The 72,089-nt window shown below is 39.0% G+C and overlaps 1 protein-coding gene across 3 annotated transcripts; it reads right to left on the bottom strand.

Moving 5' to 3' along the window:
- Window positions 1-23,884: 23,884 nt before the first annotated feature.
- RNF152 (ring finger protein 152) lies at window positions 23,885-67,936 on the bottom strand. Of its 3 annotated transcripts, none has more exons than XM_070942565.1 (2): window positions 67,851-67,905; window positions 23,885-24,979 (listed from the first exon to the last, which is right to left on the bottom strand). In XM_070942565.1, the coding sequence occupies exon 2, from the start codon at window positions 24,805-24,807 to the stop codon at window positions 24,196-24,198; it is 612 nt and encodes a 203-aa protein (XP_070798666.1). In that variant the 5' UTR covers window positions 24,808-24,979; window positions 67,851-67,905; the 3' UTR covers window positions 23,885-24,195. The 3 variants fall into 3 exon arrangements, 2 of the variants coding, with proteins under 2 accessions (XP_070798666.1, XP_070798667.1); XM_070942566.1 differs by lacking the exon at window positions 67,851-67,905 and adding an exon at window positions 66,097-66,130; XR_011600307.1 differs by lacking the exon at window positions 23,885-24,979 and adding an exon at window positions 66,132-66,217 and having other exon boundaries at window positions 67,851-67,936.
- Window positions 67,937-72,089: the final 4,153 nt, after the last annotated feature.

Genomic DNA, 72,089 nt, shown 5'->3' with positions numbered 1-72,089 from the left:
GCTGTCAGTTTTCAAAAAAGAAGCTTTCATAATAAAAGGTAACAAAAACTCCCAAGGAATGCCTGTAAGATACATTTTGGGTTGTCTTATGGATGACTTTACTAAGGAACAATTTATGTGTGACAATTTATACAATAAGTTGTACATAATGCAACAAAACACTCTGCATTTCCAAGGCTTTTTAAAAAGTGAATTCAGAAGCATAATATGTGGTGCTAGTGGGAAAACGTGCTGCTATGTAACAGACGTGCATCAAATTATCATTGCTGACTGATAATTTGAAAAATGAGTATCTAATATTTCCGTAGAACTTCGTATCAAGTGCACCCATTGTTCCAGTCCTAGAGGATATTCCACAGATTTTGTTACTATTTTCCACAGAATGTTTACCGAAGTTTGAAAACAAACTTATTCTACACTTTTTAATGTATTTATTCAATTTGTTCAAATCTCACCACAAAGTGACTCTGGGCAGCTTGCAACATTAAAATGAATATTGTACTATAGTCAGCGGTGGGTTCCTCTCGGTTCCGCCCAGTTCCGCCAAGCTGGTAGCGGTGACGATATGATGTCACCGAACCGGTTCTGCCCCACCACCACCCGCCCACCACCCGCCCTCCCTGCATTATTCTTACCTTTTATTTGGCCCCACCCCCAATCTATTGCTGCCTCCTGAGTCCCAGCTGATCAGCTAGAGGAAAAAAAACTGTTTAAACTCTTGTTGCGGGGCTTCAAAGGGCTGATCAGTGTTAAAAGAAAACAAATGAGTAGATCGGTGCCTGCAAAAATAAATGGGTAGACTGGTGCCTGCAAAAATAAATGAGTAGACGGCGCCTGCAAAAATAAAGGGGTAGACCAGTGCCTCCCAAAACAAATGAGTAGACCGGTGCCTCCAAAAACAAATGAGTAAACCGGTACAACTCTGCAAGCAGTTAAAAGCCTGGTAGACCAGTATCTCTGCTAAATCCTAAAGAATTGTCACATGACCATCAAGCCACACCCACAGAACCGGCAGTAAAAAAATTTAGAACCCACCCCTGATTATAGTGGACTATGATATCCACCATCACTCCACTTTCTCCCATAAAGAAGTCACTTGAAGACTTATGCCATCAAACAATCAGAAAAACCAGGGCTTCTCTGCTTCAGTAACAAGATTAGTGTGATTGGTAAAATGCAGCATTGGCAAGAATTGGGAATATTTGGTTGAAATGAAGTGTCATGAAAGGTAAGAAAGGGATACTTAATCAAAAACCCATGTAATTCAGCATCTTCGGTGTTTCTTAACTTTCTTTATAACTAGTTAATTAGATCTTAATTTTTATTTTTTAAAATTTACATTTTGATGTTTTATTAGCAATAAATACAATCTTTTTTTATTTTTTTTTTAATTTGATTTATATGCCGCCCTTCTCCGGAAACTCAGGGTGGTTTACAATGCGTTAAGCAATAAGCAATAGCCTTCATACTTTTATATATTTATACAAAGTCAGCTTATTGCCCCCACAATTGCCCCCACAATCCGGGTCCTCATAACTTTCTGTTAAGGACTTCAGTTGCAGTGATACCAAATTGGAGACATTGTCAGTCAATTCAGAATATTTATATTGCTAATACAGGTGTATGTTAGAGAAATAACATCAAATCAACCAGTGGTGAAATCCAATTTATTTTTACTACCGGTTCTGTGGGCATGGCTTGGTGGGCGTGGTGTGGCGTGGTGGGCATGGCTTGGTGGGTGTGGCAGGGGAAGGATACTCCCACCCCACTCCAGGGGAAGGATACTGCAAAATCTCCATTCCCTCCCCACTCCAGGGGGAAGGATATTGCAAAATCTCCAATTTCCATTCCCACCCCACTCTGGGGCCAGCCAGAGGTGGTATTTGCCAGTTCTCCGAACTACTCAAAATTTCTGCTACCTGAACCTGTCAGAACCTACTGGATTTCATCCCTGAAATCAACCCAGAATTCTCACTCAAGGCTCAAATTACCCTACTTCAGACACATTAGGCAAAGATTTCGCTCTCTGGAAAATCTCTAATGCTGGGGAAGTTAGTGGAAAGAGAAGATGGAGCCTGGATAGCTCAACAGACTAAAAGCCTGTTATTAACATTAAGCTGTCTGCAATTATTGCAAGTTCGAATCTCCCCAGGCTCAAGGTTGACTCAGCCTTCCATCCTTTCTAAGGTAGGTAAATTGAGGACCCAGTTTGTGGGGGCAATAAGCTGACTTTGTATAAAATATACAAAAGTATGAAGGCTATTGCTTAACGCATTGTAAGCCGCCCTGAGTCTCCGGAGAAGAGTGGCATATAAATCTAATTAAAAAAAAAAAGATGTTGATGGAACATGAACATGAACTCAGATACAGTGGCACAATTTTAGGAGACTTGAATGAACAAGTTAGGGATTGATAGTCATGGCGAAATTTTATTTGGTTTGTAGGAGTTAAAAATGACTTGATGGAACATAATCAATGCAGTGATAACATCTGCCATTGATCTGAGACTATTGAGTAGAGCAGTGGGGAGTTGTAGAACAATCGAGGATCCAAGAACAGCAAGGATGTCTGATTACATTTGCAGCATGGGTAGGGTGACATTGTGTGTTGATTCTGAGACGTGAAGTAAGTTTTTTGCAGAGCTCAAACTGCTGAAGCGGAAGATCTAAGCAGTAAGATAGCAGCAGGGATAACCTCCCCTGACTGTTAGAGTAAGATTCAAATCTGATGTAAATCAAGGAACGCTGGGCCTGCTCTTTTCCCGCTGATAACTGTGTTTCCTAAACATGTCCTAATACGACAAAGTCTATTCCTCCTTTAACTGGACCCCAAAATTAATGTCTTTATGTTAGAGATAACAACAACAAAGAAACATTGGCATTCGATTGCTAAATAGTATATGTCCTTGAAAACAATCACAAGCAACCTAATGTTGCTACTTGCTTTGTCAATAAATAAAGGGTTTATAGAGGAATATTGTTCTCTTGGAAATTTAAAGATCTTGCTTCATTCTTTCCATGTATACGTGCTGGGAGAAACATCATTGGTAGAGTAAAACAAAACAAAGTGACACATCAAGGCTCTGTCCACAGTGACATAAAAAAGGCTAAATCTATTCTTTACATCCAGAACTGACTAGAATCTTCCATTTGCTTCAGAACAGGCAGTCTGGGGAAATGTCCCAATGCATCTGGAATCTGAAACTGCTCACTTTTGTTTTTGTTTTTGTAAACCAAGGAAATTTTGCCTTTCAAATAATCTTGACCTGGTTGTTTAATTGTATGGTATTATCGAACCTATTAGCAGACCTTATGCCAAGATAGCCACTGATATCTTGAGTCCACTGGCAGCTGCCAAACACACTTGGGGGAGGAGGGGACCTCCCAGACCTGTCTCTCTCTAACTTTACCAATCAAGTTTGATGAGTGGTTGTAAAAAGGCAATGGTGACATTTCCAAGTTATGGCCATCTGGCAAACATATATTTCCTAACCCTCAATAGGTTTAACACATTTTTTTAAAAAAAAACAATAAAGAACATCTGAAGTATCTTTCTAAAACTGGAAGGGGAGGGGAGAGGAATATCTTCTGGGCAGGACCCAGAAGAAGGGCCTTCACCGTGGTGGCTCCCTCTCTCCAGAACATCATTCCCCCAGAGATTAGATTGGCCCCCACTCTAATACTCTTCTGGAAGGTGCTGAAGACATGGTTCTGCCAGCAGGCCTGGGGAAGCCAGAGTGGGATGGAGCCCATTAAATGGCTTGTACCAATATGTGTTGTCACCAGGATGGGGGTGGATGGATGGATGGCTACTATTTTATTAATTTATTATTTTTATTATTTTCTTTTATTATTTTTATATGATGTTTTTATATTCATGTAAGCCACCTTGAGTTGCCATGGGTGAGTAGGCGGCAATATAAATTTTCTAAAATAAATAAAAATAAATAAATAAAATATTATTCAAGAGACAAAGAGTCCACCTACTGAACATCATTGTCCTGCCTACTCCGTGCTGTATCTCTTTCATGTTACCAGATGTGACAACAGACCCACTTTAAAAGGTCACCTTAAAAGGGGACTAAAGAAAATCATGGAAGCTCGGATAATCAATGAATATGTTAAGAATGGATAGCAAACGAAAAGGGGCTACACCCCTTCCCAACATTCACTAGTAAAACACTGAACCGTAGAAGTATGATTATGCTCTTTCTCCTCCTCCTCTTCTTCTCTTCAGAAGCATTAAGCCTCTGCTGTCAGGTTTCTTCCCGGCAAGCTGAACTGGAACAGGAAAAAAGACATACAAGGATACAAGAATGCATGATTTATTGCAGGAAAGCTAAAAAGCCGCTACAAAAGAATCCTGGCAACTGGTACGTATCAAATATGAGTTCTGCTACATTTTAGTCACTGTTCTTGCACCTTTCCTCCCAGACTGCCCTACATAAGGGTCTAGACCAGTGTTTCTCCACCTCAGCAACTCAAAGATCGTCGACTTCAATTCCCCAACCAGAGTGTTAACTGGAGAACTCCAGGATTTGAAATTCATGCATCTTTGATTTGCTGATGTTGAAGAATAGGGGTCTAGAAGCTACTCTGTTGGGGAGGAGGGGCATAAAGGGGAAAGACAGTTTCCATATGTTCCTTATTTTGGTAATAGCCCAATCTGGTATCAAGCCGATTGCTGCTGGAGGTTCGCAGGTTTGGGAGAACCTCTAGCTAAGATGTGCAGTTTGGAGAACCCCTAAATCCCACTCCTGGCTGGCCCCTCCCACCCCTCCCAGGAATCCCCACGCAGCCCATTTTGGATGCAGGTAAGTGCAGGGCATTCGCGGAGGCTCAGGAGGACGAAAAACAGGCCTACCGGAAGTACAGGAAGGCTGGAAACAAGCCCGTTTTCACCCTCCCAGAGGCTTGAGAAAAGCCTCCAGAGCTCCAGAGCCCAGGAAGGGCAAACACCTCCACCCCCCGCCATGGTGCAGGAGGCTGACTAGGCCACCATGGCCATGTCCACCCAGTAACTGCTAAAATTTTTGAAGCCCACCCCTGCTTTGGATCATGTGAAATCTAATTCCCATAGTTGAATAGGCTCATCATATCTATTTTATCCCATCCAGAGACATCATTGTATCAATATACTTCTTCTTATACAGCTTATACACCTCCCCACAGTGCTTTATAGCACCCTCTGGATGGTTCACAATGTCGAAGCATTACTTGCAAGTGCCCCCAACAATCTGGGCCCTCTTCTTAACGACTTTGGAAGGATGGAAGACTGAGTCAACCTTGAGCCCCATCAGGATCAAACTCCTGGCTGTGGGCAGAGTTAGTCTGCAATACTGCACATTAACCACTACGCCCCCAGGGCTCTTCTTAATCCTGAATGCCAAAAAAATAGCTGTGGTTTAGATTAGCTCTTGATCTGATTTTTCTTATATTTCGATGCTGCAATGGGAGATCTAGTTTCACAACCTAGTGTTTAAGATCTGACTGGGATACAGATTTGCAACAGGTGAAGTTTTAACAATAATAGAATGCTCTGAGGTCATGCCTTATCCCATCATTGATCATTCTGTCTGCATCCATACTAGCTTGGCATCATTAAGCACAAATTCCAAATAGCCATGAAAAAAAAAATGCCTGCAGTACCTGACAATCTCCTTCATGCTTGTGTTTGAAAGTCACTTCCAGATACTTGGGCAATGATGCTTGGAATTCTTCCACTATATGAAATTCTTCAACTTTATGAAAACTTTTTTTCAATGAGTCCCGGGAAAGGTTTTTAGATGGGCTGGGCAAGACAATCACACACGTCTCTATGAAATCATTTCAAAGAATTTTAATCATAATAAATGGTGTGTTTTTTTTAACATTCTCAGAAAAACCGACATTTTCTTATATACAAAGGACAAGACATAAAGAGTTTGGCATACAAAAATACCATATTTTAAAATATATGGCAATTGGGGTAAAGCAGGCTTTCTAGACACCATCTATAAACAAGCAAGAACACTTTTAAGACATTCGAATTGATAAACAGCCATATGATGTATTCCCAACCCTAACTCCTATTCCTTTATTGTTAGCATTTGGCAGTTTTTTGACAAGACAATCTAAGAACTCATACATCTGGAGAGCAATCCCTCAAACAAATATGTTTATATTAAGATAAATTGTATATATCATTGCAAATGATATATACCAGGAATTATGATCAAGAACCCACCAAGCAATATGAACCTAATCATTTTATACTGAATATATTTACTATAAGTGAAAGAGAAACAAGGAGGGAGGGAGAATGAGGAGGACAAGAAAAATTATTTATATGATTTTAATATAAAAAGAGGCGCCATCCTGCACACATAGATTCCCTTTGAGTGTCTCCAAGCTATCAGTTTTCACCTCTTATCATTTGCTAGCTAACCATGCATGAATGAGGCTTAGGAAATGTGTTTTATTGAGAGGTAAATAAACAAATTTGAATATGAGAGGAAAGGCTTCTCAAAATATTGTCAAGAACCAAATAAAGGCATAGCAATTTAGAAGGGATTCGACCCTGTTTTAAATTTCATCAAAATTGCCCAAAGTGGACACATTATTATTGTTTGCCCTGAATTTTGCACCTTGTTTTGGCCATACAAGGCAGCTGCAGGACACTACAAAGTTTGAGAAGAGATACATCTAGTCTAATATAATTGCTATAAGTGATATATTTATTCTTTGCAAGACCCTAACCACAATGAAAGCATTTGTTTTACTCATAGGTGGATCACAGAAGTTCAGTTTATCTTTGATGTATTGCAAAGTTTCAGAATCACCAGTTTAATGGAGAAAAGAAGAATTTGGTGGGACTTCTTGGAAAACAGAGGTTACAATCTGAAATAACATTCACTATTAAGTTCTACAGAACCTACCGTGTTTCCCCGAAAATAAGACCTGGTCTTATTTTCTTTTGGGTTCAGAAATAAACACTGGGGCTTATTTTCAGTGGAAGTTTTAATTTTTTGAAGTGCCGCTGTGAGGCGGTGGGGTGGAGCCTCCCCATGCAGCCTGCACCAGCTTACCTCAGGGCCTCCGCAGCCAGGCCATCCACACCCCAACACCTGCCTCCCCTCATGGCTGCGGCACCAGCACATCGCTCTGCCTCCTGCTCATTGCAGCCACAAGCAAGCAGAAGTGGGCTGGCAGCCATGCGGGATCTTGCTGAACAGGGCTGTTGGAGCCACCGCCACAAAGTGAGGCAGTTGTCAGGGTGTGGATTGTCTGGATGAGGAGGCCCTGAGGTAAGCCAGTATGGGGCACATGGGGAAGTTCCACCTCATGGCTGCAGTCCTGGTGAGTCACTCAGCCTCCTGTTCCACTACTGCGCCGGTGCCGGAAGTGGACCAGTGTCTGGTACTAATGCCACGAGGCAGTTTTTGGGATGTGGATGGCCTGGATGTGGGGGCCCTGAGGTAAGCTGGTGTGTGCATGGGGCAGCTCCACTCCCCCTCACCCCACCTCATCTCGTGTCAGTGGCACTGCGAACAACCAGACAGAATGGGCGGCCGGCCAGCAGACACTTAAGTAGGGCTTATTTTGGGGGGTAGTGCTTATATTGGGCACATACGCAAAAATCATGCTAGGTCTTATTATTGGGGAAACACAATAATGAAACTTACTAAAAGAAAGACATCCACCTCCAGATGCAGGTGGACCTATTTCAGCGAATGCTAAACACTTTAAAGTCCTACTTATTTAAAGAAATGAAGGTAAGGTAATATTACCATAATCTAAACTGAAGCATTTGTTTTGACCAGGATCCATTTGTAGAACTTTCTGTAATTGTAAACTCTCCCATTTATTCTACAAATATTTCCTTGACATGTGAACAGATAATCTGCTTTCACTCAGGCAGGATAAATTGTCAATCTTCCTCTGAGCTTTGGATCATAGTAAAGCCCAGTACAAGCATTTGCTTGGCAACAAGTGATTCGCGTATCTTAATTAAACTACAGATAATATGTATGATACAAATTTACCTGCAGCACTCCAAAGCACTCATTCCTTGAAATCTTAATAGATCACTAGTTTTCACCCAATACAAAATAGTCCCAATGAAATCCAGATACCTTATTATTTGGGAATTTATTTTACTAAATGTAATAAATATTTACTAAATATTACCATAACAGTATGCCACTTAATTGAAGCCTAAATTAAAACTATTATAAATCCAAAATCTCAATTTTAGATAGTCACCTAAAGAGAAAGGGAAGACTCACAACTGCTCATCCTTCTTTTCTGCTTTTCAGTCAAAGCTTCAGAGCTGAATACATAGAAGAATCTTAGTTAAAAATCCTAACAAAAAGGCTAGAAATTTGTATTGTAGGATCAGGATGAAACCTTTGGCTTTCTAGGTGTCACTCAATACCAGTCAGACCTAGATGGGAGGGTAGTTCAGTTTAAGGAAGTTCATCCAGCATTTTCTTGAAGCAACATTTTTTTTTTAAATGTTGTTGTTACAGCAAACATCAAAGGAAATTCAGAAATGCATTTCTAAGAGGTCCTTGCAAGAACTGAAAAGTTTCTGAAAATGGCCTGATGGATAATGACAATCAAAACACATCTCCTGAAAACTATTTACCTTGATGAGAAAAGGAGTCACAAAATGCCTGTTTTGTGGGCTAACAGGACCTGATTGTTGTGACCTAGGCTTACTGAGTCATTACAATACACAATTAGTCCCAAAAAACCCTATTCTATTGTAAAGGCTGAGAATTACGTTCACTCCCAGCTGAGTCCCAATTAGTTGCCAAAAACAAGTCCTTCGGAAGAAGTCCTTCAGGATAATCACCAACCTTTATCTTCTTTGATACCCTGACAAAGGCCTTACTTGGCAAAGCCCCACAAAGTTCAGAAACAAACAAGAGATGCTGACTGGAAACAGTTATCAATGTTGCTTTCCTGCAAAAGGTCCAAGTGCCTTTGTTTCTCTTTTAAGCCTTATGGGAGGGGGCAATCATCTCCTAGCCTTACTCCCAAGTCGTCCCTTTTTTTTTAATTTGATTTATATGCCGCTCTTCTCCGGAGACTCAGGGCGGCTTGCAATGCGTTAAGCAATAGACTTCATACTTTTGTATATTTATACAAAGTCAGTTTATTGCCCCCACAATCTGGGTCCTCATTTTACCTACCTTAGAAAGGATGGAAGGCTGAGTCAACTTGAGCCTGGTGAGATTTAAACTTACAGTAATTGCAGACAGCTTGATGTTAATAACAGTTAATAACAGTGCTTTAGTCTGCTGCGCCACCAGGCTCATCAATCATGGGGGCAATCATCTCCTAGCCTTACTCCCAAGTCATCCCTTTTGCTTTAGCTGCTCTTGCCTTCTGGCAGCTCTGCGCATGCATGCACTAGGAACAGGCTCCTCCTGTTCCTCTGCCTCTCTGCTGTCCGACTCTGAGGGCTCCGGAGTCCGTGCATAACTCCCATCTCTGCCTCTGACGCAGAGCCCTTGTCCGGGCCTTCCCCAGACTCCAGGACTGGCCCATGTTCCTCCCCAGCCTCCTCACTGTCCAACTCCGCTGCCAGCTCCGCAGGCTGCTGGCAGACTACAACACTGATGACTCTGTTCCTCTGTTTGAAACACTCCTGTGCAATGTTATTACAACATGGAAACACATGCATTTTTTAAAAAACCAGAAACTCCATACTTACCTCGATTTGGGGAAATTGCACAGATCCGGCTTCTGTGCAGAGCACTGACATAATAGAAATTGTGTTGTGCATCTGATGGGAAGCATTGGTAAAAAAATTTCCCCAGGACAACAAAAAATTTTCTTTGCTTGAGTAACACCAGAAGTGCTTTTATATTCAACAGATCACCTCCCTTCCAGCATATTAGTTGCTGCACCAAATTTTTCTTTTCTTTCTTCTTAGCATTTTCCCACAAGTGCACAGTTTATTTTTATTTTTTTTTAGTCAACCAAGTGTTGATCCATTTGGCTGTGACAGGAATTGACCAACTGGCTTGTTGCCCAAGCATGACATTGTGGGCCGAGAGAGACACTGTTCAAAGTCACTCAGCTGGTTTTTCATGCCTAAATAGAAATATTCTCCTGGTATCTAACATAGTGCCTTAACCACGAGACCAAACTGGCTTGCCCAGTAACTATGTTTTGGATTACAATTCCTTGCAATGGGCAGTCTGGTCTATACTGGCTGGAGTTGATATTCAAAACATGTGTGTGTGTGTGTGTCTACAGAATGCGCCAAAAATCAGGCTCCATAGGCCAATCATAATATTATTTTTTTCCAGAGAAAATGTTACTGTACTTCGGAATGTCTAAAGGTCATGAGTCTCAACGAATAAGGAAGTATTTACAGGAAAATGGCAACCATATCTGTCATTAGTAATTTATATAATCCATTGTCAATGGGGGCGCTTTTGATTCACCGTGTGTGTGTGTGTGTGTGTCCAGGGGTGAAATCCAGCAGATTCTGCCAGATTCTGGAGAACCGGTAGTGGAAATTTTGAGCAGTTTGGAGAACTGGCAAATACCACCTCTGGCTGACCCCAGAGTGGGGTGGGAATGAAGATTTTGCAGTATCCTTCCCCTGGAGTGGGGTGGGAATGGAGACTTTGCAGTATCTTTCCCCTGCCATGCCCACCAAGCCACGCCCACAGAACCGGTAGTAACAAAATTTGGATTTCACCACTGTGTGTGTCTATGTATCTGTGTCTGAGTGTGATTCAATAGCAGATGGTTTGCAAAGCCTATTTGTGTAAACAAAGCAGACCTATCAAAGCAGCTGCATTGTTTTGAAAGCTCTCATAATTGCTCCAAAGACTGTACAGGAAGTGTTGTGTATGCATGCCATGACAGCTTTTGAAGCAGCCACCCCAGCAATTATAACAGACCTAGCTGCTTTAATGGTTTGAAGAGGACTGCTTTGCTCATGCTAGCATGTTTTATAGAGCAGGGGTCTCCAACCTTGGCAACTTTAAGGTGGCGGACTTCAACTCCCAGAATTTCCCAACCAACTTTAAGTCCGCCAGCCTTAAAGTTGCCAAGGTTGGAGACCTCTGTTACAGAGCATCTTTTTTCAGTACCTGCAGAGCCCTAGCATTTATATCCCATCTTATGTCCATACATTCTTAGGACCTACATGTCTCACACCACCCCTTTATACCACCTTACAAGGAAGCTTGGGCTAGAGTCCTGTACGGGGCTTCTATTGCTGATGTGAAGCTGAACTAGAGTCTACTTCTAGTTCAGTTCCTTAACCACTACAGTTCATCACACTGACTGCACAAAGAATTTCAAACATGAATCTTTCTGTCCCAGAGATACTGGGAGTTTAAGATCTTCTACAGAAAAAGCACTTTTTCTGGCTCTGAGCCCTAGAATGACTTTTCATATGCTATTCTCTTAACTGCACCACAAAATGGTACATATGTTTTCCTACACAAGCACACAACTTATAGAAATATTAGCTCTGTAGTCAGTGGAGCTCTTATTGAGAAAGATTTGATACCAGTGATGAAGGGTTTTTCTTAAAAAGGGGGACCAGCATCATTTAAAGATCTCAGACAACATTAAAAAAAAAAATAGAGCAAAAGGACAAGCATGATTGTTACCACTGTAATACTAAAACTGTTATTATTTATTGACATAAACAAGCATGATTTGCAAGTGTAGAAAGTTACAGAGGGATACAAGGAGTACTGTTGATGATCTCTATTTTTTGCTATGCTTCCTTTTTAATTTTTTAGTGCAAACCTTTAATTTCTTGGTCTCATTATTTTTTTCTTCCATTTCTGAAATCTGTGTAGCATTGCTTACCATTGAAGGTGAGAACTTATATGTTTTTATATGTATATCATTATCATGACTAAATTAAGAATAATTTTACGTTTGCTCCCTGCCTTCATGTTCCCTTGATTGGGTCCTGGAAATAGAGTAAACAAGGGAGGGGACATAAAATAAGCAGTCATTTGCAAAACTAATATTTATCTAATCTAATCATATTCCCTTCTTGTGTTTCCAATGGATTTGAGATTACTCAATTTATTATGTGCAAGACCTTGTTAGCCAGTGGGTAAAGCATCAACACCTAGTCCCAATGACATCATTGATGTGTTGCTATTACATCTTGGGTACTTCTGTTGACCAGAGGCTAGATGTTAAAACTTGGCGAAGAGTCACAGACTTTAAAAAATTTACTTGCAAGGACATAGGGGGTGTTGTGAAATGGACCTTTGAATCATATTGACTTGGGAGTCTCTGTGAGTTTTTACATTAAGCAAGATTCCAAAACTACTTTCTCTGTAAGACTTAAAGTAAGTTAACTATTCTGATGTCTCCACTAAGGGGTGAGTAAACAATGCTTTTGGGGCTGGAACCACCCATTTGTTGTTATAATTATTGTGTCATTCACCTTCAAGGATCATAGTAGGCATAGCTTTGATATCACCAAAATAAGATGGGCCAAAACCTTTGGGCAGGGAGAGGTTATCCTGTCTGGGAGACTTTACAATGCAAAATGCATGCATGCATGCATTCAGGCTCTCAGAAGCTTAGCTTAACACGCTTATTTTAAAACATTAATTGAAAACTAGGTACTATCACTGCCCAAAAAAAAAAACACTGCACCAATATTGGCAGTAGAATTCTGGTGGTCCTGCACTTTTTATACAAAAATTGTAAGGGATCGCAGCTATAAATTACCTAAAGGACAAACATATCCAAGGATAGATATTCCTTTTCCAGGTAGTCCTTGACTTATGTCCACAATGGAGCCCAAAATTTCTGTTGCTAAGTGAGACATTTGTTAAGTGAGTTTTGCCCCATTTCATGACTTTTCTTGCCACAATTGTTAAGTGAATCACTCCAGGTGTTAAGTTAGTCACATGGTTGTTAAGAGAATCTGGCTTCCCCATTGACTTGGCTTGTCAGAAGGTCGCAAAAGGGCCTAGGACACTGCAGCCGTCATAAATATGGGTCAGTCGCCAAGCATCTAAATTTTGATCATGTGACCAAGGGGATGGCGCAATGGTTGTAAGTGTGAAAAATGGTCATAGGTCACTGTTTTCAGTGCCGTTGTAACTTTGGACAATCACTAAATGAACTGTTGTAAGTCGAGGACTACCTGTATTTAAAAGGGAATGGTTGGGTTTTGTCCCCCGATATTTCAGAAGCAAAAAAACCTTGAGAGGCCTTTGCAGAGATAGAACATATGCTTTGTATGCCTAAATTCCCCAAATCAGGGATCAAACTTTGCTCGATTCCATAGTTGCCTGCACTTGCTTTCACTCGCAGTTTGCCAAACAGTGACGGGAGAAGGGGGCTGAATTCCTAAGGGGGAGGGAAGCTATGGAATGAACAAGAGCCTTCTGTTGCCAGCGAGACGTTATCTACCAAGGACATGTTATGAAGAAGGTTTGAGCGGCACAGACAGTTTTTCCCAAAGCAAAATAACTGAACTCAATTGGTGAACTGTGGGTGGCCCGGAGGGGAAAAAGAGGTTTTATCTATGTGGGTTTTTGCAGGAAAATCCCAGAACTGACTTTGCTTCTGCTGTGCATAGATGAATCTTTCAATAAAGCTACATCTTGGTCATCCTAAATAGCCGGCCGTTTCTTTTGTTGAATGTGCCAAATGGGATGGTTGACATCAGGTAAAAGACAGCAACCAGTAGTGTAAAAATCTGATTTCTGGCCAATAAACTAAAGAGTTCATCCAAAACGTTCTCCATTCCCTTGTAACTCCCATCCCTCGACAGTATTTTGTTAGCATTAATTCCACGTAAATTTCAGTAGGAACTTTATATCCATGTTGTCTTAGGCAGGAGTCCCAGTCACAGATCTTCCCCACTTTGCTTCACTCAGAAAAAAATCAGACATAAACCTAAGTAATTCCCAAACCTATTATTATGTGCATATCGTACATACTTTGACTCTTATTCTTATCATTAAAGATCATTATTTTTAGTTGGATTGCAAGTCTGAATGTCTTTGTTTTCTTCAACAGCTTTTCCTAAAATTGTCATTTTTATGTGGGTGTGTTTTGAAAAATAAATCTCTTTCCACTTTACCTAATCAATTAAGGAAACAACAAATACTTTGGTTCATTTGCTTAAATGCCTTAATGGATGTGTGGTTGTTCCAACAACAAAGGAACTTGGCAAGCAGTTATCTCTATGAGCCATACTTACAAAAATCTACCATTCTGTTACAAAATCCACAACACTTGCCACAAGTTTCTGGATGCCTAACATTAAGCATATAAACTTTTCCACGCAACGATCAGGTTGCTTATTTTTATGTCACAATAGAAAGGAAATGCACAATTGGTATTTTTTTTAAAAAAAAACAAAAAAACAAATACAAGCAGCGTTGCAACAAGTGAAGAACTCAGATAAAAGATGGACTGGCAGCTTTGTGATTCAATTGAATGCATGATTGTCTGGCATTAACTACAACTCTCTTGCACATTATCAAAACTGCATTGCTAGGACTATCTTTACCTTTATTGACATCAGCTCCATATAATCATAATAAATCTGTCAGACGGAAGACTAAACCAAAGTACATTTCAGCAGAGTTCAGAGTCTCTTGTTATCAGTCCAGACTCGAATTGTAAGCTTTATTAGAAAGGGGAAATAGTCAAATATGAATGCAGGTACTGTGTATGAAGCTATTTCATTTACTTGTAAAAGTGTGGACTTCATAATAAATGCAAGTTTTTAAGGGGAAAGGAATAAAACCTTCATTCCAATATTCCCCTCTAACCTTCAAATAATTGGCTAATAAACATCACCTAAAATGTTTTGTCTCAGGCGTAATGGCCTTTTTAAAGCTGCAATATTTTCTTTATTAATGGCAACTCTATGCTATACTGTACTGACTTCAGAATATTAATTGGTAGTGATGGTGTGGAAAATAAGGGTAGAAGTTTATGTATTGCTGGGATCGTTTTTCTTCCAGATATAATACTTGGAAGTGTTCCTGTTCAAGAGAATGTTTAGGAACATTTTTTTTAAAAGCAATTCCTTGGTGGAATACTTTAAAGTATGCTTTGAAATCGTATCTTCCAAATAGTTATCGTTACCTTTCTGTGATGCAAACAAGATCTAAATCCTTATTTGAGGAAGATATGGACCTGAACCATCAGACAATTTATCTAACAGCTTTGAATAAGGATGAAACAATGTGCTTGACGGTCAGTATTGGCTTGCAAATATTTATTGCTTGTGCCACACTGGGTAGATACAGGGAAGCTGAGGGATGAGCAAGAAAGTGGGAGTGAGGGAAGGCTACCAAGTAAAGGTCACAAATCTATTAAAAAAATCTTCTGTAGTTCTGCCACAGATTCTTAAGTAGATAAATATCTAAGGAACAGCTCTTTGAAGTAATTGTACAATTGCCTCTTCACAAAAGCATGGATTAACCAAGAGTTTCTATGCATTTCTGAAACATTTTATTTATTTAAATAAAATATTAAATATTTATTTCGTCTTGTCCATCTGACAAGCTATCCTACTACATAAAAAGCCAAGGAGGCTTTATTTGTAGGTGGAAAAAACTGCCTCTTTTTCATTCAATAAAAAACATATGATGGACTCTTGATTCTATGAATAAATCTCAGTGTTATGTTGAGCTATCAGATCTTAACATGGAAATAGCCCAACAATTTGGTACATTTCTAGAATTAAAACTGGCAAAGAGTTCTAAAACTGGTATGCATTGCCGAAGAAACCTTTGAGAATGATACTTTCCCTTGATTTTTAACCTTCCATCAGTCCTGAAAGATTGTTTACATCAGTGGTTCTCTAATTTTGTATTTTTAGTCCACCATTCACTCAGTTAAAATACATTTGTAAGCGTGTATGAGAAAGAGAGTTGGTGGCATTAATAGAGGAGTTGGCTCTCCCTTTGCTTGTTGTTGTGGCACTGAGCCATTTTTCCATATTTGTCACCACCCTGACCTACTCAGATTGGCATGAAAAATGCAGTTTAAAAAGTTGCCAGAATCCTGCAAATTGAAATCTACACTTTGGGGAGAAAACCTGACTTATTCTTTTCCGGCTGTGCTCATTTTTCTACTTCTGAGGAACTGGAGATCCAGCATCCCAAGGCCAGAGATGTGGTATACGTTTCCTGATAAAAGCGACAAACTTGTAGGATTTGTTTTTTGCTCACGTAACTGATGTTCATGTGTGCTAATTGTTCACAAAGTCAGCACTACTTCAGCCACAGAATGGCTCAATTCTGCTTGCAACATCCAACACCAGCTTTGATGTAAAATACAGCTGACTTTTTGATTTGGATTTCCTTTTAGGTATTTTTAAATCTTGCCTTTTTTATTTTTATAAACAACTCGAGGTAATATTTCTTCCTCCTCCAATTTTCCCCACAATAACAACCTGTGAGGCGAGTTGGGCTGAGACTAGCCCTAAGTCATTCACCTGTGTTTCATGCCTAAAGTGAGGACAATTATATCCTTAGGATTATATCCTAAGTAGGTTACATTTAACTATATTGCTTTGAATTCCAGGACAAACAAAGCCAGTTCTCACAACTCTACTTTATAACCCTACATCTAAATCTCTTCTTCCTGAGCCAATTTGTAACAATAGCCCCACTTTAGGCAACTGCTGAGTCTATACAAGTAGTCCTTGACTTACGACCACAATTGAGCCCAACATTTCTGTTGTTAAGTGAGACATTTGTTAAGTGAGTTTTGCCCCATTTTAAAACCTTTCTTGCCACAGTTAAGTGAATCACTGGAGTTGATAAATTAGTATCCTGGTTGTTAAGTGAATTTTCATCACATGATCATGGGGATGCTTCAAAGGTCGTTAACTGTGAAAAAGCGGTCATAAGTCACTTTTTTCAGTGCTGTTTGAACTTTGAACGGTCACTAAATGAACTGTTGTGAGTCGAGGATTACCTCTAGCCTCACCCCTAAAGCCAATTCATATTGGGTTCTTTCACAACAGCAGTCTCAGGACTTTCTTCTTCAGATTCACACCAAAGCCAAACTTAGCCAAACATTCACAGGTCCTAAACACAAAGGCTGTTGTGTTTTCAGGGAACCTCACCATAGTTACAAGTGAGACATATTCCTTTTCAATCGAAACTTTAGAGAGTGGCCAAAGCTAAATCAAGGTAGAATGTATTGTTTGATATCCACAAGCGCTTAATATATGTGGCCAATTTCATACATGAGATATAAAACAAGCACGGTTGCCAAAGTCCAGTTAAAATAGGATGCTCACTATTCATTCTGTCTTTTAATCAAAGTTATGGACAGAAGTTAAATTTCCTTTAATTTTATTCTCCTCTAATTTTAACTTTCAGCAGTTGAGCTTCAATCAACATGTTTTGATTGTTAAAGATGTACATATCTTACAGGATTTATTATATGTTGTGTTCTTTGGTTGAATTCTTAAAAATGAAGGATAAATAGTAATTATAGTAAATATAGTAAATAATTATAATTGTTTCTTATCCAGCCCAGCCCTGAGTCTAATAAGTAGACAAGCAGAAGAATTTAGATTAATAACTGTTGTCTTTCAACCTATTATTAGCTGTTCAAAATGAACCTCATGATGCACAATGGTACTTTATGAATTAGGAATATGAGTTTACATGCATTTCCATAGGGGCATAGTTCATTAACTTTTCAATTCCTGATATCTATTAACTGTGTTAGATTGCCTCTTAAAAACCCTACCAAAACTAATACTGTACATTTTAGATCTTTTTAAAAACCAATTGTCTCCAGATAACAACTCCCCAAATTTCCATCCTAACACATATAAAGAGAACCAGTTGGGGGGGGTGTCTTTTGTGCAAGCTATAATGCACAAGTTCATTCTTCTGAACTCTTGCCTTCTTGGGCTCTTCCAATAGGATCTGCTGAGTGACCAATATATATCCCCTTTTCATGTCCGTCTATATCAGTGAAATATACTGGATGAGAAAGATGTGCAGAGAAACATTTTGCAGGCAGTACAGGACTAGAACAATGTACAGTACAGCAGAATAATGTAATGGTAACTATGGGAATTACTGCCAAACTTATTCTGTTATGTGACTGTAACTCAAGCTCTTTTCCTTTATTTTATTTATTTATTATTTATTTATTAATTTTATTTCTATACCGCCCTTCTCCCAAAGGACTCAGGGTGGTGTACAGCCTGATTAAAAGCACAAAGACAGACAAAATTTAAAAATAATTAAAATTATTAAATGATTCATAAAATTCATAAAACCCCAAATTTAAAATCCCATTTTTAAAAACCAATTAAAATATTTACCTTGATAGCCCAGCCTGGCGGAACAACAAGGTTTTGAGGGCACAGCGAAATACACAGAGATCAGAGATTTTACGAATTTCTGGGGGCAGCTCATTCCAAAGGGCAGGGGCTCCCACAGAGAAGGCCCTCCCCCTGGGTGTCGCCAGCCGACATAGTTTGGTCGATGGCACCCTGAGGAGACCCTCTCTGTGGAAGCGGACTGGCCAGTGGGAAGCTACTGGTGGCAGAAGACGGTCTCGAAGGTATCCAGGTCCAATGCAATGGAGCGCTTTAAAGGTGGTAACCAACACCTTGAATCGCACCCGGAAGACCACTGGGAGCCAGTGCAGCTCGCGCAGGAGGGGTGTCACATGGGCACGAGTTGCGCCCATAACCACCCGCGCGGCCGCATTCTGGACCAGTTGGAGCCTACGGGTGCTTTTCAAGGGGAGCCCCATGTAGAGAGCATTGCAGTAGTCCAGTCGGGAGGTGACAAGGGTGTGAGTGACTGTGCGTAAGGCGTCACGATCCAGAAAGGGCTGCAACTGGCGAATCAGGCGAACTTGATAAAAAGCCCCCCTGGCCACGGCCGTCATATGTTCTTCTAAAGACAGCCATGTGTCCAGGAGGACACCCAGATTGCGAGCCCTCTCTGTGGGGGGTAAAGACTCACCCCAATAGTCAGCGATGGCACCAGCTGACTATATCGCAACGCCGGGAACCACAGTCACTCAGTCTTGGAGGAGTTGAGTCTGAGCCTATTTCTCCCCATCCAAACCCGCACGGCCTCCAGGCAGCGAGACATCACATCAAGATCACCCCCATCGTTGGGGTGGTCTTGGGTGAAGATGTACAGCTGAGTATCATCAGCGTACAGATGGACTCTCACCCCAAAACCACGGATGATCTCACCCAGTGGCTTCACATATATGTTGAACAGAAGGGGCGAGAGGACCGACCCCTGCAGCACTCCCCATGCAAGGTGCCTCGAAGTCGACCTCTGTCCCCGTCAACACGAACTGCGAGTGGTCGGAGAGGAAGGAGAACCACCGCAAAACGGTGCCCCCTATTCCTAACCCCCTCAACCGCTGCAGCATGATACCATGGTCTTCCCTTGTTCCTTTCCTGGGAAGCAAGATAACTTCCGACTGACTGACTATGTGCCATCAAGTTTTTGTCGCATCTTAGTAATCAAATAGATTTGCTCCATGTCAATTTATCCCTTACTTGGTCCTTCAGGTCTTCCAATGGTACACCCATTGGCACTTTGAGTCAAAATCCACATTACTGATGGTTGTCCTCTTCTTCGTTTTCCTTTCACCTTTTCCAGCATTATAGTCTTTTCCACAAAGTTAAGTCTTTGCATAAGGTGCCTGAATTAGGATAATTTGAGCCTGGTCTTTTGTGCTTCAAGCAAGAACTGTTGTTCAATGATGCATTTTTTTTTTTGTTTGTTTGTTTCCTTGGCTGTTCCAGATATTCTTGTGAATCTTCTCCAACACCAAATTTCAAAAGCAGCAAATACTCTTCTTACTCTGTCTCTTTTAAGTCCAACAACGTGAAAGTGATCTTCTTTCACAGATTCAATCTTTAGCAGTCCCCACATCTAGGGGTATATAACTTGGAGATTGCTCCTTCAGGACCAATCAAACAGTCCTCCTCAAGGAGCTGTCCCTTGTCAGCTCATGCAAAAATCAGACTTCCTTCATCTTCTCAGGAAAATTTATCAAAACCTTAGTAATCAAACTATATTCCATTCCTACATATTTTTAACAGATCTATGGATAGCAAAGATGTTCTCTGGGATCAGCAGTCATGTACTTCTTCTTCCCTAAGGTAAAACTCTATATTTTATCTCAAGTAGTCCTAGATTGGCATTTTATCTCAAGTAGTCCTAGATTGGCTGCTGTAGGAGGTTATAATAAAGTCAGGTAAGATACTCCAAAATATTTAAATGACAGGAAAATAGAGGCCTTGCAGCCCTAAGCATGTGAGACCTAGTTCTTAGCCAAGGATGCAATGATGAATGTCACCATGAAGAGGCAACAAATGGCTGCAAAATCTGTAACGTAATTCAAATGGAGCCTAATATCAGGCTCATTCAAAGGCAAGCAGTTCAGAGAGGCTCAAGATGAAGTCCTATTAGAAATCAAGGACAAAAAAAGAAAGCATTGTCCCAATCAATAAAAATATGAAATTAAGACAGCAAATGTCATGCTATATCTCCCATTCTTTTCGTCTTTACCACATTTGTCTTATATCCTTAGACCAGGCAGGAAACAGATCATTCTGAGGAGTCAGAAATCCTCTGAACTAATCAGCTCAGACTCTATCTTAGTCTAGAAGATGTGCCTTCTCTTACCAACAAAAAGAGAAATACTAACAACAGTGACCCATATCAACTTTAAAGTAAATTGGAGACTAATGAAATACATAAAAACCTCTTTCACACAGCTATATCAGATTTCCTCAGCTCTCAACCCAAGATTACTTCATTCCATCCCCAGGTCACTGAAGACCATCTATCACCTTTTCAATATACTGAGCAGATCCCACTAAGTAATCCTAGTATGAATCAAGCCTACAGCAACTGACATAGAAAGGGGTATGACCTCCTACTCCCTTTTTTACAACCTCTACTGCTAGATGGATATTATACATGGGGACATTCTGTGCCTTGACCCAATGTCATAACTAAGATGAATTCAGTTTTCACTAGAGCCAGCAAGTGAACTTACCTTCCTTTTAGCCGGTTCCAAGTCCCAATTAGAGAGGGGATTGGCACAAATCAGGCATCAGATGAGCCATAAAGATCTACCTGAGTAGACCGTTCAACATCTCAGCCTCTTTCTGACAGCCCCACCAGTTGGGGATCAAACTTTAAGCAAAGTAGCATGTGAGACTCAGAATAATAGGAATTGTAGGAATTGTAGCTTGTTCTACAAGACATGCATCCTCCATATTAATTCCCCCAGGAGACCCTTGTGGAGTGAAGAACATGGTATTCCACAATTCATTATTAATGCACCAAAATCATGCAATGCTTGGCATTCTTTATAAAGTATTATAAACTTAATTCTTATGCCTTAGCCAAAATGGCCTTCAACCAGAGGGCGGAACATAGTTCCTAGCAAGTCATAAGTTCCTCCAGATCTAACATCTACATTTAGGAAGTCCTAGAGATGTCAGCTGGGCTCTTAGGGTCTAGAAGCAAATTTACTCCTTTTCTGTATAGTAAATGGGTTTTATAATTATATTTTATAATTAGTTATTTGTGAAGATCTCCATATACTTTCAAAATTCCAAACATAACCCTGCTTAGATCTTGTTAGTTTATGCCCATCTCTCAAATTTCTACTAAAGAAAATAGTTATTACAGAATATAAACTCATACTGTATATCACTGCATATCATCCTGCTAGGATAGAAACTTCAGGTTCCTATGACGTACCCAATAATGCTTCGTTGCTGTCAAATGATATGGAACTGATCACTAATACAAATATTTCAAAAGGAGTTTTCCCCTCTCCCCCATGTAATACTATTGTTAATAATGTTGATAATGATGTTTTAGGAATCAAGCTGAGAAGTCAACAGTCTGCTTTAATTTCTTCCTACCATAATTACTACTTTTAGGGAACAGGGAGATTTTGTGTCTTCAGGAATTCAGAATAAATGTTTGACTTGGGATAATTAATGAATACGTTGAATTGTTTGAATGTATTTTGTATTTGTTTAACTAGGGGCAGTATTGCAGCTATGATAGGACTTGTGCTCCTTCAGATATATTATCACTCACTTGCAAGAAGCAGCAGAGCCAACAGCAGCTGTGTCCCACAATCTTATAGATCCTCTAGTTTAGCCATAAATTAAAGGGGAAAGAAACAAGCAATTTCTAATTTATGGCAAAACATTTCTCTAAATAAACTGCTTAAACACCAAACTGGACAAGTGCTACATACAAATACAAAGACATGGCACCATTAAAAGTAGAAAGAGAAGGATATAGGGCCCATCAAGTGAAGAATGTATCGTGGAGAAATGAAAACTGTGAAAAACAGAGTTCTTCCTAATGCTTTCTATCATTGGTGAAGAAATAGCTATGTCCAGTCCTTATACTCATCTGAAGAAAATGGGAAATGTGTTCAAAGCTTACTATATGTTAGACCAAAATGCAGGTTAAGGCAAGGAATAAAAGCACCTCTGTTTTTTATTTCTTGGTGTATCCCTCATGTCTCTTTTGGAGCTCCAAGTTAAGTTCCTTAGTTAACTAGCCATTTTCTCTGGCAGCTTCCCAACTTGCCTCTGTTGTGCCTCAGTTGGAATGATCACACTAAAATCAACATGCCTTTTCTTGAACATTTTGAGATAATGAACAATGTTTTCTGAAAAACTGGACAAGTTAGTAGAGTTTCTTTGAGCACATGATAAACAGCAATCATTGGTTCCAGATGGCATGATTCAACAGCTAAACTGCCACCAATACAATTTTCATGCTTTCCCTCAATATAACCACCAAACTTTTTTATGGGAGCCACTAGTTTCAGACTTTCTTTCCTTACTGCTATGAATACAAACCCTTTCCTGATTATTGACAAAGTTGTCCAATATCTGTAGAAGACCATTCATCCTGGTAATACTTGTCAATTTGAACATTTAAATAGGGAAGCTTGACCTACATGGTTTTAACTTCAGTTGGATTATCATTCATTTGACTACTATGCCCTTATTTTCCCCCCTTATCTACTTTTGTAATGGCAACATTTTCACATTATAAAAGCCTTTCATTACAAGGGACAGCACAATATAGGTTTTATCTACTTTGGATTACAGCCATAATGCCCGCCAATATCTCACAGCCGCAATAATAAATAAGCATCTACAAACATAGCTATTATATTATGTCTCCTTTGATAAGGTAACTTCAACTTGCATTCCAGAGGATAAGGAACTTTAATAAAAACCATTAATTCTGTCATTTCGGTAAACATATTCTCTCTTGGATAACATGATCTCTGCTATTTCTGAATCATATGACCATTATATGCATGTGAAGTACCATGTTGAGAACTTACATATTCAAGTAGCGTTTGACAGAAGAAGACAGAGACAATCATTTTGGCCAGACTTCTAGATATCCTTCCTAGCTTCCTTTATTGCTATTATGCTTATGGTCTCATTTCAATTTTTTTTAAAAAAAACAAACAAACAAACAAAATCATTTAAACTACAGAAGAAAATAGAATGAGCATAAACTTACACATATATTACATCTAGAAGATTTTCAATACTTTTAAAAAATGTTCCCTTTCTATACCTGTGGGACAAATTTTTAAAACCATTTTCATGAATGTGCAATTTGAAAGATACAAAAAAAAGTCCTCCTGGCCTAAATGATTACATTTCATACTTTTCCCTGCTGCTATTGAAAAATAAAGAGAGAATTACGTTTTTGCTATGTCTGGAGAACACTGGGTAGATTGACTGTCTTCATTCCAATGTTTAATTCTACTTGAACATACAGAATTTTCATTTGTAAATCAACTACTCTGAAGAGACAGAGAAAAAGAAAGGGAAAGATCATGACCTGTACAGTAGAACCAGCTAAATAGACATCTTTAATCTCATAACATGATGAAATCATTATAGATTACAGATCATTTGTTAAGTGAGTATGCATGCAGTCTTCTTTGAGCAGAGAAGCACCGGGTATGCCTCACACTCTATCAGAGGATCTTGTTGTCCTACTTTTTACAGCAGACTCTGGACTGTCAATCAGCTTGCCTGGCATCAATGATTCAGTCCATGTGACAGCATTTCACCTCCTGGCCTCCAGTCACCATCAATACCACCCTCCCAAACCCCTAAATCTAGCTCACAAGAGGAGCTTGCTGCAGCCTTCTTTCAGCCGCAGGAGATAACAGTGAAACGTTTGGAGATGCATGACATATTGTGGAGGACGATACCGAGAAGAAAAACTAGGACACAGGCCACCAGGATGACAGTGCAAACCCCTGACCAGGTGGAGCTTTTCACAATGCCCCTCTGGTCTTGCTCCTCGTCTCCTGTAACCTGCGGCATCCCAGCCTGCAATGGTTGTTGCTCAGCTGGGATTGTGACCACAGTGAGAGACTTCTGTTGGCTGCTTGGCAAGAGACGACAGCCAATGTCTCCAGGCAATAGAGACCTCTCTTTGGAGATGGGCAAGGGCAACATGTAACACCCATTGCTAGGAAGTTTGATGAAGACTGGAGTGTGCTCTGAAGTGTGGGGTATTGCAATCACGGCAACGACGTCCGGATCATCTGGCAACTGGGAGACAGAGAGCCCAGGTGGGAGTTTAGTGATACCTCGGCACCATGGACACCTCAGGTCCTTCTGGCTGGTCCTCATCTGCTGAAGGCAAACAGAGCAACAAGTATGCTTACAGTCCAGTAATTTGGGTCTCCTCCGTGGGCTGTAGTAATTGAAACAAATCTGACACTCCAGCAGTATGTCCTGGGATAGATTCTCCATGGTTGCCCAACTATTGAAAAGCAAAAGATATCACGCCGACTTGCAGTCCAGTCCAAAACCCAGTGCCCAGAGCTTTTCTTGTCCTCCCACGATGACTACTTTGTATTCTGCTACCAAACAAATGAAGGTATGAAGTCTAGAAGGAAGCATCTGACTGGAGGTCCATCAGCATCTGAGGGGGGAAAAAATAATGAGAATGAATCATAAAGATCTATTAAAATACCAGAGGGAGGAAGAGATTTATGAATGCAGAGGAACAGAAAGGGCTTCTCAACTTGAGACTCCCCTAAGCAGTGTCACAACAACAGCAATCATAAAAAAAAATGCAGGCTGCAGCCAAATAAAGACCTTTAAGAAAACCTTTCAAACTAGTGCCTGAATCTCCATGTTTATTCAGCCAGTAACAAAAATACTATTTGCTTGCAGGAAAAAAGAGAGAAGAGTGATTAATTATTATGAGCTTTAGGAAGAATCTTCATAATTTGTTAACAAAGTGCTGAATGATACAAGGCAAGTAGAGTAAGAAACATTTAAACAACTTCTCAATCATTATGTTGCAAGTTATCACATGTCATTCTCATATATGCATTGTATGATCTTCTGTTGCATTTTAATGAAAATCCCCATATATGTAGTACACCTTAGGTCTAGTGCAAGAGCTCACTGAAATGGATTAGAACAGACTTCTCCATTCTCATTCTTTGGCATGGCTCTGCTTGCTAGATATTCTGGGAATTGTATCCCAACTGGTTTAGCTAGGTACTGTTTGTGTTTGGATAAGGCACCAAAACATATGCAAGAAGAGCTTGTATGTTTAATAAATACAGCAACATATTGATTTATGCAACATCTATATTTGCAAAAGCAATCCTTGGGCAGTGAAACCAGTTCTATTGTTATGATAATGGAATGAAGCTAGTCCTCTATGTTATCTTCTAAAGGAGGACGATAATAGAATGATACTCTGGACAGGACCAGTTTCATAATTTTTTCCTTTCTTTCTGATCATTGCATTCTTTTCTCTCTAGATAATAATCAAATAGAAAGAGCATCACAGTCGTGCTAATTCTATTTAACTTCTCTTTTTTGTTTTGGAAATGCTACAGAAGCGTAACTTGTGCACTATACAAATCAAATGGGAAACCCCCACTGTTGGTAGCAATATGGGAAGTAGTTAAGTAATAGTAATAGACCTAACAGGCAACTTTTCCAGAACATCACAAGCTTTATGTCTGAACTGTGCCACAAGTTCCAGCAGCTCAACTCTGTGCTTAGATTGTTGGTAGAGTTTTCCAGCTTTATAATAGAGATCTCAACCTCAATTTTTGGGTGTGAAGAATGAAGCAGTGTGGGAGTTCATGGCCACCATGGACCTGATCCAGATTATTTATTTTTGTTAATCAAAGTTATACACTGCCCATCTTACTACTGAACAGAGTCTGGAAGGTTTACATAAAAATTATTGAGGGTCAAACACTTGTGAGTTATACAGCGGATCTGTTTTTTTGTCTTGTTGCTGTGGCGATGTGATCAGGATTTGAGGGATGCTAACATCTATCCCAAATTAGTCTCTGATTACTACAACCCTTGCTATGCCTTGTATTCTTTCCCTGCTTCTATTCAAATCTACATGATACTGTTGAGGGATAGGGTTGTATTGTAATGTAAAAATGTACAAAGCATTTGTATGAATTATGTCATATTTCTGATATTTTAATCCTTTATTAGTCTGCAATAGTTACATGGCAAATGGATGGACATGCACATTTATATATACCGTGTTTCCCTGAAAATAAGCCCTCCCCTGAAAATAAGCCCTCCCCCGAAAATATTTAACTGCATGCGCAGCTGGTCCCCGCCATTTCCTCTGGTTAGGGTTAGGGAGACAGAGCTGGAAATCAGATAAGACAACAAGAGGAGCCTCGCCTTGCTCCACGCACCCCAAAATAATACCTCCCCGAAAATAAGGCCAAGCGCTTATTTCATGGTTCAAAAAAAAATATAAGACAGGGTCTTATTTGGGGGGAAACATGGTAAGAAAATTATTTCTTCAAATGCAGCTACTGAAGAATAAAGTAGCTAACTTTTGGAAATAACTGAGATATTTAAGAAAACAATTCTTAATGGAATTAGATTGCAGGATTGCCCTGTGGTATTACTACTTTGGTAATATCCTAGAAAATAATGACAAAAACTTCTGAATAGTCATGTGAAAGCAGAAGGGATTAGTAGCCTTTAATACAATATTTTTGATGTTGTTTGTATTGCTGAAGAAATATTTAAAGTGTTTTAATCAGTCCACTACAATAGATCTACAGTAAAACAGAAAACCAAATAAGAAGAAGCTGAGATAACCACTACTAAGTGGACTCCAACGTGATTCCAGTTCTTTTAGAAAAAATGTTGTGAGTGTGGGTGTCTATGTGTGTACACACACACACACACTTGGGAAACAAGTGATGTACAAAAAAAAGTTACAAACATTACACAAAACAGAAATACAAGTTATATCTAAATAGTTGGCATACTAAGCCAACAAAATGGATTTCAGGCAAAAAGAATGAAAGAAGGCAGGAGAATAGCATCTTCCTTCTAAAACAGCTTGTCATATATTAGATCAAAATATTCTAATTTGGGTTTTGGTACTAGAGAAGTTTGACAATGGACTCATGCAAAAAAAAAGTAGCTATCCACCATTCATTTATCTCTCATATATTTCTGTATGATGCCTCTTTTAGCGTCTCCTTTTAATAGGCTATTTTAATACTATTTTAATTTTGTTTGTTTGTCTTTCAATGGTTCTGCCAAGACAATACCCTGAGCGATATAAAGTAATTCAGGAATCTTAGAATAAAGATAAATAAAAACAGTTTCTATCAAATCCTGGTAGGGTATTTCATGGTCCAGTGGCCCTAAGTCATGACAAATCTAAATTTTAGCACAATTTCAGTGCCTCTGTAGCCCAACTCACTACCCCTAGATTGGAGCAGTATATAGATGTAAATCCTTGGCAGCAAAACTAAATAAATATGTAGATTAACTCTGTATGTGTGTGTTTATGCATGAGAGTATGTACATTTTGTATGTATGCACACATATATAATACTACTAAATACTATAAACCGCTACCTTAATTTAGAGATACTTTAAAATGGATTGAAATTATTAATATATAATTTCAATAAAACACATAGAGCAGAGGCATAATGTCTTGATTGTCCTGTGCCCTGAATGTCTCAAGAATTTTTTTCACAGCACCCTTAGGCCAAAACTATGTACAACCTCAAGCTAGTAGTTCACATGGGGTAAAATTTAAAATTCGCTGTGACTTCCAAGTGAGTTTGCTGCGGCACCCTGGGGTGCCACAGCGCACACTTTGGGAACTGCAGATTTAAAGTTATTTTAAATTCAACCTTTAATATCGTTTTGGTGCCTTTTGAAGCTTTCCTTTTGCAATAGATAAAGCAGTTTTTTCTTCAGAGAAAAGCACAGTAAGGAGAGGAGAGATTCTGAATGTCTTCAAGCTTTGCAGTATGGATTCAGAAATATAACCAGTTGTGGGGTCCTTGGCACTCTCTCAGCTTGGTTGTTTTCTTGCAGACATTTCTTGCAAACTAGTAATATTTTCAATGCTAGTCAAGTTGTGTACTGTGGAAGCCAGATGGTGAACCAAATGACCTTTGATGATATAAAGCCTGAGTTAAAGTACAGGTAGTACTTTTTATCTGAACCCTGCTCAAACTGAGAATACATACACACAAACACACACACGAATACATACTCATATGCGCACTTCATAACATCAATACTTTTCTGGTTAGTTTAGACTGAGAAATAGCTGCTGTACAAGGGTTAAAATGGATTTGAACCAGGCGTGAAATCTACTTACCTTCCTTACCGGTTTGGAAGTGCATGCGCCCCGTGTGCGTGGTCGCTTCGCTCATGCACATGCACGCATCACATGTGCACGCAGACCCTCTGTGCATGCGCAAAACCTTCTGCGCATGTGCAGAGGGTAAAAAACACATTACTTTCAGGTTAAAACCAGGTGGGTGAGCGGAGCCTCGCACCGCCATCGCTACCGGTTCTCCGAACCACCTGCCACAATCGCTACCGGATCGCCTCGTTCCGTCCAAACCGGGAGCATTTCACCCCTGATTTGAATTACATCCACTGCATCTTAATTTATAGGCAACGAGACTACAACTTGGTCTAGTTTCCCCAAATCTAGCACTCCCAGATGTGTTGGCATGGCAACTTCCAGAAGACCTATCACATCAGAAGTCTGAATACACCTAGAGGTACCCATTTCAGAGAGACCCGTGTAAGCCACATTCACACACAACCCAATACTAGGGAGAAATCCAGGATATTCGTCCCATCAATAGAGCCTACCACAATTGTGGTTTGTGCTTGCAAAGACGTTGTGCACAAATTTGCTCAGATCTTGTATGAGGGTATAGCTGACTTCAGCAGTAGTCAAAAACACTGTTTTGTCATTAGTACTTTGGACTATCTGATGACAGCCAAGAAAATATTGCTGACAGAGACAACTGAGAAAGACAGTCAGGGATATCTTTAGAACTCTTAAAGGACGAAGAGTAGGAAGAGAGAAAGGCTGGAAGGCAGTGACACTCAAGTGAGACCAAAAGACAGAGACAATCAGAATCATGATTAATATCCTTGGTTAGTGCAGATTTCATAGCAGCTGAAAGCTCTGCAGGCCGAACTATATCTACTAATGTTAATAAAAACTAATGGTGTATGAAAAAACCACGGGCAAAAGTCTCCAAGGAAGAGAAAGAGAGGTGCATTAACAGCAAAAAGGAGTAAGGGGGGGGATCACAAATTAGTTTAAGCTAATTTTCTTTAAGAGAAAAAAAAAAGATTTATTGAAAATGACATTGTTCCTGAAATGTAAATGCAGTTCTTCACAGAAATCCTGCTGGTCTCGTGAAAGAGATTGCTAGCAATGTCCCCTATCACTCCTGAAGTTGCAAACTCTGGACAAGGGTTTACACACACACTGCTATTCGGCAAGGTTAAGATCAAGCTTGTAACTAGGCAATGCAATACCTTTACCAAGGAAGTTTCAGGATGCAAATACATTAAGCTTCCTTAGAAACCATTACACCTTATGCATGATTTCAATATGGCAATGCTTGCATTCCTAAGGCCATGGAGTGGGGGGGCGGACAGAAAACAGGCAAAGGGAAGGGTTCAGGGTTGCACTAATTTACTGCCAGAATGAAAAGCATTAAAATATAAACAGGATGTGTATGTTTGAGTCTTCACAAATTAATTTACAATTTCCACCCTTCTGCTATAAAGGTATCTTCAACACTTTCACAAGGTCTGTAAACCTGCGGTTAGACACTAACCTGTGGAAAATTACCAAGCAAGTGTGTTTCATGCACTGTTTACTTCTCTTTAACAACTCAAATAACTTACATAGGTACATGTGGACTTTTCAAACAAATGCATTAGGACAGAGAGATAGGGATGAGATTCCAACTTTTGGAGCATCTTAAGACATTTGTCTAAGTAGATAGGCCAATGTAGAGTTTCTGATTATACAGCCTCCACACCATTTTGCACACTGTATAAAAGGCATAAGAAGGAAATTACTATCACTTTTTTACTTGGTGATATTAATATCCTTTGTTTTCTAACTGCTCGGAAGACATCTGTCTTTTGGATGGTGTGTAAATTAAACAGCCACTTGTGTTCTATAGAAGGCCCACCAGTCATTTAAGGAGGAACAAAATGAATGTACTATAAAACAAGCTCTAATAGTTTATGAGTAGATGGCTGGGCACAGGTGTCAACAGAACATTAGAGATTGGTAATATTTTTTTAATCAAATTCTACTCAGCTGTAGTGAAGAACAAGAATATCACCAGCGTGGTACCCTCAGGTGCCAATAAGAGTTTTTCTTTCTAACAAAATATCTTATCTTCTTTAGCTCCCAAGAAGTTGTCAGCAAACAATTCAGGGGACAGTGTTACTTGTTGGTAAATCATAACCATCAAAACTGCAGGTATTGGCTAGACCCGTGATGCCAAATCTATGGCATGTGTGCCCGAAGTGGCAGGCGGAACCATGTCGCCTGGCACGCACGGTGTCACGCACTCCTCTTCCAGGTTTCTGGCACGTATGCATGTGCGATGATCAGCTGGCCTTTTTGCATACGGCAGTGCCGGAAAGGAGAAGATCTTCTAGCTGGTCTTCCGTTTTCCTGCGTGAGCATGCACGCTGGCCAGCTGATCGTCGTCTGTGCATGCGTGCCAGAAACCCAGAAAAGTAGCTGGCTGAAACCGGAAGTTTGTTAGCTGAAACCGGAAGTTCATTTTTGGCCATGCGCATGCGCCCTGGGCAATTCCTCTTCTGGACTGCAGCCCAGACGTGCGCACACGCACTCCCTTTTCGGCACTCGATGCTGAAAAGATTCGTCATCACTGGGCTAGACTGTTCTCAAGGAATCTAGGAATTTGCAATAACTATCAACAAGGCTACAGACATCTAGATCCCTATAGGCAGAAAGTAAAATAGGAAAAAATAAATAAATAAATAAATATTTATTAAATAAATAATCTTGTGCATAGTCTTGAGAAAGGAAATGGTGTAGAACTGGACCCCCCTCTCAGATAAATTTAATTTCAATTTGACTTCAGGTCTCATGTATTCACCCTGATGATGACCTATGCATGAAGAGAGAAGGGCTCTTGGTCTTTCTAATTTCCTTAGGTATTCAGCCATTTTCAACAGAACTAAAGATAGTTCCTGTCATGATGGTATTCTGGGTTGGGAATTGTAGGTACAATACTTCAATAGTTTTATCCCTACTTGAAGTTCCAAATGTTCGTCCCATGGACTGTATTAAGCTCTACTTCCACTTTTCATTTGAATCTTATGGAAATGAAATCTAATGGGATACTTGCAAATGCTATGAGAGAGAGAGGAGGGGAAATTGGTCTGGCATCAGCTTTTCTATTCTTCCAACAGCAGCCAAAAATATTATTTGCTTTCGGTTTGTCAACAGGTAGTTACCAAGTTTTTAATTTGCTTTGCTAAAGTTTTACGTGGCATTTTTTAAACCATATCACTCTCCTGCTATTGTTTTTTACTTCTGCTTTATCATTCTTTTTAAATCATTTGGGGAGGGCTAACTATTTCTTAATATATTTTGAAAACACTCTTTTTAAGAAAGCAAGACATTTTCGATTCCCTGTATAATTCTATCCTTCATTCAGTAGATATTTTTATGGACGTGATGGCTCAGCACCCATAAAAATATGGGTGAGCTTGTCAGATGGAAAGCTGACAACCTGGGTTCAAGACCCAAGTGCCGCATGATGGGATGAGCTCTCGTTACTTGCCCCAGCTGTGGCTCACCTAGCAGTTTGAAAGCATGGTGGTGGCGCAGCACTGGTTAGAATGTAGTATTGCAGGCTAACTCTGCCCACTGCCAGCAGTCCGATGCTGACTGGCTCAAGGTTTTATCTTGCCTTTCATCTTTCGGAAGTTGGTAAAATGAGGACCCAGATTGTTGAGGATAATATGCTGACTTTATAAACTGCTTAGAGAGTGCTGCAAAGCACTGTGAAGCACTGTAGAAGTCTAAGTGCTATTGCTATACACAAGAAGATAAAGAGGTACCACCATTCCGTGCATCTCAATGTATAGTCATGCTGACCACATGATCATGGAAATGTCTTCAGAAAATGCTAGCTCGCTCAGCTAAGAAACTATGATGAGCACCATCCCCTGGACTAAGACATGACTGGATAGGGATCTTTACCTTTACTGTTTTATGGACAAAAGGGAAAAGTTTCCTGCAATCCTCCTTGCCTTCTCAATCAACATCCAATTTTAGTATTCTCTTCACAGATACTCTGTCCAATGAAGCAATTTCAGTTAAGTTAAATTACTTTACAAAAACTCTTCTTACCAATCTAGCGTCAGTCTTCCCAAGTAGACCAGGCAAGAAACAGAACCAGATGTGCTAATTCTACTTTATTGTAAGGCTTCCTTAATAGAATCTTGCGAATCTGACAGTACAAATCTTCTGCAGTCTCTTATACAATCTGGGAATGTAGGGAGGATCCTTTCTGAGTTTCGTTCTCTGCCTATTAGGCAGCTGCAGGCTATGCCCTCTCTTATCTGATCTTACCCTAAGCAACAACTCTTCACATACACCCAGCACACACAAATACATACACACACACCCAGACCGTCCAAGGTCATTCTCCCATCCCATTTCACACTGATTGCCAGATAACCAAGCTGAAATCATATAAAATCAGGATATATTAAGCTGGCCAACTTATTACAGAAATTAATTATAGCTGTTCCATGCAATGGTAAGATGTACACTATTATAAAATGCAAAGACATATAACCATACGATGTTATTACATATTAGAAAAGCAAAATTTCCTGTTCATCTGAGGAAAAGCTCCTGCATGGGGCTTTCCAAGTCTTATAAAGTTGAACCAACTAACTTTGCAAGTTGCTGTTGCCCCAGAAAAAAATTGCATTAGTAATTTTGCAATATGGAGTTGTTGGCAGGATTTGGAGACACTGTCTCATCTAGCCTTCTCCTGCCCCAGAAACCAAGATGCCACAACATCATAGTGCTTCTCCCAGTAGTTCCTGGCTACTTTGAGGAGACATTGTGCCTTTCCCTCAAAAAACAAATCAATGAATTGAAGGTTGAAGATGGAAGGCATGCTATCATGTTGATGGTGAACATCTGGAGATGCACACATCATTGCAGAAACTGTGAGGTGAATTCGGGAAGAGTGGTAGGACGAACTCCATGTATGGAAACATTCAAATAATGTCCTTTACTCATTTGCTACTCTGTTAATTTTTCCATGATCATAGTTGCTAAAATGACTCTATCATGATTTGTTAAGGAAATGATTTGATATTATAGTTAGGGCTGAGACCAGCACAGTGGAACCAGTGATTCCCAAATTAGAGAGAACTATTATGTAAACACTCTCAGCTGCCTCATAAGGCTGTCAAGGGACCAGTCAGGTTTTTGTTAACTCAAAAGGAAGGAAAGAAAATGTCTAGCGTTTAAATTCTGCATCAGAGACAGCTAGAAAAGTTCTGTTTCTTTGTACGACTGTCAAATGTTGAGTTTAAGGCTTCACTCTTGCCTGCAATAGTCTAGCCAAGTCATGTCTCGATAGAGGAGATTTCAATAGACAAACTAGGCCAGGGTAATGAAATGTCTGCAAGAAAACCAGCAAGCTCAGAGAGCACTGAGGACCCCAAAAGTCATGTCTGAAAGTATTCTGTCAGGTCAAGCCAAATGTGAGTGTCTGGAGAACTGCGATTTACTGAGCCACACAATTTCTATTATCATTACTACTACTACTACTAGCACCAGCACTACTATTACTGCTCTCACCACACTAAACAGATCTCGGAAATAAGACTCCTAGCTTTTGTGTATGTAAAATGTTTGTTTTAACACATTCCTGCGACTAACTTTTTATTTTCTGAGAGAGTCCTCTCTCTATTTAGGCTGGAAGATCTGAGCTATAAAAATCCAAGCGGTCATTAGATATAAATATATATATATAGATGTCTATATCTTTTTGCTGTCATCTAATGGTGTCCCAGATTTTTGCAGCATAGAATTTATGGTCCCATTTAGCTAGCAGAATGACATAGGGAAGGCTATGAAAACATGCCTTAGAGAAATATTAAAACTTTGGTATAAAAAATTGGTATGAAGGAGAATAGAATACCATATTTGGGTTCTATTTGCAATGGGAGAAGGAGTTGGCCCCTTCCAAGTTCAAATGCATTTATTTATTTATTTATTTATTTATTTATTTATTTGTTTATTTATTTATTTATTTATTTTCATTCATTCATTCATTCATTCATTCATTCATTCATTCATTCAATACCTATGGCTGTTCATTTCAGCAAGTGATTCTGGGCAACGAACAATCTTAAAATAAATTAAAACAGATTTCCATCATAATAATCACTATACAAGAATTAAAATGCACACAGAAGTCAAGGAGGATGTTACAGTCCTTGGTTATCAACCCACCAGAAAATGGGACTTCACACTGTTGGAGCTACAAGCACATAACCAGGATTTAGGGCCTTATGAAAGGCCAGCAGTCTTCAAGCCATCCTATTGTCTGAAGGAAGGATGTTCCACAGGGCAAGTGCAATGGCAGAAAAGGCAAGCTTCCTGGGCCCCATTGTCACACCCTGGCCAATAGAACATGGTGCCTGCCCATCCTGCCAGATGTGATTGGAGAGGCAGAAGCAACTGGGAAAAGATAGTTCCTTGGATAACGGGTCCCAAAATCTTTAAAGGTGGCAGCCAGCACCTTACATCCAATCTTAGAAGCATGCTGGCAACTAATGTAGCTCATGGAATCATGGTGTTAAATGTGTCAAGTAAACAGCACCATTTACTACTTGTCCAGCTGCGTTCTGCACCAGTTGAAGCTTCCGAATGCTCTTCAAAGGCAGTCCTATGTAGGGCACATTGTAGTAACTCAAATTTATGTCATATATCTGAAAAAGCAAAAAATGAAACCAGCAAAACCAATAAACCAATAAAGGAATCTCTGTTCAATTGCAGTTGTATCACACCAGGATCAGGTTTCATTACTCCACGGAGTCAAATTTCTCATCCTTGCAAGAATCCGGAAACAGATAAAGATGAGTAAAAAGTCCAATGAGGCAAGAGTAAAACCCAAGCATGCCAAGTATAAGCGAAGGAGTAGCATGGAGTTGCCGACACTGCTGTGGAAATGGAAAAACAATAGAAAAGATTCTTTGCTGACTTCTGATTTCTTCACGAAACTGTCATTCGTGTTTCCATTAGCCTTCTGCCCATATCTTCAAATTTTACAGCAATTACAGACTGTAGTGCCAAAGAGCAACAATCTGCTTCCAATAAACCGGTGCTACTTGAACATGGCCTTGTCTGCTCAAGTTCTCTGTAAAGACCAGTGGTATAAAATACTTCTGGCATTTGCAGCTCAAATCCCAAGAGCTTGGCCTCCGAGAACTGGAAAAGCTGCCAGTCCAAATTGGGAGAGGCATAATTGAGTGAGGCGCAGTTCATGAAGTCAATTGGTCTTGACTGGAGACAAATCAAAAAATCCCCAAGCTCTCTGCTTTGAACTGCTTTCACGTGTAGAAAAACAAATGGGACTTGAAACTTACGAAAATCTATTATTAAAACCCACCCAAGTCAACCATGCAAAGAAATATATTACAGAGGCAATATAAACTGAAATGTGTGTCAAGAAGTCTTTTTAATGGCAACTCCCCCTCCCCCTCAAGTATTCTCCATGTGAGGACAATTCAAACATCTCTGTTGATAGATATACTTTACAGTAGTTTACACAGTGTTTACAGTTTACAGTAGTTTACACAGTGGTTAAAGTGCAATATTGCAGGCAAATGCTGCCCAAAGTCTGGAGTTCGATCCTGACAGAAGCTCAAGGTTGTCTCAGCCTTTCCTTCTTCCGAGATCAGTAAAATGAGAGCCAATATTGTCAGGGGCAATATGCAAATAATGTTTCTATATTGTAAATTGCTCAAAGAGCATAGTAAAGTACTATGGGCCAGAATATAAGCCTAAATGCTATTGCTATTGTGATTTACTAGGATTCCAAATTCCAACAGCCAGAATCATCTGAACACACAAAATTGTTTCAAGAACCCAGCTCACAGGCCTTACACATAGAATTATATTGCTGCATAGTTCAGACTTCCTTTCTTTTACCAGTACAATGAGAAGTGAATCATAGTGGTGATTATTAAACTTTAACTGTGAAGCTTGGAAATCTGGAAAATCCATAGTTAATCAAACCTGAAACCTTGGGATCTTAACACTACATCCTGGCCTATTTGTTGCCCAACCTGGTTCCATCATTCACTTTAAACATTTACAAGTAGTCCTTAACTTACAACAGTTCATTTAGTGACTGTTTGAACTTACAACGGCACTGAAAAAAGTGATGTATGACAGTTTTTCACAGTTAAACCTTTGCAGCATCCTCAGGATATGATCAAAATTCAGATGCTTGGCAACTGGTTCATATTTATGACAGCTGCTGTGATCATGTGATCACTTTTTGCGACCTTCTGATCAGCAAAATCAACGGGGAAGCCAGATTCACTTAACAACCGGGTTACTAACTTATCAACTGCAGTAATTCACTTAACAACTGCGGCAAGAAGGTCGTAAAATGGGACAAAACTTACTTAACAAATGTCTCACTTAAGCAACAGAAATTTTGGGCTCAAATTTTATTTATTTATTTATATGGCGCCCTTCTCCGAAGACTCAGGGTGACTTACAATGCGTTAAGCAATAGCCTTCATACTTTTGTATATTTATACAAAGTCAGCTTATTGCCCCCACAATCTGGGTCCTCATTTTACCTACCTTAGAAAGGATGGAAGGCTGAGTCAACCTTGAGCCTGGTGAGATTTGAACTTGCAGTAATTGCAGGCAGCTGATGTTAATAACAGTGCTTTAGCCTGCTGTGCTACCAGGGCTCCTCTATTTCCTATGTTTGCAATGCACCATATATTTTCAACTCCTTTTCTCTTACATCAAGGGGCTCCAGTTGTCCAATTGTGGCTGCACTGAAAATAAATAAATTTGGACAGATTTACTCTTGTGCTAAGGCACATTTTTGTGACAGATCAAATTCCAATCCAGTGTGTGATACCTGGCGAAAAAAAGAAATCTTTACAACACAAAACAGATCAACTTTAACCAACTGTAAAAGAATGCTTCAAACAGGTTTTTCTTTTGAACCAATCTACAGTAAGGATTTCAACCAGCAAGCACACTGTGTCAGAAAAATAAAAAAAATAAAATAAACACCGCTGCTAATAAATCAATAGTGCTGTGTTAAGCATCAGTGTCAATGCATTTTTCATTCTTATTTTTAAATGGATAAACCCCAGCCAAAACTAAAAGCAGTGGCAGCAGAAAAAAGCAGTGAAAGCAAAATCTTGGTATGTGTAGCGTGCGTGGAACACATGCATCAAAAAGACACCTTTGTGCTAGCAACAAAAATGAAATGCTCAATTATTTGTACTGGACAAAGAAATTGTGCATAAACCAATCCATATTGTGCAGGGTGCTGTGGAAAACACAGGATTGCAAAACAGAACTTTCACACTAATCAATGACAGCAGTGCTGCGTACAGTATTTGCAGAATTACATAGAAAAACAAACGATGCAGTTTAAAACTAAACCGCATAAAAATATTTTCCACCGCCTCTCATAAAATTTTACTTTTAGAGTAGTAACATTAGATTAGAATAAAGCTCTTATTTGAACTGTCTATATCCCTGCATGTCATTTAACTAACCATTGGAAAGGAGACAATACAGGTAGTCCTCGACTTACAACAGTTCATTTGTGACCGTTCAAAGTAACGATGTCACTGGAAAAAGTGACTTATGACCGTTTTTCACACTTACGACCGTGGCAGCATCCCCATGCTCGCATGATCAAAATTCTGATGTTTGGCAATTGTCTCATATTTATGATAGTTGCAGTGTCCCAAACAACTGCAGTAATTCACTTAACAACTGTGGCAAGAAAGGTCATAAAATGGGGCAAAACTCACTTAATAAATGTCTCACTTGGCAATGGAAATCTGGGGCTCAATTGTGGTCGTAAATTGAGAACTACCTGCATAACTGTTCATTACAGATGCAGATGAGTTTCCCTAAATGTAAATACTTGACCTCTGGCAGCAGGATATAAGTGGAATTGTCCTTCATTACCAATTTTCAGAAGTTAATTCATGCTTCAAATTGCAGCTCAGCAATTCTATATTTCAGTTGAAATTGTCTGCCTCCTTAACTCATTTCAGTCTGCCTTATCTCTCAAGAGATAAAAGTTTATTCTCTTTTTAGAGAATAGCCTTGACCTTGAAGTCTTTAAGGTTCCCAGGCACTTCAGAGATCATGCAGTACCAATACATTTCAATGTGGTGTCAAGTCTCTTTAGTACCCTATCTGGGCATCAAATCTCTAGTAGGAGGCAGCGTGCCCAAACCTAACAATACCAGTGGACTGAAAACAAAAATCAATCAATCTACAATTTTGTTTGCATTAGCATAAACACAATTCAATTCTTGAATGGCACAGTCTCATCTACACAAATCAGAATGAATGCTGGAGAACCTATTCCTGATTAACTATTAAAACGGCATGCCATGCATTGATCTTCGCTCTTTAAAGTACTGGCTATTTTTTTTTAAAGAAGCAATCCCTTAATAAAAACATATCATCAATTCTATTATTAAAAATTGAAAGAATTGAACAAGCACTTTTAAAGTATTAAACACGCTAGATGTTTTAGTATTGACTGATAATAGCCTAATATCCTTTCTTCTAAATTTAGAGTTAGAAAAGTCTTTTGACTACACTGAATGAATAAGCAATTTTTTTTTTCAACTCCATTGCCTTTGATTAGAACTACATGACCGTCTCTTCTTGTGAATATCATGGCAAACTGAGAAATTCTGAGGAGGTAAAAAAACCCAGAATCTTTTTAAATATGATTTAGTGACCCATAAATGTGACATCTGGATTAGATTTGTTAAGGTCCTCTTCAACCACATTAAGGCAGGATAGATTTGAAGTTAGCTTTCCCCTTGCTGCTAACCCACAAATATGTTGAGACACTTAACTTGAAATTTGGGAGTTTAATCTCAAGGCATCTGAAAGGTGCTAAATCTGAGAACAATTAGGACTTTTCTAACACAGAAATCACCATTGCCATAAATCAATGATATAGCTTCAGCAATTATGATCATTCAGCAAATAATAATCATTTGAAAAGTAACAAATTTCAAGAAACTATTTGCAATCCATTTCGTATTCCCAATTATGCCATTGAGTTTGAATTTTTCAGTGACAGAATGCCATCTTACTATTAGATAAACTGGAATAGTTGTTATAAATCAGTTATGTAAACAAATACAAACTGGATTATTAAGAAAATCTGTTTCCAATCAATCAAATAAAGAAGTGTTGATATGCTGTGATATATTTGATTCTCTTAAACTGCTACTACATGCAACCAGGGTGGATAAAAATCAATGATTTTTTTTAAAAAATCAAAAAAATCAGATTTTTTTATTTAAATCGGATTTTTTTTATTTAAATCAGATTTTTTTTATTTTTATTGAATTTATTTTAATAAAAAACTTTTGGGGTAAAAATCTATCGTAAGATAGTTTTCTATTTAAGATACATAAATAATTTAGTTTATTCAGCATGAAATGGAGCTTAGTTATGTAGCATGAAGCTGTATATTCTGCAACACTGGGACTATCGGTGAGTCAACAGTGGGTCAAAGGAGTAGCAGAGATGACAGTTGCTCTTTAAAAATTACGATTTAAATCGAGTTGATTTAAATCAAGCCTTTTTACTAGTGATTTAAATCATGATTTAAATTGTGATTTAAATCAACTCGATTTAAATCAAATCCACCCTGTATGCAACAAATCTAAGTTTCCATCTCCAGAGGTGAACACTAACAAATCCATCAGTCCAAAAGAGTGGCTAAATCTAAGTAATGACTTTTTTAAAAAAATCTCTAATTCTGTCTGCGTAATTTGAATTGGAACAATCTGAGGAATGGTGATCACCTTCTTTTTCACAATCAATATTGCCTCTTACGTTATATGTTGTGGCTAAACATTTCTCTTTCATTTTGAATTTATGGAACATTTCCTCTCTTTTTGTTTATATTTCTATTTCAGTTCCATTCTCTTAATGTTATTATACTGTGTGTGTGTGTGTGTGTGTGTGTGTGTGTGTGTGTGTGTGTGTTAATTCAAGAGAAGTTACATGGAATTTTGGATCTTAACCATTTTCAAGGTTATTATTTTAAATATGAAAGCTACCTATTAGCAATAACCCTCTGAGCTGCATGCATTCAGATTTAATTTCAGGTTTAATTTTCAACAACAACAAAATCTCTGAGAGAAAAGGTACAAGTAGTCATTGTTTAGCAAGCACAATTGGGACCAACAATTCAAGTCATTAAGCAAAGCAGCTGCTAAGTGAAACCATGACTGTGCCTATGAACTTACTTCAGTTTTGTTTTTTGCTTTAAAAACTTATGAAGGTTGTAAATGTGAGGATTGGTTGAAGAGTTACTTTATCATCACTGTCATAACTGTGAACAGTCATTAATTGACACAATCGCTAAACAAGGACTGACCATACTTGAGAATGACGGTTGAAATAGTGAAATGATGGATCAGGCAAATGCAAAGGAAAGCAAAATCACAGGAGCGATTAGAAAGATTGTCAACAGATGCTTTTACAATATATAGATGTATACATGGAAAGAAGAGATAGAAAACACACGGACATCAGAGGGCATGGTTGTATTTCCACGGTGTATGCAGCACTTGCAAACCTCATCAGAAGCTGCCATCAATAATCTGCAGATTTTGAATTAGAGGTGTCCATAGACCATAGACAAAAATGTCAAGATGGTAGTTACAGTATTTACATAGGAGGGGGGAGAAGTAAAATTATATATGTTCTCAACTTTGAGTTACTCATAAAGTAATAAAGGCGATGTCAACTGTTCCATTAGCATATGCAGCAAAATCATGATTTTACCAAGAGTATAACCTTACTGATAGATCCATACAGGCACAGAAGAAGCGAAGCTAGCTCTGAGGTTTTTGCACAAAAAACAGCGTAGTTAATTTCCCCTATTTCCCCATGTGGCCCACCCATTGTCCATTGTCCACCAATCTAACATGTTCCTTTTATTTTGGGAAAACAGTCTGTGCCTATGGAAGGTTCCCATCACACGGCCTTGAAGTGTCAGGATTTTCTTTGGCAGCAAATGGCTCACATAAATTCGTCACCTCCCTCCCAGTTCCCAATACATTCCAAGCCTTCCCCTCCTCCCTTCCTCTTTTCTGTTGTCAAATTGTGAATAGAGATGCCTTATAAATTAGCCTTGATAGGCAGGATAAAAATCTACAAAATAAATACATGTTTTTGAGACATTTTTCCCTAATTATCATATTTTAATCTAATTGAACAAATGTATTGTCCAAGAATGGTCACAATATAACAATGATTTTATGTTATAATTTTGTTCAGAAAACTGCAGAACACAAAATGTTCCAATCATCTAAAAGCAGAAGGGCAGGTAAGTATCTGTATCTTTCACTGAGAGTCTGTCTTCAGTTCTCTACTTCACACAGAATTATGAAACAGCACATACATATAGCAAGATATGTTCTAATTTGTAGTCAATTAAAATTGTATTAGTCAACTAAAGAAAACAGAATCATGTTATGATGCATTTCAAGTTTCTTTATCAACAAGAAGAGATGCATGCATAATTAAAAAGGATTTGTGATAATTTCACATTTTAATTACTTTGCAAAAAGGTGATGTGCAGACTCTAAGGAACCCTTAAAATAAAGGTTTTATAGTTTTACATTTTTTACAGCTTTGCCTGGATTATATACTGTTAGCTTGAGAACATATTAACCATATGGATTGGAAACGTACTTGTCAAGATATTTGACATGGAACATACTATCCAAGAGTAGATGACTGCAAAATTTATAACTAGAGCTCTTACACTTTAAGTCCAAAGATATTTCTAGGTCACAATCCTTACCTATTTTATATGTTGCATAGACACGGGGTTTTTAAACAGAATTCGGTGGAATCCTAAATTCTGTGAGAACTTTATGGGGTTCCGTAGGGGCAAAATGTTCCGTAAGGGCAAAATGTAAAAAAATCACTCAACACAGCCAATTTTTTTATCACTACAGGTCGACCTCTCTCTTCATGGCTTAGAAAAAGTCTGAAAATCCCTGATATCTGAAAACCCCATGGATTTTAATTTCTGCCTTCTTAACAGAGCATTTCCCAGGCACAAGCCAATAATCAAAAGTCTATGCACAATACAAATTCATCTCACCATGAATATGGTGCAATTTTATATTATGAGTTTTATCTTTTTACAGCACATGCACTTTGTCAAACAGTTCCATACCAAATGTCATCGAAGTGTGAGTTCTTCCTCTTGTAGGGTAACTTAGAGTCTTTGTGGCACAGGGCCAAGTTATCTGCAGTATGACTACTCTTTGAGGATAAATGCTGCCCTGGTGTCACCAGGTCACATAATGTGGGTACACTCCAGATACCTTTCCTAGCAGGATCTAGACAACATGCTTTCTCGGCAGCAGCCCCCTCACCTTTTCCCCTAAGCTCTGGCAGGCTGCTACCCTGTAGGCTTCTGGAAAGTCTCAAAGACAAGGTTTTTCTCATAAGCAATGGGTAGAGTGAGGATAGAGCCCATAGGCAACTAACTTTGCAGATGACATCATAATACCAAACGGTTTATCATATATTGCCATGATGGCGAACCTATGGCACGGGTGCCAGAGGTGGCACGCAGCACCCTCTCTGATGGCACATGAGCCATCACCCCAGTTCAGTTCTGCCATGCATGCACACATGCCTCCCGCCGGCCAACTGGTCTTTGGGTCTCTGCCATGCATGCATGGGGTGGGCCAGGATGTGCATGCATGGGGGTGGGGGTGCATGCATGGGAGTGTGGGGGGCATGAGGGAGGAACATGTGCATGCACAGGGGGACGCATGCACGGGGGCCACACACACATTGCATTTTGGGGGTTCGGGAGCGCACACGCGCACTTTGGGCACTCGGTCCAGAAAAGGTTAGCCATCCCTGATATATTGATATATCTCAACTAAGGGCAAGTAAAATAACTTTGGATGCTCTTATCTGGTCTCTCAGCTGACACTAATAATTAGGGCTCATCTACAGGAGTTTAAGAACAACTACAAATCTGCAAAAATAAAATGCTGGTAGAGAATAAGACCTGAGCCAATTTATTATTGCTTTAGTTGTGAAGTGTTCTCTTTTGCAACACTTTGAAAGGCTGACTTGGTAGGCAATCCGGTTTCTCCACTGGTAGAAATTCTTTGTCATGCCCTACCTCCCAGCTTCAGAAGTTCAAAATTATATAACATTCTCTTTTCCATCTCCCCATACAATTTCATATTAGAATTTGTCTCCAGAGTGACTGGAACTCACACAGCCTGGCACCTTGGAGTACAAGAAAAGAAAAATGCAAAGAAAGAACCATGGATTAAAAAATCAATTTAATCCCTTTCTTTTTCTGAGCTATTGGGCATCCAGGAGTAGTCTGCTAACCATCAAAACCTGGATCAACCCTGGCTACATTTTCCTATTTTGTCAACCTAGCAACAATGAACAGTGATTGTGAAAAGTATCTGGTTGCAAAAGGCCAGCTTCACAATGAATTTTAAGTGAAAACAGGAGGAATGGTGGTTTTGCAACAAGTAGGTTCTCCCGATAGAAACTGTTTAGATTTTTCTTGTACCCAACCAGATAAAATTTAGACACGAATTGAAAGCATGAATGGGATAGTGCTAAAAATTTGTTTTCATTCCAATCTATTGTGAAGTGGGGGCAAAGGATCTCTTATTGTTTAAGATCTTGCAATTGTTCAAAGATGACTCAATGGCTGACATTTTTTCCACTCTCCTATTGGTCAGCTGGAGAGAATATTAAATGGTTCAAAATGTTTGCTGGCTGTTTTCAATACTAGTTGGTTGTACAATTTCACTGCCATGGAAATTTGCCCAATTCTGGCAAATCTCCCCCTAATACTTTCTTAAAGCATTTTATTCTGTGTCTTATATGATCCCACACCCCATTAAAATATAACAAAATGAGATACTATATTCTCAGCTTTGGGAAATGTTGTTAACGAATGTAATACATGTGCTTTAAATTTTAAGTTTTAAAATGTTACCCTTATTAAAATGGCACCTTACCATAAAATATCTGTGGTGTGCTAAACAGAAACTTCTGGAGCCCACTGTAAGGGCTGAATAAAGGTTTTAGGTTACCCAATCCACTTTCAATGTGACCCAATCCTGTTTTGAAGTAACATTATTGGTTTTCATGAAATAGTTTTTTAAAAAAAGAGCAGAAATGAGAAAACATGAACCACATGCATGAACATGGTTCCAAAATGTTGCCCCAGAATGACGGCACATCACGTGCACTTCCCCAGGCAGCAGAAATTTCCACTGGTGGTGAAATGCACTTATCTTCACTACCGGTTCAGGAATGTGAGTGTGCTTGCGCGCACCTCTTCTGCGCATGTGCAGAGGGCCAAAAATGAGACATAATGACGTCCAGGTGGGTGCGGAGCCTCCCCCTGCCGGCGCTACCAGTTTGCGCAAGCCAGATAGATCCGGCCAGATTTCATCCCTGATTTCCACACTACCCAACGCACAAGCACACGGTGTGATTACAACAAGCAAATTAGCACAGAACACAAATAAAGGTGAAAAAGCTCCTCCATCTTTTTCATCTCTCCCACTCCTCTTTCTTTAATTTAATGTAGTCCATTCTTTTGTCCAGAAGGTTCTCAAGCAATTTTATCATTGGGTAAGAAGAACACAATACAAATACGTCACAAATGGTTAGCAAGGATAGCACTTAACAGATGCATACAAAGAATTTGGGTAATTTATTAAAAAGTCTGTTAATTCAAAAATAAACTTTTACCCATGTGGCTTCTCTGGTGAACATCAGCCGAGAAAGGGTTTCCATGATTATACTGGATAATCATTCTTTTTGCCATAACCCTTTTGAGAAGATAATCTCAAGCACATGCTTTGCATCAAGAAAAATACTAGTAAAATACTGGAGTGCTAATCACTGACAACTATGCATACACAAAACCTAGCATTCTCAAAACTGAGCATTACATAGACTGCTGGGAAATTTCATCAATCTAGCTATTCCGGGGTAACCAGCAGTTTTCAGGAAATTTTACAAACAGAAAGAGTTTATAGTATCAGATGGAGAACAGGATTTAAGATCTGTTTGAAGTTACAAAGGCACTGAAGAAAGTCACTTATGACCGTTATTCAGACTTACGAGCATTGCAGCATCCCCCTGGTCATGTGATCAAAATTCAGACATTTGGCAACTGACTCATATTTATGACGGTTGCAGTGTCCCGGAGTCATGTGATCCGCTTTTGTGACCTTCTGACAAGCGAAGTCAATGGGGAAGCGAGTTTCACTTAACAACTATGTTACTAACTTAGCAATTGTGGAAAGAAAGGTCATAAAATGAGACAAAACTCACTTAACAAATGTTTCACTTAGCAACAGAAAGTTGGGCTGCATTGTGGTTGTAAGCCGAGGACTACCTGTAGACGGAACAATATGATTGAGGGTGACAAAAAAAATCTGTTTTGTAGATACTGACAACAATAGTAAACTAGACATTTTCAGATCAGGTGTTCTGAACAAGATCTAAGAAATTACCAGAACTAATGCCAAAGAATCTTAGATAACCATCAGGGAGGATTTGCTGACAAGTACATTCCTTTGCTTTCATTTTATACTGAATTTTTAAAAAGACCCCCGTGTAAAAAAAACCAAAAAACCCTCTACACATGTTAAGTGATAAAACTGAATGGAAATTGAGTTTAGTAAGAATTCATTTATTCCAGAAAGCACTGAAATAAATTAATATTTTTCATTTCGTTCATTTCCTTATTTTTGCTGCAAAAAAGGCCTGAAACTTACTTAACGAAAACCGTGGGAGAGAATTATGCAGAATTCTCTTTTATTATATCATCTTTCACTCTTGCAGCAATAACAATAATGATCCTTTTGACCCAGAATGTACCGCACTTTTTAAACAAAAATTTAATAACAATATTTAAAAGTTGCACTATGTAGCCTAATTCACATAGGTCAATTGGAAAGCACTGAAATCCTTGTAAAGAAGTGTTAACATATAGCTACAGTACCAGTCATATAAAGTCGGTCGATAAGAATTATTAGGCTACAAAAAAAAATTAACTAGCACACTTGTCACTCTTCCTTTTAGTCTTTTATGGCATGTCTGTGCTCTAAAGATGTTCGTAGATGAGAAGTTTAGCTCCCAGATCATCTCTATATTCGTCTTATGTCATACTTTTATATTCTTTGGCAGCTGAGACAATGCTCTGTTGAAAAATTAATTTTCACTTGTAAATGTTGAAAATTTGCAAGTCTTAAGGCAAGCTTTCCTCAATGAAGCTTTGAAGGGATTTCCTGTCTCACTCCACTTGGTTCTTCAGCTTTGGCCGTTCTAATATATCACGGGTGGAAACTCGATTGCGTCACATGACGTATCGTGACTTTTTTTGTGGAGCCAGGGTGTGTGTGGCCTGCGCATGATGCATCTGGCCCGCGGGCCTCCCATTTGACAGACCTGCAATATATCTTCTACGAAGAATGCTGGCTTGATCTCTTTACATCAACATCTTGGTTGTCAGGTGAAGCAAAAGAATGAAAACGACAGGATTCTGTGGCTTTTCCCCCAACTTTTCATAGGGTACCTGCTGCTTATCCTCCCTTCTTGTCCATTTTGTTTCTGCTAGGGTTGAGAATGTTGTTGTTGAAGAAACTGTGGTCGCTTCTTGTTCTCAGCATTTTTAAGTCAGCGAATGTGAAGATGGTCAAGAGCAATTTTAAATCTGTTTTGGAGATATTTGGCAATAAAAATAGCATGTAAGAAATATAAAAGCAATTCTTCCCAATTTTAGGAGACAGCATGAAACCAATTGAAATAATGGCCAACATGTTGTAATCTACCATACTTTATATTCAGCCTTTAGTAAGATAAAAAGACTGAAGCTTTCTGATCCAAAACAAGGTTTATCTTCTTATTTCAAGTATTAGTGGAAATAAATGTATTTTAGACATCTAAGATACATATAGGCATTAAAAAAGCATATGCTCCTTGCTTAAGAACTGAATCACAATTAGCGTAGCAGAGTAAGAGGGGAAAGGATATAAGTACACAGATTTTTTCCCTGTAGAAGTGCAATGAAATTCTCAAAACTGAGTGATGTTTCTTAAGTCAGATACCCATACCCCGATTGCCTCAGATTGTTTGTCTATGTGGGTTTATCCATATATTGGGGGACACACACATTATATTGCAAGTCATTCTTCTCTCCCTTACCCTCTGGGGTACAATTTGGTTTAATCTACTTTAAACCACTTTGATTCAAGAATCTAATTGTGGCTGATAATGCCTGGATCAGCTTCGTTTTGAAGTTCAGCCATAAACTAGTGTGCAAGCAAAATAGGTTTTCCTACTGTTACAGTAAGCAATTATATAAACGCTGGGAAAAGATTAGCCTTCAAGTATACTCTCAACTGAGATGACCTAACCTAAATTACAAGAATCCTTTCTTTTTTAGCATAATTGCTTTATCTAGCTCTATCACATTAAAATATGTTCTTTATTCTTTGATAATAAACTATTATTACTACACTATGCATTAAGAACTACAGGTGAAACTCGAAAAATTAGAATATTGTGCAAAAGTTCATTTATTTCAGTAATGCAACTTAAAAGGTGAAACTAATATATGAAATAGACTCATTACATGCAAAGCAAGATAGTTCAAGCCTTGATTTGTCATAATTTTGATGATTATGGCTTACAGCTCATGAAAACCCCAAATTTACAATCTCAGAAAATTAGAATATTACATGAAATCAATAAAACAAAGATTGTACATAGAACAATATCGGACCTCTGAAAAGTATAAGCATGTGTATGTACTCAGTACTTGGTTTGGGCCCCTTTTGCATCAATTACTGCCTCAATGCGACGTGGCATGGATACTATCAGCCTGTGGCACTGCTGAGGTGTTATGGAAGACCAGGATGCTTCAATAGCGGCCTTCAGCTCTTCTGCATTGTTCGATCTCATATCTCTCATCTTTCTCTTGGCAATGCCCCATAGATTCTCTAGAGGGTTCAGGTCAAGCGAGTTTGTTGGCCAATCAAGCACAGTAATCCCATGGTCATTGAACCAGGTTTTGGTACTTTTGGCAATGTGGGCAGGTGCCAAGTCCTGCTGGAAAATGAAGTCAGCATCCCCATAAAGCTCGTCTGCGGAAGGAAGCATGAAGTGCTCCAAAATCTCCTGGTAGACGGCTGCGTTGACCCTGAACTTAATGAAGCACAGTGGACCAACACCAGCAGATGACATGGCTTCCCAAATCAACACAGACTGTGGAAACTTCACACTGGACTTCAAGCATCTTGCAGTGTGTGCCTCTCCATTCTTCCTCCAGACTCTGAGTCCTTGGTTTCCAAATGAGATGCAAAAGTTGCTCTCATCAGAAAAGGGGACTTTGGACCACTGAGCAACAGACCAGTTCTTTTTTTCTTTAGCCCAGGTAAGACGCTTCTGACATTGTTTGCTGTTCAGGAGCAGCTTGACAAAGAATACGACATTTGAAGCCCATGTCCAGGATCTGTCTGTGTGTGGTGGCTCTTGATGCACTGACTCCAGCCTCAGTCCACTCCTTGTGAAAGTCCCCAACACTTTTGAATGGCCTTTTCCTTACAATCCTCTCCAGGCTGCGGTCATCCCTGCTGCTTGTGCACCTTTTTCTTCCACACTTTTCCCTTCCACATAACTTTCTATTAATGTGCTTTGATACAGCACTTTGGGAACATCCAACTTCTTTTGCAATGACCTTTTGAGCCTTTCCCTCCTTATGGAGGGTGTCAATGATGGTTTTCTGCACAACTGTCAGGTCAGCAGTCTTTCCCATGATTGTGATTCCTACTGAACCAGACTGAGAGATCATTTAAAGGCTCAGGAACCCTTTACAGGTGTTATGGCTTAATTAGCTGGTTAGAGTGGGACACTTTGAGCCTAGTATATTGAACCTTTTCACAATATTCTAATTTTCTGAGATTGTGAATTTGGGGTTTTCATGAGCTGTAAGCCATAATCATCAAAAGTATGACAAATCAAGGCTTGAACTATCTCACTTTGCATGTAATGAGTCTATCTCATATATTAGTTTCACCTTTAAGTTGCATTACTGAAATAAATGAACTTTTGCATGATATTCTAATTTTTCGAGTTTCACCTGTATATCAAAATAAGAACAACATATGGATTCTAAAACATATTTCTAAAAAGCAGAGAATTGGGATCCTTAAAAAAAACAGCATGTCATATGGTTAGACAGTTACACCAAAGAATTTAATAACCTAAGCAGAATACTATTCAGAAAATAATTTCCACCAAATTGAAGGGAAAATATCACTCTTAGGTTTAATAGAATATTACACAACCCTGTAACACACTGGGTCATCCTTTGAGACAAAAGTAGTGCAGTCTGATGTGACCAGAATGAGTATTAAATTTTAGATTGATCACATCTTGTTTTACTCAAATGTTGGAACGGTGCCATGATCAACTAAGAATAGCATATATCATGAATAGAAAAGTAATTGTAATAGCAAATGAACTTCAATAAGAAGTCAATATTAAGTTACCTAAACTAATAAAACAGAATGACAATGGATGAGCAAAAGAGCAGTGGGAGGTGGAACAACTTTCTGCAGGCTTCCCCACTGACTTTGCTTGTGAGAAGCAAGCCAGAAGTGTTGTAAATCACAACCATGTAACTAGGGAATACTGTAACAGCGACAACTTTGCAAATAAAAGTCGTCTGAATATCATGGAAATTTCAATTCCATAGAAGTAATGGGTCCCAGATTTTTTACACATTCTTTAAAGTTAGTGGATGTTAGGTACTTGAGTCAAAAACTATTGCAGTATAATGCATCATTTGGGCTATCTTGAGACTAAAACAAATAAATACAATGAGTTTTAGTCAGGGTGGATTTGATTTAAATCAAGTTGATTTAAATCACAATTTAAATCATGATTTAATTCACTAGTAAAAAGGCTTGATTTAAATCAACTCAATTTAAATCATAATTTTTAAAGAGCAACTGTCATCTCTGCTACTCCTTTGACTCACTGTTGACTCACCGATAGTCCCAGTGTTGCAGAATATACAGCCTCATGCTACATAACTAAGCTCCATTTCATGCTGAATAAACTAAATTATTTATGTATCTTAAATAGAAAACTATCTTACGATAGATTTTTACCCCAAGTTTTTTTATTAAAATACATTTGATAAAAATAAAAAAAAAATCCGATTTAAATCAAAAAAATCTGATTTTTTTTAATTTTTTTTAAAAAATCATTGATTTTTATCCACCCTGGTTTTAGTAGATTATAGACCGATAATGTTGATTCTTTGCCAAAGTTATTCAAAATCCCTGAAAGTAACAAAGTACTAAAATCTCAGCTTCAGAAGTTTGCTTTGGAAAACTAATACAATAGTGTATGACATGTATGTGAATATGGTATATGAACACAATGCCTATTATATGGAAATGTATAACCATCAATAGCTGATTTCAGAAAAATACTGCAACTTGATCTTCCTGTTACTTTTCCAAATCACTGTTTTATTTGAACAAAACCTCAAATTCCAAAATATCACCACTACAATTCATAAACTGTGTTTCAAGAAAGTTATACAACAGTAGTATGTTTTTACAAATTGTAATTCGATTAGGATAAATACATACAAATCTTTACATTAAACAAATTCACACGGAACTATGTTTTTGAGACATAATCTTACCCTTGTTTGTCCAGAAGTAAGTAACTGAATTCAATTGGTTGGGTTCACACATGTTGAGAAACAGAATATTTTAATCACAGTTCATATGACTAAACCAAAAACAACCCATAGTCAGACTTACGGACATGCAATGTAATTGGGGTGGGGGGGAAGGTGTTGGTAATTCCCGATTTGTTTTCTTGCTTTTTTAGCTGTTCTAGCATCTGCCTCTGTGAAATATTTAAAAGTCTAGATGTGATACAAAAACAAATGGAGAATGAACTAAGTCTCACAAATAAAGCATTCAGACATAATCCTAAACCGCATTTGCAATCAATTAATCAGAAAATTATGTTGGATATAAATTCTTGTTTAAACATCTAAACCAAGCCATACATTTCTTGATGACTCTTACTGCATATGATAATAAGCCAAAATAAAGGAGCTACTGTTGTGTTGTGGTACAGCAATTTTCTCCCTGGAAACTGTACATATTTATTCAAGATTGAATAAGCCAAAAAAAAGGTGAAATGTAGGTGGAATATAAGCATGATTAACTTTCTTTAGTCTGGAATATGTGTTTTATTATACTCTTCCTAAATGGCATGTATATTATTTTACATATTCTGAACAGTGTTCGCAGTGTTTCAACTTGTAGAGTGAAAACCAGTTGAACCAGATCAATAAAAAATTTTGTTTAATCTGAAGAAACCAAATCTTGATAAACAGATTACTTTCTAATACTATTTTAATTCTGATGGGGAGAGATAAAACAACCCTAGTAACACTCGAGGGAGATCTTTGTTTGGGTTGCACTGTAAATTCTAACTTCATGCAGAAAGGCAGCTACATGTTTTAATAATATGCAAATATATTTATATTTAATCACCTAATTTATCACTGATTAACCAATCAGACAGAGTCAGATTAGTCATTAATTAAGATTTGTAGCAGCCTCGTCCCAAATGGTCCAAACTCTGGGAAACAAATAGCCAATAGAGTCAACATTTGAAGATGATATAAACACTGCCTACAGATAATCCATATACAGGCAGTCCTCAATTTACAACAGTTCACTTAGTGACCATTTGAAGTTACAACAGTACTGAAAAAAATGACTTATGACCATTTTTCATAAGTTGAAAAATGACTTATGACCATTTTTCATAAGTTGAAAAATGACAGTTGCAGCATCCCCGTGGTCACATGATCAAAATTCAGATGCTTGGCAACTGAGTCATATTTATGATGGCTGCGGTGTCCCAGGGTCATGTGATCACCTTATGCAACCTTCTGACAAGGAAAGTCGATGGGGAAGCCGTTCACTTAACAACTGTATTACTAATTTAACAACTGCAATGATTCACTTAAATGTGGCAAGAATGGTCATAAAATGGGGCAAAACTCACTTAACAAATGTTTCACTTAGCTACAGAAATTTTGGGCTCAATTATGGTCATAAGTCGAGGTCTACCTGTACTGTATGTCCCTCCTAGAGTCAAATCAGTATAGGTAGTCCTCCACTTACAACTTTTAAAATCCAATATATTTTCTCAGAGTAAGAAGTTGGTCTTTAAAGATACAGATGGATATTAAGAAAGGCCTAATGTTTATTTTCTGTTCTCTCATCTGCATCTTTAAAACCCTATTTCTTACTCTGAAAAAGTACATTGGATTTTAAAAGTCCTGGTGTCTTATATGGACTATCCATTCAGGTCTTTTGGTGACAAGATGGAAATGGTTTGCCATTACCTTTCCCAAGATGGGTATATATGTGTGTGTGTTTGTGTAGACTATAGCACAACTGCTCTGGGGTGACCTATTTTCCAAGAACTAACCAAACTTGATCCTACTTGGTTTTCTAAATCAGCCAAAGCCAGCAGCTGTTGCTACCTGTTGAGGTAAACTTTAAACAACTGTGACCCAAATGACTATGATTAATCTTGTAGAGAAACTGAAGTTGTAGTACCTATACCTACATGATCCCCAAAAAGCAAAAGATCATGATCCTATTCCAGAAATAAAAAAAGTGGGCTCTCATTGGTCTAAAAATCTATTACTGAAAAAAAAATGTATATCATTTGGTAAACTACAGATGGAACAAGTATTGTTTTTTCCTTAAAGAAAACCAAATGTTTGGTGGGGGGGGAGCATCTCAGACTATTACAATTCATTAACATGAATTTGAATTATATTCCTATAGACCACAGAACCACTTTTGCTTAAATGAATGCCTCAGGAACGCTTTTTCATTTTTACTTATCTCTAGCTTTAAGCTTTCAGGTAAGATTTCCTTTGGATCAAACTAGATTACTGGTGACTTCATAAAAATGTCTATGCAGGGTTTTTCTGCAATTGTTTATAAGTAGTTTGCCAGTTCCCCTTAGCATCTTAAATTTACATAAGGTTGAGTAACACTGTTGAAAGAAATATGACTTCTTGTTTATTCTAGCCGGTTTGTTTAGTTCAAACTTTTATTCAAAATGAGTTTTCCAAGGTTTTGTAAAATTTTTCTTGAACTTGAAAATTGATTATCTCTTTATAATTACACCAATAATATGCATTATGGAACTGATACAAATGACGTGGAAGAAAGGCAACACTAGGAAAAAAGCAAATCAGGCAATTGGAAGTAAACTGTTTTAAATAAGTTAAAGTAAAATAGTATACTATATACAATACTCATAAATAAATGCCTGAGCGCAAAACATGGTTCTGCCTTAAAAGAGTCAGAAAAAAAAAGAGAAAATAGACATTTGTACTACCCGGATTTACTCAAAGTTAAATAAATACATAAAATAGTATAAGTCTTAACCACAGGAAGAATTGGTTGGCAGCGCTTACAGGAAGTAGGTGCGGTACATGTGGTGCATGTTAAGCCATCCAGAAGCGGAAGCTCAGCAAAGCAGGTTTCCTTGACCAAAAGAATAAGCTCTCCAACAGTGCTCAGCTGCAGCATTAGCTAAAGACCATGCCAGATTGATACACAAGAATCTTTGACTGTATAAGGAAGGAGAGAGGCACTAGCCTAAATATCCATTTACTTAAGCAATAAGATGCCCGTAAACCAGGAGTGGGGAACGGAACGGAACCGAACAGAACAGAACAGAACACTTTATTGGCCAAGTGTGATTGGATACACAAGGAATTTGTCTCCAGTGCATAAGCTCTCAGTGTACATACAAACAACAAGGTAATATAATCAGTAAACATTCAAACAAGATAATATAATAATAAGATACCAATAGGATATGGTAGTAGAAAAGATAAGGAGAATAATAATAATACTGCCATACACTACATGGGTAAATATCCTTAGACATAAGATGGTACTAGTAGTACTGTGTGCTGACATAAGAAAGTACTAGTAGTACCCTGGGAACAAGGTGTTTTCAGAATTAGGTTATAGCCAGTGTATCCAGAAGTAACATCTAGAAAATTATAAGAAATAAAATATCAGTATAAACCAATTTCTGCTGAACAGACTAATGATAATTTAGCTTTGGATAGTACAATGGGGTACACACAAAATTCCTATTTTGTTCTTTATAAGCAATTCAGTGCAGGAAGAAAGAACTAATGCTGCACGTTGCATATGCTAATATATTACACTGCAAACATTATAATGCATGCCCATTGTACATACAGATAAAAACATGTAAATATATACATTTAAAGCAGATTTGCTGCTTTAATTAGGTACTCATTAGCATCAAGCCCAACAAACTAAAAACATTTCAAACTATGAGCTATAAAACATTTACAGGTTTTAACTAGTTCTTTGAATTAATTTTCATTAAACATTTCTCAGCTTTTCAAAGTAAATTAATTGATGGGCCAATGGATTTGGGCGAGTTGTCAATAGGAGCATTAATGCAAATGTGCTGCTTCTCCCAAGTTAGATGAAATCAACTCATTGTTTAGTTCATAGGGATGGGATATAAAAGCAGTGGGGCATTTTGGATACTGACTTAATTATACTGTATGTGACATGTTTATGATGCTGTTTGCATGCATTCAAACCATGTCAACCACTATTAGAATAACTGCCATTAATAATTGCCATATATTTGAAAGGTGAAGAAGATGGGACTCTATACAGACCAAAAGGGCAGAATTTGTATCAGGTGTGCTTACACAGCATGTGAATGACTTCAAGGAAGGCACAACAAAGTATGCAAAGACATAGTTTTTCACAACGAAAGATGGCTCCACAAACATCAGAAAAGTCCCATAAGAACAAAATGAGGCAACAGTTATCTATAAAACAGTACCAGGAGGTGTGAGAAAGACTTCCAAGATGGTACAAGCCACACATTGATTGGTATGCATATAAATAAAGGTATGGCAAATGTAGCCAATCACACAGAACAATATACAATGCATAAAGGGTCTTCCAAACATAACTTGGCCATCCAGCCTTTAAGATAGTAGTTATGCATATATACATGAATGAGAGGTGCTTTTAGTTCCAAGAGTGAACAATTAAGGTTGTAATTGCATTTGTTTGGCCAGTTGCCTTTTGAACAGCATCTTTGGGACAACCATGATCTGGACGATTGAGAATCTCCATAGACATAAGGCATGGGGATGATCTCCAACTTGAATGGCTTTTTAAAAGGTGTGAATAAATTCATTTGGACAAGTCTATCAATGATCATTAATACTGAAGAATCAATGTTACCTCCATGCCTCCAAATACCAGTTGCAAAGCAACCATGGGGAAAGAGTAATAAGCTTCCATCTCCTGCTTGTGAACACTCCAGAGGCAATTTGTTGGTCGCTGTATAATTCGGTTAAAGATAAGAGTATGGGAAATCTGCATCTTTCCAGATACTACTGAACTATTACTTCCCACTTCCATTGCTCTGCTTGACCTACCCATGTTTTGTGAACCCAGATACTATAGACCAGGTTTTACAATTAGTGCAAGAAATCACAAATTGCAGTCTAGCCAATACAGAAAGAAAAAATAAAATTGTTTTTTCTATAGATTTACTGATTTTAAAGCTCAGTTGTGCTCCAACCAAAATACCCCACAAATTCAGAATCTAACACTAGCCCACACCCTAAAAAGTGGCCATCATACCAAATATTTTTCTGTCTTCCCAGATTACATTAGAATCATGCCAACCATATGAAAAAAATAACTATTTAATTTAAAAGAGTTTGAACTCTACAAGCATGCCTCTCATAACTAGCCATTGCCAATACTTTCCTCCACAAAGCCTGCTTCCATTTTTTCCTCTTTCCAAAGAAGTTTTCCATTCTCCTAGTCAGTATTCATCACTATCTATGTACCTAGTCTTCAATGGATTGTTTTATCTACACCCACACACTCCTGCTGGTACCTCTGTCTCGTTCATTAATTGTGACTTTTCTTGTATATATAGTAAACAAGGACATGCTTCCCCAAATATTGGAAATAAAAAAAAATATTTATATTTCACTTGCAGTAAAAAGAAGTTACTGTAAAAACTGTGAGCAAAAATAAATGAAAACATTTCCCACTGAGTTGTCTCTAACATGTTTCTATTTCATTCCCTTAGAATTTTTATCTTAAAATGTACATTCCTGACAGAATTTAAACCTCCCAAAATGAATCAACAGCCATAGATAGATTTCTTTCTAGAAATGGAGTATAGGTGGTCCTTGACTTACAACCACAATTGAGTCCAAAATTTTCACTGCTGAGGAAGACAGTTGTTAAGTGAGTTTTGTTCCATGTTACAACCTTTCTTGACACAGCTGTTAAGTGATTGACTGAAGCTGTTAAGTTGGTAACATGGCTATTAAGTGAATCTGGCTTTCCCATTGACTTTGCTTGTCAAAAGATCACAAAAACTGATTGATCACGTGACACCAGGATGCAATACTTGCCCGTTGTCAAGCATCTGAATTTTGATCACGTGACTACAGGGTTGCTGCAACAGTCATAAGTGAAAAACTGTCGTATCACTTTTTTCAGTGCTGTTGTAACTTGGAACAGTCACTAAACAAATGGCTGTAAATCGAGCACTACCTGTAGATCATCAGCAGCCAATCTGTTATGTTGCTCAGTCTTTCTGCCCTCTTAGCTCTGCAGGTTTTGAAGGAACAAAAATCCCCCTATCCTCAGCTTCATGCAATAAAGATCAATTGCAAACATCCCCTTCCTCATCCACATTATTTATTTATATATATATATATATATATTTTGTAAAAACCTGCTTGGCTGTTTGCAAAAAAAACCCAAAAAAAAAAAACCTGAACAGTTGCTGTAAAGTGGTAGCTACAAAAATACCAAGTCATCATTCGTTCGTCTGTAGCACTGAAAAAAATGTTCTCTTACATGGTAGGATAGCATGCTAATAATTTTGCAACTAGGAGGATTTTTTTTTTCTGAAGGCTGCAATCAGCTCAGAAAACCAGCAGAGTGAAAGAGATGGTCAGTAGCAAAAAATAAAAAATAGCTACACCAATCAGCTCTCCAAGATTTCACCACACGGCTTCGCTCCCTATAGAAGAGAAGAAACAAACAAACAGTCCTTGTACTATCTTCAGTCTAGGATACTAAGCAACTGCAATCGGTCAAAGTGGCCAAGATCAATCCATCAGGTATTTTAAGGTGGACTTCACAGAATGATGAACATTTACTCGGTCATATTCCACAAATTCAGGGCAATTATTATGAGCTGTTGTGCCACCTTTCCCCTTTAAGGACCTGTAAACAGCTCGAAACTTGGCTGGAGCCCAGAAGGCGGGCTGAGGCAACAATTCCTGCCAATCAGAAAACATATTTCCCAAATAGCCCTGCAAAGCTTCAGTATTAAATGTCTGTTTTCCAATTTAGCTTACACTATAGCTGAGCTAGAAAGAAAACAGCTCAGACACACTATGCCATAAGAACCCAGGGGACTGAAGCTTTTTTCCCTCCAGGGATGCAAAGACCTCAGGCTGCTTTAAATCAAATTTTAGCCCCAATGACTCTTTACCCAGCAAAAACAGCATTCATCTCCAGTGTAATTTTGCAGCCTAATACAAACCTATGTAAAATAATTGAGTGCAGACACTGTTCCAAAGATATGATTGAAATTGACTTGCTTTAAAATCTGCACAACTAGCAGGTTTGGAGTCTTCAAACTGGCCAAGCGTGCCACAAAAATGTCATATAGCAATTGCTTTTTTTTTTTTAATCGTTACTGTAATTTTATCCCTTTCTTCACAGACCTCAGGGGGCAGCAGCAACTGCTCCCTTGACCCATACAGGAATGGTTTGCAACAATGCTTATCAAAGACTAAGGGCTCACATGTTGCAGAAGCTGTTCCCAAACCTCCTCTTTGTTTCTCTGATTTCTTACTACTCCTAAGAATTAAAATTGCCACTCTTTCTCTTCTCACTTCTCTGCTTGCTGGCTGCTGCATCAGGCCACTGGGACGGCATCTCTACTTTAGAAGTATGACAGTCAGACAACTCCTCGAAAATTCCTAAACAGATATTGGCCGTTGTGAAATTCTGCCCCGTTTCTACATGTTCATTCCTCCACACTTATTAGCGCTCCACAAAATGCCATCCTGACTTCAGTCCTGGAGACGGTTGGCACTCCAAGAAAATTATTGCACCATGTACCCAGCTCAACATCAAGGGATATTATTTGAAAGAAAGCAGTTCTGCAGTAAAGCCATAGCATCTAATCCTTGGACATCATTCTTCCCTTAAAATCACGTTTACATAATTCAGAGGCTTTTATCAGGAAATTGTGAGCATTCTGCTTTATATTGTAACTCTTGGGCATAAAACTCTCAGAGTAAACAAAATCCCCACCCACCCAATAATATTCATAGAAAATTAATATCAATGCAGCACTTCCAATGCTGGAACAAAACAGATCTCAGAATGGAAGGGCTTTTTTGCAGTCTGAAGAGATGCATCTGTACTAAACTAACAAACGAACGAACGAAAAGCTCCAAGCTCACATCTAGCTTTTCAATAATTGAAATAGCCTAAGGTAGACTTTTACACAGAAACTAAATTAATTTAACTCCGTGGCAATGGCTAAATGAAGTGTGGTAGGTTTTAGAGCACAAACAGCCATAGGTGAGACAAAACTGGTCAAAATTGGACTCTGGATGTCTTCTAAGTTGTTATATGTCTCAATACTTTGCAAGCACATCACTGTATTTCAACAGCTAGAGTATCATGCGCCTCTTAACTGGAGAAGGGCTGAGAAATTGCTGGAAGGATACTAGTATGTCATCACAGAAATACCAAAGCATAAAGCTCAGTGCATTTTGCACTGGTGATTTTAATTATTTAAAATTACAATCTTTTAAAGTACAGTGAAGTACAAGACAGACAAAGATGCTGGCAAACCCTTAATCATTACATAAAGCAACAAATGCTAAACAGGCAAAGAGTCCTAACAGAATAAAAATAAGTTGGTGAATGAAAGTTAGATATAACAGCTTTCATGTTCTACAGGGCAAAGTTCTAGAATGCTGTTGCAAACACTGAAAGGACCTTTTCTCTTGTTGTAGACTACTTATTTTTATTTATAAGATGTCTCAATCTGTAGGATTCTGGTTAGTGGACCACAATTACATCATACTATGAACTGAAAAAAGTCAATAGAAATAATAAACCACCCGTGATAGCCACCCAAATTAAAGTACTGAACGAGCTGATATAACTTACTTCTAAAAACTGAGGAGAGTTGGTTGAAACTTACAGGACCAATATTAATAAATGTCTCAATTGTTTTCTGACAAATAGCAACTCTGTCTTGTAAGAATTTAATTCATACAGCCTCTATGCACCGATTCAGAACTTCCACAACATTTCTGGTCTCGTCTAGGTGGCTATGTATAACCTCATCCGAACAGACCAATGATCTCCTCCAGCAGTTTCATGCAGATGTTCAATAACAGAGGAAAAAGTATCAAGCTCTGGGGAATACCACACTGGGCTCCAAAGAGCTCAATCATCCCCCTCCAACCACCGACTAGATCAACGCTTTGGTAGGAACAAAACCATTATTTAATAGTGACCCCAATTTCCAACCATTTTAAGCCATCCAGACAAATACTAAGGAAAATTATCCCAAATGCTGCTAAGAGGTCTAAACAAATCCAGAGGAACATATTCTCTACAACTATGTCACCTACCAGAACCGAAGCTGTTTCCATCTGACTGGGCCTGAATTCTAACTGAAACAGAAGCAACATATAACCATTAAAATAAAGAACACACAGAACTAAACAAATTACTGGGTACTTTTATTCCATAAGAACTTGTCAGGCTCTAGACATACTTTCATGAGGCATTATGAAAATATGGTAGAGGGACAAGTTAAAAAAATACTGATGGCTTTTTCACTGGTTCCACCACTAATTGCACTCCCTAATGTGGAGTTGGTTTGGGGATGGTGAGAGGCATGTTTTGACTGGCAGGTTTGCCAATCTGTCAAAATGAAATCCGTGGTAGCAGATAGAGGTTTTCTACCTCTTCTCTGGGTGAGTGATTCTCCAGGAATCAAGTACTGCAGTCCCCCCCTCCCCAAATTTCACTCACTCGCTTATGTTGTCACTGATGACATTTGCTTGGTCTTTCCTATTCACTCATCTCTTTCTCTTTCACTTATATTTCCTTCTTTCACTCACTCACTCACTCACTCACCCATTCTTGATCTATTGCCTGATCCACTGGTCTCTTAGCCCATCACCTGACCATTGATGTCACTTGCTATATTCCCAGTCCATTATCTATCACACACTCCTACTCTATTTTTCAACACTCCTGTCCTATTTTTCTCACCTTGTCTCTCTTGCATACTTGCTCGATCACTTTTGCTTGGCTGCCTTTCACTTGCCCTTCTTTGTCTCACTCATCCCCTTTAACAGATTGTACCTGAAGGAATATTGTCAACAGAAACATAATTTGTCTCTAGCAAGTTTAAAACCATCTGAAGAGTTGTATTTGAATCTTCTGCTTGCCCAGTGGCCAACAACACTTCTATCCAGAAGCAGGATATGAATGGAAAAGCTAGCTACTTTGTCCTTCAGCATGCTTTTTCAAATAATGATCATGTTATTGATTTATGTATTTATTTATACCCTGCCTTTATTATTTTTACAAATATTAAGTCATTATGCGCTAATAATTTAATTTAATTTAATTTAATATTTAAATTTATATACTGCCCTTCTCCCGAAGGACTCAGGGCAGTGAACAGCCATAGATAAAAAACATAGAATACAAAATTTAAAAACAATTTAAAACTATATTAAGCAATTTGGCCCGACAGTTAAAATCCCCCATTTAAAATTCAAATTAAAATTACACCATTGGAGAGTTAGGCCAGCCCAGCTTGATGAAATAAAAAAGTTTTAAGGGCCCGACGGAAAGTACATAGATCCAGAATCGTCCGTATCTCCGGGGGGAGCTCGTTCCAGAGGGCAGGTGCTCCCACAGAGAAAGCTCTCCCCCTGGGGGCCGCCAGTCGACATTGTTTGGCTGATGGCACCTGGAGGAGCCCCTCTCTGTGGGAGCATACTGGCCGGTGGGAGGCTCTCGGTGGCAGAAGGCAGTCTCATAAGTATCCAGATCCTAAGCCATGGAGCACTATAAAGGTGGTCACCAACACCATGAATTGCACCCAGAGGACTACCGGGAGCCAGTGCAGCTCACTCAGGAGAGGTGTTACATGGGAGCGCCATGACGCTCCCGTAATCACCCACGCAGCCGCATTCTGGACCAGTTGGAGCCTCTGGGTGCTCTTCAAGGGGAGCCCCATGTAGAGAGTGTTACAGTAGTCCAGACGGGAAGTGACGAGAGCATGAGTGACCGTGCGCAAGGAGTCCCGATCCAGAAAGGGACGCAACTGGCGAATCAGGCGAACCTGATAGAAAGTCCCCTGGCCATGGCCGTCACGTGTTCTTCTAAAGACAGCCGTGCATCCAGGAGGACACCCAAGTTGCGAGCCGTCTCCGTGGGGGCCAGCGACTCGCCCCCACTAGTCAGAGATGGCACCAACTGACTATATCGGGACGCCGGGAGCCACAGCCACTCAGTCTTGGATGGGTTGAGCTTGAGCCTGTTTCTCCCCATCCAGATCCGTACAGCTTCCAGACACCGGGACATCACGTCAAGGGCATCATTGGGGTGGTCCAGGGTGGAGATGTACAGCTGAGTGTCATCAGCGTACTGATGATACATCAGCCCGAAATCACAGATGATCTCACCAGTGGCTTCACATAAATGTTGAACAGAAGGGGCGAGAGGACTAACCCCTGTGGCACCCCACATACAAGCCGCTTTGGGGTCGACCTCTGGCCCCCCCGTCAACACAAACTGCGACCAGTTAGAGAGGAAGGAGGAGAACCACCGTAACACGGTGCCCCCCATCCCTAACCCCTCCAACTGGCGCAGCATGATACCATGATCAATGGTATCAAAAGCCGCTGAGAAATCTAATAGGACCAGGTCAGAGGAACAACCTCTGTCCCGAGCCCTCCAGAGATCATCAACCAATGCCGTTTCCGTGCTATGCCTAGGTGTAAGCCCGACTGGAACGGATCGAGATAGATCGCTTCATCCAGGTACTGGAGAAACTGTCGCACTACCACACTCTCAACAACCTTCGCCACGAAGCAGAGGTTGGAGACTGGACGAGAATTTGCTAAAACAGCCAAGGAGGGCTTCTTGAGGAGGGGCCTCACCACTGCCTCTTTCAAGGCGGCAGGAAAGTAACCCTCTCTCAAAGAAGTGTTGACAATCCTTTGGAGCCAGCCTCGTGTAACCTCCCGGGAAGCCAGCACCAACCAGGAGGGATACGGGTTCAATAAACATGTGGCCGCGCTAAGTCTACCCAGAATCCTGTCCACGTCTTCAGGGGTCACTGTGTCAAACTCCTCCCAGATAACACTCTCAAGACCTGTCTCCATCACCCCGCCTGCATCTACCCAGTCAGAGTCCATGACTGGGTAGATGCAGTATAATAGACAAATAATAGACAAATTCATGAAGGACTCAGCCAAATGCCATTTTGAAATTGATTATCTTGAAGTAATGAACCCATAACCTTCTGTATGTCATGAGTTACCAGTCACTTATCAATGTGCTTCATTGGATAATCAGTGGAATTATAAGAGAGGAAGAAATGTATTTCTATCCAATTTCTCTATACCATAAACAATGATTATGTCTTCCATTAATCACCTTTCTTATAAGCTTAAAAGTTCCAAATGTTGAAATCATTGCTCTAAGGGAAGTTTATTATTTTGACTATTACTTTCTGAGCCTGTTCTGTATCTTTTTCTGAAACAGAACAATTTTTGAACTCAATTGTGTGTGGTCACACACAAATTTTCTAATGATTCCTAACACAAAGCCTGTTTATTCTTATATGAATTCTTATTCTTATTATGACATACAAATGCAGTCTGGCATAATATTGGCATTTAGACAAACTATAAATTACAGTTTAAGTTGGCTTGTTTTCACAAACTGTGAGATCCTTTTTCATTTTAAATAACTTATATGTGGTTTAGGGTTACAAGTCTTAATTGCTTTCTGACCATACCACAAAAAGAGGGGGAAAAGAATGGTAAGGGCACCCACATGAAACTAAGCCATGGTTTAGCATTATGTGCAAAACTTCATAATTTAATATATGAAAACATGTCAGCACTAAATCTTGCACATATACTGTATATCCTGAAAAAAGTTTATTGCTGTTTTCTTCCAGGCATTGACGAGAACCTAATCTTTATTAGCTTTAGGGAGCTTGCTAAGTTATTTATCTTGATATCCTTTAATCCTATTAAAGTTCATTTTATTAACTTGAAATGGAAGAACCGCACAAGACTTAAAGACAAAACACAGATCAGGTATCAACTTCATCAGAATTAGCAAGCCATTTATACATTACATGAATGCATTTTATGAAAGAGTTCTATGGATAACTTCCAAATAAAGGAGTGTACAGAAATAGAGATACAACAAATCTAAATCAAATTGTTGACTTTTGTTGGTATGTTTTTTTTTAAAGTTGCATTCACAACATTCTAAGAATGTTAACATGAACAAAGTGGTTTTTTTCTAAATATGGGGCTTGTGCGCTAATGTCTCACACTTTTTTATGAGCATATAGCAAGTAATCTGTGTAATTTTCTTCCAGCATTACCCAAATAAATTCCCATTTTAAGTTATTTTCCAATGAACCACAAGGATTTCTTAGGTGAGCCTTATGCATTTTAATACTAGCTGGGTAGGAGCAATAGTTGACAGATTGTACCCAAAGTTTTTTCTCTCCTGGCTTTACTTGACAGCTGTAGAAATGTCACCTTGGAAAAACAGCAGCTGTTACAAATTATCCACTTAGCTGAGCAATCCCCTGAGTTTTTTAAAAAAATATTGTAAATGAAGGCACAAGACAGGAGAGGAGAGCCCCCCCCCTTTTTTGTTGCTATTTTGTTTCATATTAGTCCATGTTCTAGAGAGAATTAAGAGTAATAGTCTTATAAATAAGTTTCAAAACATTCTTTTCCTAGAAAGGTTCTCATTGCACAATAATTAAAGAAACCAAAACAAAGTCACCCTATGTATAACCTCAATGACAAGCTCAACACTTAAATGAAATCAGTGACAGATTTGATCACAATCCCTCAAAGTAGTACGTTATTTTTCATTCTCTCAAGGTTCTTCGGGCAAGCCTATTACCTCAGCCGGAGTTTAAAGATGGGGGGGGAGAGAGAGAGATAGCATATAGTTGGCACACTTGAATTTTTTTTAAAAAAGCGAATTTTTTTGAGTACCTTTTTTTGTTTAATGACTAAAATTCTGTCATGCAGAAGTGTCACTTTGAAAGAGGACAAGGACAAAATAAGAGACCATGGTTTGTAGATTCAATGGAAACAGAAACTTGTGAGTGAAAAAAACTTAACTTAATAGACAATGAAAAGACTATATATATATCTTTTCGTAGGTCTTTATGTGTATTTCTCTTTAGTAGGAAGAACCTGGCTAAAGAGAAATACACACACACACACACACCTATCCTCTGCCACAAAATTAATCAAACACACCCCTTATGTTCTCCATCTCTACAACCTCAGCAACTGTAAACCACTGCGTTCGTATCTTTTACCAGTTTTCAAACATTTTCCAAATGGTGAATAGCTTCCAAAGTCACTGAATTGCATATTAGATCCAAATATTGCATATCTTGTGAACATTTGACATTTTATCCCTACTTGTTTTCCTAATAATCTGGGTTTTTTTAATCAGTCTGTAATAGTAACCAAAATTGGTTGTTATAAACAGATGAATCCTGGTACAAAAGATGCTTTTTCTTAGTTATTGTCCCCAAATTATTTTCAAAATCATTTCAAAAATTATTCTTCAAAAATTTTCCTCAAAAATTATAGCAGTCCACATTGTTCTCCGAAGGATCAAACATCTACCTTCTTCGGCAGGGATTTAAAATGAACAACCAACTAGTTTCTACTTCAGTTTCATTTGCTTTTGAATCAGTGTGTAAATCAATTCCAGGGTTCAGCACTTCTCACTTAAAAAAAAAAAATCAAGCAACCACAGACGGAAAACAGAGCTCAACAAAGTGGCCATGCACAGACAATGCTCCAGCGACAGCAGCTTTCACACATCAACAGATATCCAACGTATTTTTTGTGGCATTACCTGAATCTCTCATTGTGTCTCATCCATTCCTTTCTGCCTGATACCGAGCAGGAAACATTCAGCTGCTTGCAGGCAGGAGGCGACAAGCATGAAGCACAGTTGTGACAGAGCTTTGTTCTGCCTGCAGTGTATTACAGGAAGCCAGGGTTAGACAGCAGCAGCAACAGCAGCAACCAACAAATTAGGCAATCTGAGTGGCCTTTTCAGCCAGGATATGCCCATATTTGGGAGCCAGAGGGGCACAGGAATGAGGAATATTCTCTTGCTTACAAAGATACCTCAAATCTCCCTCACCAGCAGTCCCAGGAACAGGCAAGCTATGGCTATTACTAACGATGTGGCCAGAATATAGTTACTTGTCTACATGCATGCATATTGTCATGGACCAACTTGCATAATCAGATGTTCTGCAATCATCACCACTCTCTAGCAACCTAAGCTACGTTTTCCCCAAAAAAAGAAGAGGCAAGGGGGGGGGGTTTTCTGAAACAAAAGCCCTGTCCCTCCCCAGCCTAAGGGACAAACACACAATGCTCCCCCTTTTGGGTTGACCCGCAATGCTCAGCCACCCCAGGCTCCCTGTTCTTTTGCCTTGCCCTTGCAGTGATCACTTCAGCCTGTCAAGCAGGATCGGCCAAACGAAAAAGACCTAGACATCTGTCTCTTCTCTTCCTATCTCCTCCTCCAGAAGAAAGGGGGGAGGAGAGGGAATTCTGGCTGGAGATAGAAAAGAGAAACAGACAGCCTCCCCATCTTCTCTCCCCCCCCCCAAGCTGCAGCTGGGTCTTTTATAGGCAGCTTTGCTTGCTTTCCTTCCCTAACACACCTCCCCCCAAAAAACAACAACAACAAGGAAAGCTTTCTCAAAAAGGGGGAAGAGATGCTTTAGCGTCTTCCCTGCCTGCTAAGAGACTAAGTGAAGGGAAAGGTTATCTTTTCGCAGCTCCAGGCTGCAACCGTGGCTTACGCAGAAATACAAAGCTTTTCTCCGCACCAAGTCCCTTCTCCGAGACCCCCTCTGGGTAGTAATTCAGATTCCCACCCACCCCCGCCCACCCTAGTTTATAGACTCCTGCAAGCTTTATCGGCGTCCTTTTTATTCAATCGGCTGCATTTTAGCATTCCACCCTCCCCCCCTTCCTTCTCCAGCCTATGAAACATTAAAAAACAAACAAACCCTGAACTACACAAATCAGGTTGAGTTTCTCTCCCTATTAAAAAATAAATAAAAATCTGATGATGATGATGATGATGATGACGACGACGACGACCCATTCCCCCTACTACGCATATTTACAGAAATCCTCCAGGGCATTCTCTATCAGAAGTGAGTCCTTTAAACTTAAAGACCTTCCAAACCGCTTCCTCGACGCGCGTGCAACAGTTTGACTGCAGAGGGGAAGGGGTTAAACCTGAGGGGGGGGGGGGCAGTGTGCAAAAGAGTTCAAGACGCCACACTCTTGCCCCAGCATTACAGTATATATATATATCTATATATGTATTACACAAACAGACTCAGCGCGTGTGCGCAGACAGACGGCTCCCCGGGTGCGCCTGTCTGCCTGTCTGTGGAAATATTCCATCTCAGGTTAATTTCCCTGGCGTCCCACATAGAGCGGGTGCGCTCCCCCCCCCCCAAGCTATCCCACAACCCTGAGAGCTGAAACCAGCTCGGTGGGGAGAAGCGGCTTGCGGTCTTTTTATTTATTTATTTATTTAAAGAAAAATAAATAAGCCCCGCACGTTTTGCTTACATGGCTCCTCCCCATCCTCGCAGCCTGCAGCCTTGCGCGCCTTCCCTGCTCCACCGTCGGCGGCTAATTGAACACCAAAGCGGTGGGTGGCGGGGGTAACAGGCGGGGGAGGAGAAAAGAGCTCCAAATGTTAAAGACGAGCCACGGGGAGGCGTGGCGGGAAAGCTCCGCCCCTTCGGTGCCCCAGCTCCGCCCCCTTGAGGAGTGGGGCTTTGTATTTTTTTTTTCCCACCTTTCGAGCGTGCAAAAATCCCTCTTCTCCGAATTCCCCTTTGCGCTCGATGCGTTTGCAAAAGCGAGGCCGACGGCGCTGTCGCTGCAAGTAAAATGTTAACCGAGCGAGGCAGGCGGGAATGTCAAAGCGTCTCGGGAGTGTCGGCTTCACACGACCCACATGGTGGTTTATAGCATATAGTGGTTTAGAGTCCACTTCTTCAGATGCGTGGGGTTATTCTGGGTTAGCCTCAGTGTGCGCCCGCCCGCTCAGGTAGGGGTGGGAGGGGAGTGAGACTGCTCCCGGAAAAAGACAAGCTTTTCATACTAAAAACAACAACAACAACTCTGTATTTTTCCAAGGAATACATTAGATGCGATCCGGGCCTAAGAGCGGAGCCCGGGAGGTCCACGGGAAATTAATGTCGCGATTCAATTGGATTCCATCTCCCAAATGCATAAACTGGGTTTTGCTGTTTCTTTTTTTTTCTGTCCCGTTTGACGTGCCTTTTTACTGCTCGTCTGTCTGACAGCTAGAAATTCAACAGGTGATTTTTTTTTTTTAACTGCAGAAGTAAGAGTGTAAAGCTGCATTCAGTGCTGGAACCAGAAAATTTTTTTAAAAAAAACCTTAAAAATACTAGCCGGCATGTCTCCTGGGTATTTTTGTCTTGAGTGTTTTTCAGTGCTGGTTGAGCTGCAGTAAAGTTTATTGTAGTGCCAGCGTCCTTGCTCACCCTTCACGGAGTTCTCCTCTGGAAGTCACATACTTCTGATTTCCAGCTGGTTCTTGGCTTGAACTGATTTCTTGCTGTTTTCCTTTTAATCCCTAATTAGCTGCATATGCAACAAGAGCCATTGATCTTCATTATCTCCATTCTAAAAAAAGCTGCTTCCTTTTGAATTTCAGGTAGCTTACACACCATCACGGTATATATAGGATCTCCTTGGCCCTGCCAGAACCATTCCATCAGCCTGGAAATTCTCAGTAATTGGCGCATCATTTAATTTTAAACATCATAACTAGGTCCCTGAAAATCTCTTGTTATATCTTTGCCTTAAATTAAGCAAAGCACAATGCTTAATATCCAGAAAAATATATCCATTATTTAACTGTTTCAAGTAACTTTTTAAATTGGTGTTTCAAAATATTAAACTACGCAAGTGTATTAAAATTATAATTATGATTGTTAAACATGCAATCATTTTTGATGCTAGCAGAAGTTGCTATGCACATCTGTTGGGAAGTAAGGCTCACTATCTTCAGTGGGACTTATTCTATGTATATACACAGGTTCAGAGGGAGACAGACCAAGCAGACATAGGGAACGTAAAACCAGATTGGATTTGTTTACATGAATGAGGAAAAAAAGCAGGACATCTGGAAAGATAACAGTTGCATCAACATACCATATGAAAGAGGCAACCGATATTGACGTATATCGACTGGAAATTAAGAAAAAAAGAGAACGGTTTAAAACAATTGCATTGGTGCCCTGATACTACCCACGCTTTGTAAATATGTTAAAGTACACCTATTTCAGAAAATAATATGAGATATGGTTCACTTCACATAATGGGTATTGCTTGCTTCAGTCCATACTGATGTGATGCGTGCTTGCAGTGACTTCACCGGGCCTGTTTGAGTCATTTATCATAGTTCACTCTGAACTCATACCTGATTTGTGTACTTGTCTAATCTACGTGATAAATTGCCTCTAAGTTTATAACCCCCTTATTGCTGTACAGCAGGGTTTCCAGAAAATTTCATATACAGGCCATAGTATAAAAAAATAACCTTGGATTATATTTGCTATTTTCTTTATAAAGAAAAGAATAGGCAACTTTTTAATTCCCAAGATTAACATGGACTAGGGATGGGGTGCTCAGTTGGTAAGTGACAAGATGTGAACCAACCTCCTAGTTAACTCCTGCAGATACTTTTACAGCCTTTCACATACTTACGTTACATAGACAACCATCAGGGATCACAATGTAAACTACTGATTATTACAGAGAGTCTTCTTCCCTCAACTTCACAAGTCTCTTACTATCACTCTTCTCCATGGATAGTGTACTATGATTACCTTACCATTAGTCCTGACTTTGAAGACAGGTAGTCCTTGAGTCATGACCACAATTGAGCCCAAAATTTATGTTGCAAAGTGAAACATTTGTTAAGTGAGTTCGCCCCATTTTACGACTTTTCTTGCCACAGTTGTTAAGTGAATCACTGCATTTGTTAAGTGAGTAACACAGTTGTTAAGTGAATCTGGATTCCTCGTTGACTTTGCTTGTCAGAAGGTTGACAAAAGGTGATCACATGACCCCGAGGAAACTCCCCGGGAAACTGCAACCTTCATAAATATGAATCATTTGCCAAGCATCTGAATTTTGATCATGGGGATGCTGCAACGATCTTAAGTGTGAAAAATGTCGTAAGTCACTTTTTTCAGTGCTGTTGTAACTTTGGTCACTAAATGAACTGTTGTAGGTCGAGGCCTACCTATATTAGTACTATTGCAAGCAAGCATAGTGTCAAGCTGCTTTTCCTCTGTAGATATCCATTAACTAAAAAATTGAAGAATTAATGTAATCTAAAGCAGTGTTTCTCAACTCAGCAGCTTTAAGATGTATGTATGGACTTCAACTCCCAGAATTCCCCAGCCAGCAATGCTGGGAATTGAGGTCCACACATCTTAAAGTTAATGAAGTTGAGAAACACTAGTCTAAAGCTTAGATGATTCTTTAGGGATTCAGCAACCCAGAGTCTCATCTCAACAATATTCCCCAATCTGGTATACTCTCCAGATATGATGAACTACAGCTAACCCAGTGGTGGGTTGCCCCCAGTTTGCACCGGTTCTATAGAATTGATAGTAAAACCGGTGGGAGGCTCCGCCCACCGACCCCAACGTCATCAAAACGCTTCTGCACTTGCGCGCAAGCCAAGCAAGCACGCACACGCGGCCCCACTGCGAACTGGTAGTAAAGGTAAGTAGGACCCACTCCTGAGCTAACCTAATGTATTACGCTTTGGGTTACAGATGCTAAAGTATGACACATCTGGAAAGTACTGGATTGTACTGAAAGTACTGTGGGCTTATAACTAAGAAATGTAGATGGTAAAAGCCTTCCTGGATTGCTTTCTCAAGCAAGAATAGGAGGCAATCAGAGACCAAATATATATTTGTTTTCACATTTCGGACAGAAGTGCTGCAGATAAATATTAAACAAGTGATTCTTATTTCAGAAAGATAAGGAAAAGTTTTTGATACAATATTTGATTAATACCTACCCCTCCCCCAAATTCACAAATTTTCAATTAAAGTCATTCCTCTGACTGGTACCAGAGAGCAGATACTACTGAAAATATCGTATCTGTCTTTGGAATAGTGCAAAAAAATCCCTCTGTTGTTATGGATCTGAGATGAGTCATTTACATAACTGTATGTGATATTATAAGCAAATAGTGATAAACAAGTACTTGTGAATTTGCATTATAGTAAAATTAACTATGTGCCTATACATATTTTTGTTATGATGGGGTGATATTTTTCACCTATTTGATGTTAGTTTCTGAAAGGAAGGGCTAATGCTATTTTGTAAGATTTATCCATCAATTAACAATTCAAGACAAGAACCTCTGATACATTATTCTGTATGACCCCTTCTTCTTAAATAAAATAAATTATACTGAAGTTTGGGTTGTATAGGAAATAATATTTTGCTTTTCATAATCATTTTTTTTTATTGAAAATGTTTTCAAATACAAATTTTACCCCCTTTTTTTTCTCCCCCCCTCCTCCCTAACCCCCCCTCACTACCCCTCCCCCCATGACTTCTTCACAACAAAAACCTAATTCATAACAGATTACATAATATTTTACCATCCCCTTACTCCCTCCTCTAAATACTGACCCTTACTTATTAAAAATATTATTAATATTGTTACTTCCCCCTTTTCAAAAAAAAGCATTCTACTATAACATTGTATGATAACTTCTAATTTAGCATAATAATATT

The sequence above is a fragment of the Pituophis catenifer genome, unplaced genomic scaffold, assembly GCF_029215685.1.
Source record: "Pituophis catenifer annectens isolate HBS135680 unplaced genomic scaffold, rPitCat1.0.hap2 SCAF_3, whole genome shotgun sequence".
Classification (NCBI taxonomy): Eukaryota; Metazoa; Chordata; class Lepidosauria; order Squamata; family Colubridae; genus Pituophis; species Pituophis catenifer.
This window is presented reverse-complemented; position numbering and strand designations above follow the sequence as displayed.

Excerpts from the sequence above, each read along its gene's own strand:
- RNF152 (XM_070942565.1), bottom strand. The coding sequence starts at position 24,807 with ATGGAGAATCTATCCCAGGACATACTGCTGGAGTGTCAGATTTGTTTC.